General features: G+C 42.8%; 1 protein-coding gene across 1 annotated transcript; it reads right to left on the reverse strand.

Moving 5' to 3' along the window:
• Positions 1–10,397: 10,397 nt before the first annotated feature.
• ANXA13 (annexin A13) lies at positions 10,398–41,762 on the reverse strand (the record flags this gene model as incomplete). The annotated part of the gene is made up of 11 exons (XM_080909417.1): positions 10,398–10,517; positions 13,405–13,517; positions 16,784–16,859; positions 22,045–22,146; positions 23,064–23,132; positions 24,938–25,017; positions 25,120–25,153; positions 29,600–29,770; positions 32,648–32,742; positions 39,470–39,545; positions 41,727–41,762. 11 exons carry the CDS (start codon positions 41,760–41,762, stop codon positions 10,398–10,400), a joined length of 972 nt encoding a protein of 323 aa, XP_080765543.1.
• Between the last annotated feature and the right edge of the window lie 30,327 nt (positions 41,763–72,089).

A 72,089-nucleotide genomic window follows, 5' to 3' on the forward strand; every position in this document is an offset into this window, starting at 1 on the left:
ATTATTTCTAGAAAGAACATTCCAGGCCTGTGCTTTGCTGATCAGATGACCTGATTGGGGTGTGAAAGGGAAATCCTTGGACAGGTAAACCAGGCAACACCAAAACTTTGCATTCCAGACACACCTGGGATTAGTAGAGGACCTCTGAGAACCCTTTCCCTCCTTCCTGCTCACCACACAAGGTGTCCAGATGGATGGTCTAATTGACCTTTTCTTCCTGACATTCCCCTAGAGTTTTGTCAGGCTTTATCTCCTCGGGCACTGTTCCCACCCCTGCCTCTCTGCTATTGCTGCTTCAAGGTTTCTTCTTTTGCTCAGACAAGTCACTGTCACTTGCAGAAGCAGTACACACTCATATCTTCCACTGTCATTTCTTACTAGGCATCTTTTCATGGACCTAAGCAGCTTGACCACTAGCGTCAACATCCCCCCTTCCCTTGTGTGCCTTCAGTTCCCCTCAGTGCCATGGCCTGATGGGAAGGAGGACATCACTGTCCCTATGGGTTCTGCCTGGAAAGCTGCCTCTAGCCAAGACAAAGCAGCTCATGGGAAGAGGATAGCCGTTGGGAGGCAAGGAGAGAAAAGTCTCAGAGATGTCTCACAGGTGTTATGTTTTCTTGGGCATGTTTGCTTATTAGACAGACTTTATATCAGCTATTCAATTTCCTTCTCCTCACTTGGACCTATGATAGGCCACATGGAGTCTTGATGAAACACTGGTTTGGGGGCTAGCTATAGGCAGTCCTGAGCTAGCCTGTATACTGCTGGCCCTGTAGTTTGTCTCAGAGCCAGTCTTCACTTTCACCTTTGTGGCTTCCACATGGTCATCTTGTATTGATTGTCCCTTCAGCAACATTGTAGATCCATGGGACTGGTGTGGTCATCCGAGGTTGCTAACAGACCTCACACCCTCACTAACCCACTGACCTGGATGAAGGCAGAATGAGTGCTCCCTTCTGGAAAGAGGCTGCTAATACTTCTTTACTCTTCTTGGAAACTGCATTGGAAACTTGTTTTCTGTAAGTCATCCCTCCTGCCTCTGCTTGCCAACATTTTGTTAGTCTTGGGTCAAATTCAGTGTAACTCAGTTGAAAGGAAACCTCTAGGTGACTGAGTACCTTTAGGCTGACTGCTGACTGCTTTCATTGGGCTAGAATTAGGAGAGCAAGGGAAAACCTACATGCTCCTGCTTAGGCTTCCCTGCCAAATGAAAGATGCAAGCGATCAGTCATATAGGGGTGGGTGCCCTAGAGCCCCCCCAAAACACAGTTTTCTAAATACTTAAATATCTTCTTACCCTTTCCCTGACATGTATTTCAGAATGTGATTTTCATGATTCATGTTCCTGTGTCTTGTTTTGAAAACTATGGGTAATGACTAGAAACATGACATCAAGCCTCCCTGCCTTTTTGGTATACTATGGTGCCTAATCAATCAGTTATTCCTTCATTTAACAAATGTGCCAGGTGATTCACTAACACAGGAGTGTGCTGTGAGTACTTATGAGTTTCAGCTACTGTTCTTGACATCAGGAAGTGGAGGGGCATAGAAAAGATGAGTAGATGAAGTCAATAAATCCCTGAAAATGTCGTGGTTGAAGGGAAGTGCTGTGAAGCCAGCCAGGGATACAGAAGTGGTTGGATTTGGCATGCTGTCTATATTTGTAGTAGCTACTTTTCTGCTGCTGCAATCATGACCAAACTGTGACCAAAGACAAACTAAGGAAAAAGTTTATTTTGGACTACAGCTCCAGAGGGATGGAGTTTCTAATGACATGGTATCATGCATCAAGAGCAGGATGCTGGCATCAACATACAGGAATCAGAGAGAGAGAGAGACAAAGAGATAGAGAGACAGAGATAGAAGAGAGAATCAGATACAGAGAGAGTGAGAGATACAGAGGCAGGAGAGAAAGACAGACACAGAGACATAGAGACAGAGAGAGAAAAACAAGAAGTAGAACATGACTATAACTCCCCTAATCCCACCTCTGCTGAGGCATTTCCTTCAACAAGGCTGCACCCCCTAAGGTTCTCTAACTTCCCCCAAACAGCATTACTCCCTGTGGATAGTATTCAAATATGTAAACCTATAGGGAACATTTCTCATTCAAACTGTTGTAATTATCTTGTAAAATAAGGTAAGGAGGTGAGAGGGGTATGGAGAGAGAAAGTTGATGTGTACAGTAGGGTAGAAAGGCTGAGCAACACGTAGCCCTTACAGAGCCCGCAGTTTACTTGGGCAAATGAATAAAGATAATTATGGAAAATAACTCAGTATTATGAGCTATGGTGAAACTAGCTAGAAGGAAGCACACAGAGGGACTGACTCAGTTGGTAGGAGTCAGGAAGGAAGGCTTGTCTTTTGGGGTCCTGATGTCTGAGCCATGACAGGAAGACACATGGAAAGTAAAGGATGAAGTTGGCTGGCAGAAGAGAATATGCACAGTCCCGTTAGGGTGTATTTGGCCAACCACATTTCACCGAGCGCCTATTCTGTGTGTCTGTGTTATTCTAAGTGTGGGAGTTAAAGCCTGCCTTCCAGTGCTTATGTCCTAACAGTGAATGGGGTAGACAATAAGTGAATTGGTGAGATAATTTTAAGTGGTGACAATCCAAGGCAATCTAGGACAGGATTAAGGGAGATTTGGAATGTGCTCTGAGGGCAATCATGGAATGGGACTGGGCTTGGAAGAGGTGACTCATGAAGGTGACATGGGGACATGCAAAAGGTGACACGCTGAGATGGGACTGTGGGGATGCCTAGGTAGAAGAACTTTCAAGCTCTAAATACCCAAGGCAGGAAGAAGTGTACTAAATTTGAGAAAGAGGAAAATGCCTAGGGTGTCTTGTACCTGGGAGGGGAATGAGAGCCTCACATTCCCGAAGCATCCAGAAATGAGACGCCTGGTGAAACAGGAAGCCTGGTCATGAAGCCAGTGTGAAGTCCAAGCTGGAAAGAATAAAGCAGTCTCTCTAAGTAGTGATCACTATGGAGATCTGAAACATAGGAACTCTAAGATACCTGGAGGGATAAAAAAAATTGGCATTTCTGAAGAATCAAAGGTGATTCCTGAACAATTATTTGAGAAGCTCTGTAGATGGAAGTGGTGACTGAGATGGGAGAAAGAGCAAAAGGAACTGGCTTTGGATACCAGATTTTTTTTTCCACTGGATGTGTTTAATGTGGAATGTGGGCTGGATATTCTGGAAGAAAGGAAATAACTCCTTTTTTTCATGAAAGCTTGAGATCTGAGACTGGCAAACCGTTCCATGGGGTTAGGTGCCTGGGACAGCATGGAAGAGACACAGTTAGAAAGGCCTCTGGCTGTGAGGAGAGGAATGCTTAGAGGCAGGATTTAACTAGGGGTAGTAGACCAAGCTGGTCTATTATCTCAGTGGAGGAGCAGAAGATGAAGGATCAGCATTCATCTGGCATCTGCGCCCTCCATGTGCCTTTTTCTGTACTGCACTGATTCACGACTCCCATCTCAAGGTTAGCCACTCATTTCAGAGGATTGGATGATTTGAGTAGATATCAGTGTATCTGACTGAATAGATTCTGTATGGCATGACTGTAGCCATCTTGAATCGGAACTTCCATAATTGCCTCCTGAGAGGTACCAGTTCTATTTTGCTGCATAGTTTCCCAAAAAATTATAACTATTTATAAATTGTGCTGCTAGGATGGTATGTGGACAGTCCAATCCTAGTTCCTGGGATTCATCTTATTCTTTGGTATTAAATAAGCCAGGTGTATTTCAGCCAGGATAAAGCAATTTTGTCCAACCTTAAATATGCCCTTCTTTCGGATACAAATTTTGAGGATCAAATTGGTTTGATGTAGTCACCTAGGACTACTCTTTTGTCAGTAAGTCTTCCAATAAATGACACTGTCAAATTTATGGTCTGCCTGCCTCTTTTCCTTTTGGACTGATCCTCATTCACTAGAACTGAAGAACAAAGATGTATGCAGGCTCCTGAACTGTGTCAAACTCTGTAAAGTGCTTACATAGTCTGCGTTTAGTCCACAAAAAACCCCTAGAGTCAGGTACAACTCACTTACTTAGCACCGGTGTGGTTGTTTTGGTAGACCCAAAAAGACACTAAATGGGATAGAGGGAGAGCCCAGCTGGTAAGATGCTTGTGTACTTGCCCTGTAACTTGAGGACTTGAGGTCAACCCCTAGAGTCATACACACACACACACACACACACACACACACACACACACATCTTTTTTTTGACAGCCATAGTGATACACACTTGTAATCCTACAACTAGACCCAAGTCTATTTGGTCAACTCAAGGCTAAAGAGAAATGTACCAAAAGTCAAGGTAGATGGTACCTGATGAACAACAGCTGATATTGTCTTCTGGCCTTCACACCCACATGTACCTGCACAAACATGGATTTACACACATGCATACAAAAGGACACTATATATTTTAAGATATTCATTGTTAGCCAAGAGAGTCGCCCTGATTTCTCCAGAGGTAGTTTGTTCTCATCTATGTCTTGGACTCTTGGAGCTTCTGGGGCATTTATCCCCAAGTTACAGAGAAGAAAGTTGAGTTTCAGAAGAGCGAAGTGTGTGGGCCTCAGGTCCCTCTTTGGATTTTCCCTTTCCTCCTCTGTTCTCAATCCAGTCAGGGGTAGGATAGGAGAGGATAGGCTTGTGACAGAGTGATGAGACTTGTGACTAGAAAAGAAGTTGGGGTGGTAGTCCCAGTTGGATTAATGTTTCAGAAGGAAGAAAAGAATATCTCCTCTAGCACAGGCAATCTGTATGTAGATTATCAGCATTTTAGCTTACAGCAGTGACTCAGAATACAACATCTATGACAGTTGTATGTCTGCTATGGAAATGTATAGACTTACTGAGAATTTTAACTGAACGGTGAGCCACAGGTGGGTATGCAGTTGCTGTTCCATTGTTGTATGACCTGACAAAAATTGAAGGAAGGAGGGTATCATTTCAGCTCACCTTTTGAGAGTTTATTCCATCACAGTGGTGAGGCACAAGAGGAGTGTGAAGTAGCTGGTCACTTACATAGGAAGTCATAAAGCAGGGAGAGATGAATTCTGGTACTCAGCCTGCTTTCTTCTTTCTGGGTCCCCAGCCTGTGGATTAGCGCAGTTTGTATTCAGGGTAGATCTTTCCTCACTAATTATAATGTCTCTGAAAATCCTCATGCAGACATGTCTAGATGTGTCTAGAGGTGTCTCCTAGGTGATCTTTCAATCTAGTCAACCTGACAGTGAAGATAGTCATCTCTACATCTTTGTCTCCTCCTCCCCTCTTCTCCTCTTCTTTAGCATATTCAGTTGGCTTTCACGGGAGTAAAACAGGGTTTTCTCTTCATAGTTGATCAGCTTATTTAAGAATTAGTGATGTTATTTAACAACAATATCAAATACAATAGATATAAATAGGTTGAGACACAAATATAATCTGCTATTGCAAAGTTTACAATACTCTAGAAAATAGGGGACCTCCTACTTACACCTGACAGCTGACAGCCCACATGCTAACCATGGACCCAACAGGTTTTGCAGAGAGAATTGGTCAATGCTTCTGACAAATAGGCTAAGGGGTTGAAAGAGAAGAATTCGAAGCAGAAACATGTGTGCTTGGTTCACACTGGTGTTTGACAAACATGTGAACTAAACACAATACTTGTGTTGAAATGATTTTGTATTTTCTGGTTCTTTTCTTTTTCCTGGCCTAACCTTTTTAAAAGACTGGTTTTAATTTGAACTGGTTTAGTAGGATTTGAAAAACAACACTGATATTGTTCTCAGGGCAGTAAAAAATTAATACTTGGGTTGGGTTTGGAGTTTGGATAATTAGTGTTGTCCAGTTTTGTTGGTGAGTCATATTATCCTGGTCTACATTATTCCTCCCTGTGAGGAGTGACTCAAAATCAGTACCTGTCTTCTAGTTTAGAGCCTAAAAATGCCTCATCTCTTTTGTCCTGAGGTGTCAAAATGTGCCACTCAGTGGATACCAACAATTGTTAACAGATAAAGTGACCCATAACTCACTGAAGCTGACAATGATTGGTACCTTATTGTATAGATGCCCACATAAATCAATAATTCTTCTTATCCAGGTGCTCACAAAACAAATGGTTCCTCCCAGGTACGGATCTGTTGTGGTGGGAAGAGGTTCAGTGTACTTCAGCTTTGTAAATTGTCAAGGGTTTGGCCCAAATTTGAGTTTGCCTGATTTCTCCTGTACGTGGTATCTCTCTGACTCCCTGCTTCTGTGTGGAATTAGTATTGATTGCACATCTTCTGAACTCATGAAATTGGTTACTTTAAAAACAAAAGATATCCATGTCATTATTTTTAGTTAAAAAGAAGCCAGAAAACATTCTCTTCAGAGCCTGAGGTCCATAATCTTTTAGGCATATGGGGATGGGAGTCTGAGGTCCATTCGGCGACCTCCCATCCTTTCTGTTACAAATTCTGACTTCCACAAATGAAATAGTGCATCATACATTTAATTCATGCAAATGAAATTTATTTATGCACATTTGGTCCTCTCTGTATAAGCACATGTGTTCGGGTATACTGATTGTTGATGTATTTCCCCAGAGTTCATGTAGTAGAGTCATGATCCGTAGTATGGACTTAAAACCTGTTAGGATTTTTAAAAGGTGAAAGGTGGTTGGGTCAAAGGACTGTCTGTCTTGTAACAACTAACGTTTCTCATTCTCATGAGAAGTCTTGGGTGACCAGATTGCTGTAAGCTCACATGTATATACCCCTCCTATGGTGACTGGTTTCCTTTCTATGTCTCTGATATGTTGTGATGGCACTTATCAGGTTCTAACAGAGCACTGCCTAATCATACATAGACTCGGACGATTGTAAGCTAAGTCAAAAGAAATCATGCCACAGGGAATGGAAACACAGTCCTTGGCAAAGACAGAATACTGTGGATGTCCTTGATCTGTATTACTTACTCTAGTATCACGACTGCCTCCTCTTTTGCCCCATTGTGTTGCTTTCTAGAGTTAGCATTTGCATCCTAGCAAGAACCATGTGGATGATAGCTGAAGACATCCTATGAATGCACTTACTAGAAACACAAATGGATTTTGATCTCTTCACGCCTACATGTGTATCATGCATATGCATGTGTACAGACTGAAATGCACAGGACTACAACCGTAAATACTCAGCAATAAGGCCTGATATGTAGCATCTACCAGTTCCCGTGCTGTAAATATCACAGCCTGTTTCAAGGCCCTGACGCAACATCATGGAATATGAGTTGGGGAACAATAAGCAACAGTCCATCAGCATGTAGAATTTCCATCTCTCAAATACAGTGGGTGAAATGGGGCGAGGGGTAGGCATGCATGGAAGACTTCCTGGGACCCTCAAAGCTACTGAGAGGAATTTGCAGAGTAGGGGCTAATGTTTCCAGAGCTGCTGATAGGACTCCTTAGTTCTTTGAGGTGAACGTCTATTTGGTTTGCCCAGACTAGATTCCCAAATTACTTAGCCACAATGTCCCAAGGATCTCACTGGAGCAAGTAGCAGTGCAGAGGGTCATCAGAACCTGGAGCAGAGCTTGCTGGAGGAAATGCATGTTGGGCTAGCACATGCAATGAAGGGGTGTACTATTCTCTTTTAACCTTGGACGTGGGCTCTGGTGTAATCCCCGGGTCTTCGCTATCTGGGTGGCAGGAGATGATATTTCTCTGGTGGCCCTGAAGGGATGGTAGGGTGGGAAAAGGACTGTGCAGTGGAGGCTAAGACAAAGCTTCTCTCTTCTCTACTTTCTATCTTTTACTTTCTCCTTCACTTTCAAAACTGAGGACTCAGAAAGAATGAGACATGGTCTAGATAAAGAGTGTGAAGAAGGAAAAATTCCCTTAGGTGGTTAGGTAACCAGAGGATAGGGTGTGGTGGCAGTCCCAGGACACAGCAGATAGAAGCTCTTATTTAGACACATAGAGACCCATCCTGCTCACAGGTGCTGAGTGAATATTCAGCAATCATAGGGACATACATTTAGATGCCTCCTTCAGCTCAGCCATGGACACAAGCTATTCCAAGTTATGAGCTGGTGTGATGGGGAGCAAAGGTATTAGGGTCAGAAGTAGGGTGAAATTTCAGTCCTAACCTTTCCCTCATGTGACTTCGAGGAAACAGCCTTGCTTTTCTGTCATATTCATACTGATCACATGATCTGATCTTGTCTTTGATCTTTCTGATCTGTCTGTGAACCATGCCCCCTAAACAAGGCTAATTTTGGCCTGGTCTCTTTTCAACTCACTCTTTTGTTTTCCTATCCTTGCTGAGTTCAGATCCCAAGAATTGGTTGCTTTGCTTCTGTTTGGTGACAGGTAGATTTCATATGTTATGTTAAAGACTTGGTCCTGGTTAAAAACAAAAATAACATTTTATGTGTAAAAGCTCAATGTTGACAATGACTGTTAGCTAAGTATCAATGTTCACAGAACTCCTCAGATTGTGGATCAGCATTTTCCTTATTACTAAAAAGGACACTCCCATGGCCTGACATCTATCCTTATACTAAATATCTGGGCTACTTGCTACAATACTATCCAAATGATTCCCAAAGGTTCAGTCTGGTCATGTTCTTTGTTCATGTAAATACCACTGATCACTGCTAGTGTTTAAAACATACAGTCCTACCTTGGGAGAACATCCATTGCTCCTGGGGTCAAAATATAAACTCAGCACTGTAGCTAGCCTGTCCTTTTCACAACAACCATGTCCCAAACTATCTGTCCATTGATGTTTCTTGGCCTCTCAACCTATGAAGAGCCACCGCCCTGAGAACACGTCAGTAGTTCCTCTGCTAGCGATGGAGCTCCCTCCTGTGCTCCTACCCCATCTGTGCTGGCATGCTGACTGCCTTGATCATGTGTGGATTTTACACAGACAACCATAACTGCTTCGAGTTCATAAGCTCAATGTTATGTCATGTTTGGAAGATTGTTTTGCCACAGTGGCTCTTAGTCTTTCCTTCTCCCTGTCTGGGATGTTCCCTCAGCCTTGATGTGAGGAAGTGTGGTATAGATGTCCCATTCATGTCTGAGCACTCTGTAGACACGCATTCTTTGCACTTTGACCTATGGACTCTTCTTAGTGTACTAACAACATTCCATGTACTGATGGCGATATCTCATTTCAAGACTGGTTTGGAAAGATACTACATTAGAAGCAGCCCATGTTCTGTTGACTTTTGTGTTAGTGGAGGTCACCAGACTGAATGGAAGGTAGAAGAATAAGCAACAAACGACTCATTCTCACACATGTCCTGCAAGTCACTTTTCTGAGAAACCTGGTTAGTAGCATGATTTCTGCAGCCATCCAGCTTGTGAGATGAATCCTAATTCTGTTGCCTTCAAATGTTTTTAGCCACGTTACTTAATGTCCTCAACTTATAAGTGGAGGTCATATGAACCTCATAGGGTTCTGGATTCAGTATGAAACTCTCGTACTGAGCAGTGCCAGGAGCAGATCTCGTCTAGGACAGGATAGCTATAATGGTTTGCCCAACATGCCCAAGTTAACTTGAGAGTTTCTGAATGCTTCCATGTGACTACAAGAACAGGATCTTGGAATAGAGATTCTATTATTGCCAGTAAATCCACCTGGGCATTGATGGCAATCCCATTGGCACTGTGCTTAGCCTAACTGTATTTGAAGATTAGATGGAAGACTCAAGTGAGCCACAAGTCTAGAGAAACAAGAAAACCCAACCAAGCCAGGCACAGTTCGTGAGTTTTACATAGGCAGGCTGTTTCCTTTCTCGATGCTGGCCTTGACTGCCATCCTCAGTGATGTTAATAAATGTTTGCAATCCCCTAGTACATTTGGATTTCACAAGTTCTCTATTTCCAAGGCAAGATCCCTTCATCAAGCCAATTTGGCAAAGCAGCTGATGGAGGCACAAACCATAACTGTAATTAACAGAAAAGCTTTGAAACTGAATGCACAGAAGGGAAATGAACAAACCATTTAATCTTGTCTTTACTTTGCTTTAGCCATTTAACCTCTGCTTTGGCTCTGTACATCTGGGAGGCATATAATTTTCTAAACATTTTATTATAAAAGTTCAGTCCCCCACCCCAACTTCTGATTTCATTTGTGCTTAGAAAGCATTCTCTTTAAATGCTAAAGAAAGACTGGGAGGCAGTTTAGGTTCCTGCTAAGCCAGCATTCAGGTTGTTCAAGCACTTGGAGGATGCTGCTCTTGACTTGAACTGCTTGGCCTTGGACTCTTTTAACCTGATGAGTAAACAGTCCAGAGGAGGTGAAGGATTTATCTCTCATTTTCAAAATTTGATTTGTTCTGTGGAAGAATCCTGATATGGATGTTTCTCCCCACATTGCTCAGGCGTTGGATCAGTGCAAGAGAGCTACCAGCAGTTTCTGGAAGTCCCCAGAGGTATCTGAGTGAACCATGTCAGAGAGGGACTTCTGATACTTCTCCTGGAACTTGACTTTTATCCCCCGAAGGTCAACCTGAGGAAATGATGACAACAACACTAGGGGACAGCATCCATGGTATGGCGTTGTAAATGGCAGACACTCTCCTATGCTGGCATATTTATTTATTATATCTTTAAACAGCTCCTGGGCACTAGGTTGGCATTATATTTCCATTTTGAGGATAAGAAAAGGAAAGCTTATTTTAGCTTCCTAAAATAGGTGTTTCTTTATGTGTATATGTATACATACCCATGCACATATACCATTAAATTTTTATTTATGGAAGCTAAAGTTTAAATAGCATCTTTAAAATTTTTAATTGTTAATTTATTTTTATTCTATGTCCATTGGTGTCTTGCCTGCTTTCATGTGTGTGTGGAGGTGTCAGATACCCTGGAATTGGAGTTATAAATATTTGTAAGCTGCCATGTAGGTGCTGGGAATTAAATTTGGATTCTTTGGAATATGAGCCATCTCTCCAGCCCCATAAATTGCACATATTTTTCATGTGTTACAAAATATTTTTCTTTTGAATGTTGTATAGGTGTTTGAAAAAAGTCATTCTGGGTAGCAGAGCTGTACACAAACAGGTGGGTGGTTTTCTAAGTCCTAGTTTGATGGTATTTGATAGAAAGGTAAAATGATTTTCCAGATGGAGGATTAAAATTGAGCATTGGGAGCTAGGGAGATGTTTCAGCCAATAAGAGCACATGGCAGCTCACAACTGTCTGTAACTCTAGTTCCAGGGTAGTCACCCAAAGAATGCAATGGTCTCTTCTGGTCTTCTGGGCCTCTGTCACACATGTTGCATGGATAGACATACAGGCAACCCCCCACACACACACAAAATAAATAATAATATTTTAAAAAGTGAAACGATTTCTTTCTTGTACCAGAATAATAGTTACAGTTAACACATTTCAAACTGATTGCCATTTGTAGGACTTCTTTTGAGTTTAATTCATAGAAAGCTTAAGAACTCGGGGAGGAAAACAGACAAAAACATGGTCCTGCTTCAACTTCTTTCAGCTATAAAGAGGAGAGCTACACCAGAAAACAAAACAAAACAAAACAAAACAAAACAAAACAAACAAAACAAAACAAACAAAACAAACAAAACAAAAAACATTCCAGACTGGACAGAACAAGTCTTACAAAGAAACAAAGTTTAGTTTTCTGTTTTGATTTTGGTTTGAGCTCTGCCTTGCCTGCCAGGCCTAAGAACTATAGACAGACAGGCATCTGGTTCTCCTCTTGCTTCAGTGTATGGCTGTACTGAGAAAAAGAAGAAAGATAGGTAGGTTGGCAGTAAGGAGTTGTTTGCTGTGGATGCTGATCTCCATTGAGAGACTAGGGAAGGACAGAAGCTGCCCTGCTTGGGTGTCCTCTGACTAGCTGGATGCCCAGCCCTGGGGGAGGGGCAGGTTTATGTCATGCAGGATTGGGCACTTGGCATTTTGTTCTAGTCCACGTGGAAGATTAGAAGATCACCTAAACATATGTGTGCCTAGGCCTGAAGCATTCCAGAGAGTATGACCACATATGGAGATTACCCACACTCATTTGGAGACGGAATTGAACATCATGGGTTCTTTATCGGAGTGAACATAGAATGCTGACAGCCCATCTTGTGAGAGCCAATCCCTCACAGGGTCTATAGAGCCCTGCTGCTCTCAAGAGCGCTCTGGAACTTCAGCAGGGGCTGGGTGGCTTAGAGCTGGAGAGACAAAGAAGGCAAGGCACCCGAAGGGAGGGAGAAAGACTCCAAATAGAGGAGAGAAAGTCAACTCTAGAAGAATAGCAAAGAGGCTGCTCACATAAATAAGGGGGGCTATGGAGGAGGAGGAAGAGGAGAAGGAGAAATTCCAGGAACAGAAGTAAAAAACAAAAGAACTGCCTTGTTACTGTGAAAAGCTATGTTTAAAAACAATGTCAGCTGTTAAGTGCTTCTTGAAAGGCTTGGGTCAGATGAGTTGGTACCTCTCCCTCTCTCGCTGAACATTTTTTTTTTTTTTTAAAAGATGTCTGTGGTTTTCAGCTGCCTGACTCTTTGGTTTCTCTGAGGCTTCTGCCACAACAGCGGTGACAGGCCTACAGCTTCCCCTTCAGCTGAGTTCTGCTGACCAAGGCTTGACAGCCTCAGGCACTCTCTGTGAAGCTTCCTGGCTGCTTCCAAGTTTCTGCCTGCTCCTGTCCTTCTCTTCTGAGACTCACGGTCTTCTCTGAGACTCTGAGACTCAAATTCTTCTCTGAGGCTCTGAGACAGGGTGCAGACTGGTCCTTAGAAGCCCCAGTCTTTTAATATGTGAAGTATTAATATTTGAATCATAACACAAAACAGATATTCAGTATTATCTGTGTTGTTAAGTTTGGGTGAGGAAAGATAGTAATTAGAAAAAAGTGTCTAAAATGGCTCTTTGAGAGGGTCTGAATTGAATAAAAAAAAAAGCCAAAAAAAAGTTGTTTTGTTAAAATTTTAGGGATGGGGGTTGATGGTTTTGTTTTGTTGCTCTGAAAAATCATACGTGTAAGGTGTGCTCCATTATATGAAGAGAGTGAAGAAATCATTTGTGTATTATCTCCATCTTGCTGCGGGGTGACCCCTTTCCCTGGCTCTAGTTTGTCTTCCTTAAAATAGAGCTGGCTGTAGCTGTGATACCTCGGAGCAGCTCCAGCAGTTCCTCTTTACAGAGTGCCACCAGCTCTCTGGAGCCACTGATGACAAGAATAGAAGCAACTCTCAGTATTGTATTTTAATAAGAAAGGAGAAGGCTGAAGTCCGGTCCAATGTGTTCTACGTATTCTGGGAGGGGAAGGGCTGTCTTTGTTTTACAGCTTTTGAGAAAAAGTTTAACAGCAATAACAACTGTAACCAATGACACCAGTGGGGGAAAGAGATGTTGAAGTCCTTTTGTCTTACCTCAGCTCTGGTCACAATGATGCGAATTAATGTCTCCTCATCTGTCCCCATACCCTTCATGGCCTTGTATAGTAGGTCAGCAAAATAGCCCTCAATGTCCCGGGCACATCTCACTGGGAGAGAAGGAAAGGGAGATGTGAAATGTTCTTGTAGTTTGTGGGACAACACAGGGGACCTGTACGGGCACAGAGTGTACCTGCTACTCATGGGACTTCTAGACTGGAAAGGCAGAGGTTTGGGAGGATCTGACTTTTTACTGTTGTGAAATGAGCTCTAGAAGGTTCCCTGGGTCAGCATAGCATGCCTCTCCAACCAAAGCTGAGTCAAAACCACTGCAGAATTAGGAGAATATCCTCTATTCTCTGCAAAACCGGGGAAGGAGTGTGGGCCCTCATCACGCTCACATTGTGGAGGTCTGGAGTGTCAGTCATAGACAAAGCTAAGGCTGCACAGTGGAACCTCTGGGGCTAGAGCAGGCCTCTGTGGGAACACAGTGTGGCCAGTAGCCTTCCATAATCGAGAAGGTTTGCTCAGCTGGACCACACCCTTCTTTCTTGTGTTCAGTGACCCACACACCCTTTGTTTTCCTTACTACATTTGTTTGGGTGTCTTCTGCATTACCATCTGCAGGTCCTCAGCATCCTTCATCTGGTATATGGGATGCTTGTCCCTCTGATAAAGATCCCTCTCTATATTGTTGCTATGTGCTCCTTTCTGGCCCTCCCTTTATCTGCCATCTTTGCTCTGTTTACAAACTGATGAAGCTTGGTGTTTGCTAATCAACAAGGCAGCTGGGTACACTTCCACTCTGGAGGAAAGTCAGCATTTCTGGCCCCTTCTCCCAGGCTCATAGGCATCCACTCTACAAATGCTGAAAAGGAGTGAACCGTTTACTCTTTAGGTTGTTGACAGTTTTCTAGAAAGCTTAATAGTATTTTTTAAATTTGGGTTTTGTTTTGAGATAGCTTTCACTCTATAGCCCAGGCTAGCCTCAAACTCAAGCAATTCCCCTGCCTCAGATAGGAGTTACAATGCTAGAATTGCAACAGTTTTTCAATGTTAGCAATAGTAATAAATTCAATTTAAGGGTACAGTGTGATGATGTGAACCTTCATCTGTACTGGAGCAGGGCTTTCATCTCCCAGGCCAATTTCTGGGGGCTATTGTTTCTGAGCAAAGGAGAGGATCAGAATCCATGTCAAGAGCCAAAAAGTCCCCTTTCCTCAGGACATACAGCAGTCACTTAAGTTTCAGTGGAAAAGTTGAGGGTCAGGTGTGTCATCTCTCCATTCCAAACTCCTGGTTTGAGGTGGGTAGGAAACCCCATGCTACCTTAACAAGTGTATACTTGAGACTCATAGTGGTTCTAAGGCTATCTGAGCTGCTGGCATCCACAAAGTTTTCCTATGACACACAGCACTGATAGATGTCCAAAGGCCAGCAACCTGTTAGTAGCAAGTAGCAGGAATCCCTGAAAAAGTTGGGCCAGGATAGCTAGGGACTATCTATAATAAAACTGTTTATGTTGAGTGGAAGCTGTGGTATCACTCTACCCTGACCTTGCCTTTAAGGAGTGGGGCTTTGCAAACTTTACTGAGTACAAATAGGGAACTTGTGACAGTGGCTTTTCAGGCTCCATCCCATTTCTGGTTTCTCTGGGTCAAGAAGACTTTCCTAACAGGAGATTTTGGAGGCAGATGGTTCCGATGGGGCAGATGGGCCCACTGAAGAAGTGTTCCTGGTGACGATCAATCATATGATCTCAGCTCCTATAGATCTGAGTGGTTAGGTGATGTCTTTATGATGTAGGGTTGGGGATATCTAGGAAACACAGACATGGAGCCATTTCTTTGTAATGTTGACTCTCAGAGATGTCTCTAAGCAGTTTTACTTTTGGAACCGTGAGTCCAGTTGGTTCCTGTGGTTCACAGCTCCTAACTCCAAGGCCTGGCTTTTTTCTTCTTCCTAACCATTTGTACTTCCTGTTTTCTGTGTTCTCTGTTGCTTAGTATATTGATGTGAGTGTGTGTGTTCTTTGTGGACATTCAGCTCCACATGAGGTAGACCTGTGATCCTACACTGAGCACAACTCAGAGCCAGGCAGGTACCAGGAAAACATTGAATGGCAGCAGTTCTGTCCTCCAATTGTGCTCCGGGGTCCTCCTGCTCCTCATATCCTAAGTACAGGAAAAGGTCTGGACCCTCAGAACAATCAGGTAGATCCTTTGTGAAGCCCAGAGGACAGTTGTCCACACAGGACTCATGTGTGGGACATGGGTAGTGTTGTCAACATTTAGAATTCTATACATCAAATCTATGTTTGCTGTTTTGAATGTAAAATGAGCATAGAAGGGAAAAGGTCAACTGCTGGCATTGTTTGAAATAAAACAATGAGGACAAAACATCCTCCAAACTCCACAAAGGGCTTTGGCAACAGAAGCACATATTTTAGGTTCCAGAGCTGCTTGTTTGGTTCTTTTTTTGAGGAGACATGTCCTTTCATTCCTGTGCCATTTGTGATGGTTCCCTGGACTCCCTACCACAGCGATGTGGACAATGGGCAACGTCTTCATTCCAGGACTTGCAAAAAGAAAAAGGGGGCATGCCAGTCATGGCCTGATGCCCATCTCTGCTAATTCCTACCTTTGGGCAACACCTGAGGAGGAGGTTCTTGGGTTGGTTTGGCATGGCCAAGATCTAGCCTCCCTCCCCTCTGTTTCTAAACAGACCCCATTCTTTGAGAACACTGAAGGGAATCCAATGGATAAAGAAACCCTCTGGCCATCAGGGATGTTGCAGAAACTTGCTCATAGTTCTAGCTGTGGGTCCTTTTCAATGTGTGTCATATAAGCTGCACACTGATCCCTGAGCTGAGATGATAGACTCAGGCTTTCGACAGTTTCTCTCAGGGATCTGTACTCAGTACAATCACACGAGACACTGTGATGGACCTCACTTACAATCACACGAGACACTGTGATGGACTTCACTTACAATCACACGAGACACTGTGGTGGACCTCACTTACACACTCTTTAGAATTAGGCGCTCAGTGCCAGGGTTGCTTGCTGACTGCTAGCAGCTAGGTCTCTTCTCAGAAGTCACCCTCTAAGTGAGAGAGGGGCTACACAGTGGTCCTGGGGTACAGCCTGTGTCTAGTGACTTGTTGGTGTTCAGTCATTAGCAGAGTGCAGAGACTGGCCTTCACCCTCAGAGCTCCCTAGAGAACAAAAACTACATCATATCTACCTTCTGCCTTGCTTAGTGCTGCTTAGATGTGGTGCTTCCAAAATGACTCAAGTCAAGACCCCCTTCCCCCAATCTTTCTGAACTATTCCAAGGAGCCCATTGAAGCAGCCCTCTCCTGGTTTTATATTACCTATAGTTAAATAGGCCTTCTTCAAGTCTCCTGATGTCTCTTCCTTGATGACTTCTTCCATGTCTTTGCCAATGAGCTGGAGAGACAGACAAAGCCCAGACATTACTGCAGGGGTTGCTGTTAGCTCAGCTTCCTTTAGAAAAGGTGCCAGATTTAGTGCAGTGACCCTAAGGATGCCTATCCTGCCTCTTGTATTGCAAGGTCAGATGATTCTCCCTTCTTCAAGAGGGGACTCTCACTGCTGAGGAGTTGACAAAGTTAACTCCAGCAATGCCATTTCTTTAACTTCCATTTTCTCATCTGTAAAGTTAGGGAGTGGAGGGATAACGGATATATTTGGGGTGTGTAGATTCCACAAGAGGAACTGGTAAGGTAGAGCATGTCCAAATCCCGGAAATCTCAAAAACTGAGATTAGAATCTCACCCTGAGACCAGCAGGAATAAGCCTAACTCCTCCCTGTTTCCACACCTGGCTCTGAGCACATAAAGAAGGGACCCCGCCCCCAACCAGGTTGTCAGTCACTTAGCACAGAACATGGAACTCTTCCCTATGCAAATGAGGCATCTCAGTAGCTTTAACCTTCAGCCAATAACCATTTCCCTTCCTGGATATTCTCACACCCTTCCCCAAGAGTGTATATGTATAACCTTTGATTCACCGTTCCCCCATAAAGTGTATGAATTCCAACCCACCCCAAATAAAGAAATATGAACAAGCTAAGACCTTCTCGGAGAACTGCTTCATTCAAGATCTTCTAAGAAGGCCTTCACCCAAAAAGCCATAATCCTAAGATTCTCGAAGAAGCCCTCTCTACTGCCCCCTCTTCTGCACTACTCCACTTTCTCCTTCCAGCTGACAGCAGTTGGAGGGAGAGGAGGACTGTGGACCCCACTTGTTCCAGACTTTGACCTGTCTTCTTCAAGCTGGTGTACTGACAGCATTGGTCAGACACCTTGAGAGGAGAGGTGGAATCTGGACCCACAGATACATACATACTACAACAATTTTTGTGTGTGAATATGTGTGGAATATGCGGACGTGTGTGTATATGTATGTATGTGTATACATGTGTGTGTATGTATATGTGTGTTGCATATACATACATGTATGTGTGTACGTGTGTTTATGTGCACGTGTGTATGTGTGTGCATATGTGTATGTGTATATGTATATGTGTATTATGTGTGTGTATATGTGTGTGTGTATGTGTGTGGCATATGTGTACCGTTGTGTGTGTGTAAAGAGAAAGAAGACAGACAGACAGCAGAGAGAGAGAGACAGACAGACAGAGAGACAGAGAGCACCCATCACAGACAATGTGTGCTGAGACCAGTGGATGACTGGTATTCCACTTTATCCCTTTCTACCTTATTTTTGAGACAGGGTGTCTTACTGAACACAAAGTTCAGTCATAGGCACCAAACCCAGGCAATTCTTCTGTCTCTCACCCTATCCCTCTACCATAGCTCTGAGGTTTCAGGTACTTCTGACTACTCCTCGTGGTTTTTTTTACGTGGGTATGGGTCTGCAGAGTCTCATGCCCCTTCACCAAGCATTCTTATATGTTGAGTCATATTCTCAGCCTGCAACAACAATTCTTTTTATTATGCAGCAGCCTAGTTTCCAGTGTGTTTTCTACCTTGTCTGTTGTGAGTTCCCAGGAGACTATGGCTGAAACTCTGGCCCACGTCTCTCTCTTCTCACCTGTCTTAGGACTGTAGACTCACCCAATCACTTGCAGTTTGGGGAAAGTTAGGAGAGGCTGTGAAGTGAAGTTCATGATGAAACCTGATCTGATGATTCAGCATAGAATGGGGCTTCAAGGGCTGGAAGCCAGGGGCCGACCACTTCCATTTACCGTTAGTGATTGCTAATGGTCTACGACTGCATCACGTCACTTGGCGCAGTATTACATGTTAGGTCTTTTTTCCAATATTTACAGAAACTGAAGTCAAAGTAAATTGTGCCTATCCTTAACACAAATACTGCCAGGGCCAAGCTCAGGGAAGGCAAATAAAGAAAAAGGTGTGTGCTCTGCTGGGCTTGAGGGTTTTGTCTCTTTCTTAGAAATTGTCTTTGAGGACTGGACACAATTGATTGTCAAAATAATTGAGACATTTGAGTACACACTAGTTGAGCTTGGGGCTTTTATCAGAAAAACAAAGGCAAACAAACATTCTTTGTGATGTGAGGACAAGGGATGTGTGTTTGTGTGTGTGTGTGTGTGTGTGTGTGTGTGTGTGTGTGTGTGTGTGTGTGTGTGAAGGGGGATTAACAAAGGCTCTCCCCACCATTCAGATCTGGAAGTCTTTTGTGAAGCCTAGAACACCAGATCACAAGGGAACAGGAGCTCCTTTCTGAGGTGTGATTCGGGAGTCATTGCTTTGGAAGGGATTAGTACCACTTCCCCAGAACCTGGGCTCTCTGTCATGCAGACTGTCTAAACACAGGTCTGGGTTTAGAGAATGAAACAAAGCAAACAACAACGACAAAAAAAACAAAACAAAAACAAAACAAAACAAGCAAACACACACATTAAACCACTTTTTTGTTGTTGTCGTTTCTGTTGTTAGCATTGAGTCAGAGCAGTGACTTTCAATTTTCTGTGAACTCTCAGCTTCCAAGCAGACACAAGTGGGGAGTGCATTTCTGAGGAGGCTGGAGCTCTAAGCTTCAGTGCCACACTCTGTCACTCTGTGGTATAGAAGGATCTTGTTTATGTACCTCTAGGGAGGCCATATTCACATAAGGTCTTTTATCTTCCACCTTCATCCCTTACTGGCACCTGCCTAGGAATCTGTGTGGACCCCCTGAACACAGTCTGAAGACGGTGGGCTGGCCCATGCTATTGGGATCCCCCTTTGCAAGTAAGCTTTTCCCTTTAGTTCTTGCAATACTTTTTTTTTTTTTTACAGTGCTCTTTTTGATCTCTGGACCAAACTAGTTTCAGAGAGACTAGATAAATGGGCTACAGTGCCTGTATGGAGTTTACAGGAAGAATAGGAGACACGTGTTCTTCTTTTAAAACTCATTCCTCCAAATCGACAGCACGCCAGCAGTGCAAGGACCAAAGCCTCTTGTGTGTACTTGGAGACATGTACTCAAAGACGCTGCGTAGTGAGGGGCATGGCTCAGAGATGGCAAGGCTGCACTGTTCCTGCTGATCTCTGCTTGCAGAACTTACTTTGGCCCTGTGACTGTGTAAGTCTTCTGTGCTTAATAAAGTCAGGACGGTGACCATTTTGCATGGGGTGGCAGTTTGAGAGGTTCTGTTGCCTGATCTGGCATTGTGGGGTGAGTCAGGAGTTAAGACTTGGGCTTAGAGGTAGGGGCAGATAAACAGAGCAAATCTGAGCTGTAGTGTCAGAGATTAAATTCACCTCTGTTCCAGGACAGTGTAGTATATAACATGCCAATGATGGCACACTGGTCCTTTGTGCTTTTGGCCAGGGACTATTAAAACCTCACCAGGCCCGGTGTCTAGGAGCAGAGTGAGATTTTAAACAAACTAATAGTCAAGATCAACAATGATCCTTCAAGGCTTTGAGAGATGTTCCAGAGCTGTTTTCCTATAAATGATCATGAGATCACAGGATTCTCTAGTTCATCCATTGTTACTGTTAGTTTACAAAGGGAAACACGGCTGACAATTGTCAGTATTTATGGAACACCTACAACAAACAGGCCAGGCACCAAGTGCTTGCTTTTTTTCGTTCACTGTATCCTTACTACTTCTACCTAATCCTGTACGTATTAGCTGTATTTTATAACCGGGGAAACCAAGGCACAGAGCCCCAACAACCTGACCAAGGTTAAACCTAGGGCTGACTTCTCAAACATGCATCAGATTCAAGGCCCAAACCTCAGGAAGTAGGGTTCAGAGGACCAAGGAGAGGACTGAGAATTTTCATCTTAATGGATTCTCAAGTGGCTATGATGTTGCTGTTTGGAGACAAACTTTGTGATAATAGCCTAGATCCTCATCACTTGGTTTTACTACTTTACGGAGGTTAGTCACTAGCTCATGGAGTATGTGTGTGTGCACATGTGTATGTTTCTATTCCAAAGAAACCCCATCTACGGCCCTTGTGTCAGAGAAAGAGGACACAGATCACAGATAAGCCCTCCAGCTCAGTGGCCATGGGTTTCAGGCCCTGAGAATGGAGAGGATGAAGGCCGCTGCCTTTGATCATGACACTGGGCATGATTTGAAAGCAGGGGGCCCTAGAGGCTCACATACAGTAAGGCTACAGTGCCAAAACTTTGTCTTTTCATCTGCTGGCAGCATACATGAGAGGCTATTTTGAGTGAGGAGCAGCCAGCCGCAGCTGAGGTAAGAACTCAGCTGGGGAGTCCTGGAGTTCTTGTCTACTTCTGCTACCGGCTTGCTGTGTGGTCCTGATACATTGCAGACGGCTCCTAGCTCTGCAGACTGACCTTGTCCAGCAGTTGTGGGCCACCATAAAATAGCCATTCAGCCCACGTGATGGGATATTATTGTGAAATCAAAATCAAGTGCAGGGCATAGGAATGTGCTGAAGAGGTTAAAGCCTTCTCCATAAACAAAATAGAAGACAAAAGAAATTGGAAACTCCCTGTAAGTTTTTTTTTTGTTTGTTTGTTTTTTTGTAAATTAGGAATGTTCTCTCAGAAAAGGACTTATCACTAAATACCTTGAAATAGCCAGCTTATTTTGTTGGTTTGTGGTGATAGTGAGACTAAAAACCCAATTTACGCATGTTCTCTCAGGACTCTGAGGTATAGCACATCTGTTCCTCCTGGGAGGCTGACAGTAAACTGTACTGATAAAAACAAGCATTTCTGAGCTTGCCACATGCCAGATATGGTTCTGAGCCTGCATCTGACCTTATATTTAAGATGATTCTACAAGAGATGATGCCCACAGCCTCTGTCTCGCAAAAGAGGTTAGTCAGTCACTGTCAGGAGAGCCAGAATTGGCACCTGGACCCTCTGAGTGTAGAGCTTTGCTTCTAAACATGACACTTCTCTGTTGTCTTAGCTCTGCTGTAACCCACAGTATCCCAACCTCAGTCCCACATTTGAGGCTAGTCAGTTCTGCAGAGCTGGGCTGCTTTGTATGTGTTAGCAGTCTCCTGGGCCTTTCTTCTCCTACCACTGAGAACTATTGATGTAAATGATCGCATCCCCAAAACTCAGTTCCACATCCCAGATCTTGGCTTCCTTTAGAAAAATAGTTCAGGACGATATCAGAAAGAACCCTTGGAGTGTCACTACTTACAATCTGATAAGCTTCAAAGGTGGCACGCAGCTGCTTGTAGCTCCTCTTGGCCAGGACTTCATTGAAGGCAAGCTCATCCGTACCCCAGCGGCCTTCGCCTGCCTAAGGGCCAAGTGAAAACAATGTGAAAAGAACCGGTGCGGTTGACCAGTGCAAATTGCTCTTGACACTTAAACACAATGTAGTATAGCTGAGGTGAGGTTGTTCCCACTATATCAGAAACCAATGTGACAGGGTACTTTCCCTATTGCTACTCATCTGCTTAAACTATGTCTTTTATTCACACTAACTAAAGGTGTGTGTTTGCAAAAGCCCCTGGTGTTATTACAATATCACTTACATTGTAGTTAGGACTCTCCACCCTGTGGGCTTTTCTAGAGGTTCCTTGGAAAAAATATGCCCAAAAGAGATCTCATCCATCATGGTGTGAGAGAGAAAAGAAACCATCTTACCCCACCAGTATGTCACCATCTCATATTCACAACACATCCTTAAAACCCTCAATGCAGACCCAACTTGGGTTATTCCCTTTTCAGGGAGTCTCATTTGTAATCCCTTTACACTCTCTCTTTGGAGTATCTGCTTTCCTAATAAACTTCTGCTTAAACTATCTATGCCTTTTAGCTGATTTTTTTTTTCTTTAAGAAGGCAAGAGCTGAGAGACTCCATAAGACCACGAATAGGCCTCACTTACAGAGAAGTACAAAATATGCACTCAATAGAAGTCAATTTATGGGACATTTAAAGCTTCTAACCCATGGTATATGCTATACATTTGCCTGTATTAGTATCTATACCATCCTGTGTTTCAAAATTGATTTGAGGTTAGCCCCAGAGTCTAAGAATAGGAACAAGTCATTAGAATACAATCTATGCAAACTGTAGCAAGTATTTACTTATCAAAGCTACATTTCATTCCAAAGTAATTCTCATTTGCATGAAACTAAGAAATGTTTGTGAAAGTAATACAAAGTCAAAGGCCAAAGAATGTGTGGAGCCAGGTGCCTGCAAACACTTACATCATACAAATCTTTGGCATCCTGACCAGCCAATTCTTTGTCCACCGTGTCTTCTTCATCACGACTTGCCTACAAAGATTGACCAGATTGCCATTAACTCAAGAACCTGTTTGACCACAGGAAAGTGAAGTGAGTCTGGTGATACATGAGTGACGTGGGGAAAAGGGGAAGAGGAGGGTCAGCTCAGCTCAGTCTGGCAGACTAGCAAGACCTGCTCTTTGCTGCCATCTTTTGGGAAAGACTAAAGCAGTTTAATTTCTGTAATTCTCCCTCTCCCTCTCCCCTTCTTCCCCACTTACTCTCTCCTACATCTCTCTCCAGCCCCACAAAGGTCACCCATCAAATCCACAGTCTTCAGTGAAAGCTGATCGTAACTGCAAGTAAGCTTCCTTCCTCCTCAAATACCAAATGCCACCACTCAATGGCCAATGCCCAAGACCTTTGAAAGCTGGTCATGAAAGACTATGTAAGTCTAAAGAAAGCCCTGGGTGGGTGGCAGAGTGCTGAAATGAGCCCAGTGACCTGACCCGTGGTATAATCTTCTTTCCTTGGGTATGAATGATCTCAGGATGACATCATGTCAGATAGCACAAGGGGAATCTTGCAGATGCAATCCAGGTCTTTAATCAGGCAAATGAAATTCAAAGGAAAACTATCCTAGGTGGCCCCTGGCCCAAGCAGATGAGAGTTCTTGAAGATCAGTGTTGGAAATACCAGAGGAACTCTTGCTGCTGGCTTTTGAGAAAGCAGGCAGCCTGACTGTAAACTGCCCTGGTAGTGGGAAAGGTGGAAGGACATTTGGTAGGGATTTGAAGAAAGTCCCAAGAACTTCTGGGTAAGTAGCAAGAAAATAGTCACATCAGTTAGCAGGTCCCAAAAAAACTGAATTCTCCCTGAACCTTGAGTGGCTGACATACTGATATGTTGATTTCATCCTGATGAGACTGTCCATGAAGGACTTAGCTGACAGATATCTGGATCCTCAGCCCATGGGCATTGGTGGATAATGGGCCATGATGCATTAAGCTGTTATGTTTGGGGCAGTTAAAAAGAAGACCCTCTGTCGGTGGTCTTCTACACATGTTCTCTGCTGTCACTGTGCCCAAGTAGGAGAAATGAAATGGAGAAAAGTGGACAGAGGTCCATCTGATTATGAGAACTGGGTGTTGTCTGTCTGGACCCTCAGGGATCAGATCTTAAAAGAGCCATTCTCCTGTCTGAGATTTTGTGGTTCCTACAGGTCTAGACTGTAAGAAAACTGAGTTGTGTGTATAAAGGGCTCTGTTTGAGGCCATATGGTTTTTGCCCTTGAGTTGTCTCTAGCTCTGCTATCTGCCTCTGGGATCTGAATTTCTTTCTGAGACAAAGGAGGCATCCATGCTAAACTATAGATTTTAGCTAAGTGGACTGTAACCTACAGGTAGTCCGGTGGAAGGCTGGGAAGTGATGGTTTCACGGTTCCTGATGTGAGGGAGCAATGGTGCCTGGATTCTCACTAACATTGTCTTTTTCTTGTTCTTCGTTTTTGCAATGTGAACTTGGATAGCCCAGGCTGGTCTCATACTTGATATGTAGCCAAGGATGACCTTGAAGTTATTTTCCTCCTGGCTTTACTTCTAAAGTACTGAGATCACCTATGTGAATCATCACTCACATTTTACATGGTCTTCCTCCATTCTAGACCAACAGTCTACCAATGGAGCTGCATCCCTGACCCATTCTCTAATGTTTTAAGTAAGTGCTTCTCTCCTTTGTCCATTTTTTTCCTGGTGTGTGTGTGTGTGTGTGTGTGTGTGTGTGTGTGTGTGTAACAAAGCACATGGCCAATAGTTTGTCCTAAGATCATGAAGTACATGAAGCCTGTTTGTTCTTACCTGGAGCAGGGACAGCAGAATCTTTCTCAGGTGTCCACTTGTGTCATCTTTGACATCAGATTCAAGGTTCCTGCCAAATACTTTTGAGAAAGGAAAAAGGAAAAGGAAAAGTGGATGACTGAGTTCCCAGTGGTATTTCAAAAGAAACTACTCAATCCAAAACTAGAATAAAAGCTACTTACACCTTTGGTAAGCTTCTTTGATGGTGACAATTTCCTAGGAAGATAATTGAAACAATTAGTGTCTAAGCTGGGAGTCAATAGAAAATAGAGAAATGAGGCAAGAGTCTGTCTCTAGATGCAGGTAGCTGTCCTTTGTGACTTTGTCTTGAGATGATTGTCCATCCAGGGCAGAGCAGAGGCCTGTGGGAAGTTTGCTAGTATGAAGTGACCTTCTCTGTGTAAGCATTTCAAATATGTAAGCAGTATATGCATACAATCTTCTTTGAAATGGAGTCAACTTGGGGGATCTATCGCCAGGCAAATGAAGACAATATAGAATGTTTATACAATAGAATACTATTCATCCATAAAAAGAAAGAAATTCTGTCATCTGTGGGAACATGGTTGATCCTGGAGGATATTAGGTTGAATGAAATAATCTAGACACAGAAAGCCAGAACCCCACGAACTCACCATTTATGGAGTATAAAAAAAAACATTAACCTCATAAGCATGGGAAGTAGAATGGTGCTTACCAAAGGCTGGAGAGAGTAGGGGTTGGGGAGGGACCAATGGTACTAAGTTACAGTGTATAACTTAGTGGTTTGAATGAGAAATGTTTCCTGTAACTCAGGCCTTTAGAAATACGGTCCCCAGCTGGCTCTGTTTGTGGAGGCTATGGGAAGGTACAGCTTTCCTGTCCCTAGGAGGAAGTCACTAGGAGAAGGTTTTGGGTTTATAACATCGCTTTATACTATTTCAAACTTGCAGGTGATGCTACCTTTCAGCTTATTCTTCTCATGCTGCCACACCTTTCTGTCATCATGGGCTTTTATCCCCCTGGAACCATTAGTCATAGTTTCTGATAAGAGCTGCTCTTGGTCTTGGTATCTTATCACAGCCACAGAAATGTAACTGATATACAGTGAGAGAGGCATAAAGAGTTCTGTTCTACACAGCCGGATGATTGAAGTTAACAAGAACTTATTGTATGGTTAGAGGAGAGGATTTTAGATATTCTCACCATAAAGGCATGGTAAATATTTAATGTGATGGAGTCTCTGGTTATTTAAGCTTGACTATGACACTTGGTCTATATATATCAAAATATTGCACCTTAACACAGACAGCTACAGTGATGTGTCAATAAGAAAATAGAATGGTAGGAGAGTTATGACTAAACTAATAGCTAATATTTTTCTCTGTCTCTTAACCCAGTGTCATTCTATCAGCCCCATCCATACAACCAAGGTTAGAGTTCAGTATGTATCTCATAGGTGTCCATCACAGTCCTTAATACATGTATATATGCCTAGTGTGGTATCCTCTAAGCCAAACGTCAACCATCTTTGTAAGTTTGACTATGTCTGCTTGCAAAAGATCATCTTAGCTGAGCTTGTTGACTATTGATCTTCCCTTATGGGAGAAGGGGTATAGAGAGCCATAGGACTCCTACCTAAATATATAGGCACTCCTTCCAACTGGTAATTACCTATTCCATAGGTAATTCTGCCCTAACTGTAATGATAACATCAAGGAGAGGCTAGAGGTATATAGGCTGAGGAAGACTAGGGAAGGGAGCTGCATTTATGTAGACGTGTGAGAGTGGACTTCTGTGCTGCTCAGGCCCACACTCAGCCTCTCAGCAACTGCTTTATAAGTAAAGCCTAATAAACTCATTAGTTCCCCAGAGTGAATTTTGTGGAGTTGTTCTTGGTTTGTCATTGGGGTCTTAGGGGAAGACATTATTCTATCTCCCTTAGGAAAGGGATCTTAGCCACAGAACTTACTAGAACTATGGTTTGCATCATGCCTTTAGGCAGTGGGAAACAGCGTTTATTGTTTTGTGGCTTACTTTTTAACTCTATGTTGTCTTGGAGACCCACACTATCCTCTAACATAGATCATCAATGTGTTTTTTGGAAGGGATAGAAAATATCCCATTCTACATAAGCCACAGTTGGTTTATCTAGCCTCCTCCTGGTGGCTGCTTAGTTGGTTTCCAGTTTTCCTGTGCTTTAAACAACTTGCTAGGTCAGCAGGGCAAGTCTCCCTGTAGAATGTGTACTGGCAGGAATTGTTTTACATCCTTTGTGTCAAGTCACCGACCTCAGAGCAGTCTCAACTTTCACTTGAGCCTGCAGTGATTAAGAACTGGCATGTCCCTGCTCTTAAATGGGTTAAAAGAAAGGACCAGGTGTGGGAGGGCATCAAGTGGGAAAGTGTGGGCTGTGATGGGGGAAGGGAAGGCAGATCAGGTGGTAGGAGCTGCTCACCACTTTTGTTTATGCAGCCCCCCCTTTGTTTTTTCCACCTACCCCTGGTATCTGTCTGAACCCAGCCCCTCTCCCCACCTTCACTTTGTGTATGTTTTTCTTTTTAGACCACAAAGTCTATTTGTTTGGAAGAAAAGCTTTGCTGGTGGCTTGGATCTTAAAGGAACCCTGCTAAGATTAAGAAAACTAAGGAAAGCAACAGGTCACAAAAGCAGGTACTGCTTGCTCTTAACATTGGATGCTCCATTGCAGGGACCCTGGCATCTCTGGGAAGGGTGGGAATGCATGGAGAATATGAAGTGACATCATATGGGGTCTGTGCTACTCCTCTTTTGAGTTCCTACCCTATCTCCTTGAGATGGAAGGATTACAGGCTGGGTGAATGCTCATTGGTAGAGCATTTGCTGGTAGGTGTAAGCTCTGAGTTCAGTTCCCAGCTGTGGGGAAGTGGCTCTGATTCTTTGATTTAATCAGGAATCTTCTAAAAGTCCTTGTCTCCAATTGGTTTTTAATCTATCAATAAAGATGCCTGTAGCCAATGGTTGGAAACAGGGCAGGACATAGAGAAGAATGGAAGGATAGCCCCATATTTGGAGGAGAGAGATGGAACAGACTCAGAGCTGCAGGGGAGATCATCTAAGATGTAGAGAGAAAGGGGAAATGGCCCACAGAAGGGCTGCCCAGAAACATCTTGGGCAGCAAAGACCAATGGGCATCACAGAAAATATCTGGGCAGCAAAGTTAAAAGTAGATTTGGAAGGGGTTTAGCCAGGAGTATTGGAGGTAAGGGCATGCTATCTGTGGGAAGCTTAGAAGTGCCCAGTCCCTGAGCCAGTAAGGCATGTTAAAGATAAGCTAGTGTGTGTGTGTGTGTGTGTGTGTGTGTGTGTGTGTGTGTGTGTCTTTTATCCGAAGACCCAAAGATTCCCTGAGCGGTGGCTCTAAGCACAGCCTGCACAGAACCATAAAATGGGGTCGATAAAACTAAGCGCTACACCCAGCACTGAAAAAGGACAAAGAAATGCAGAGGTCTTATTAATCCCAGAGATTGCTGTCATGGCTTGGCTCCTAGTGATGCCATGGCAACATGACTGAGCCTAAGTTCTGGCGAAACAGAGAAAGCAGGTGGCCAGCTTTGGGGGTCACAGCATTACACTGAAGCTTGGAGGCAGGGTCCCCTCCTGGGAGCCTCATAATGTTAGGCTTTTCTGACACTTTCTTGGTTATGCCTCCTCACTCTATAGGTTGTGGAGAACGGTGGGGATGTCTAGAAATAATTTGTGGACTCTACTATTGACTCTCCTGGCTTGGAGAACCAAAGACAAGTTGGCTGTGCCCCCACCATAACAACTTTCAAAAGGGTGGTGCATTGTCACGGGATTCGTGGGGAGATCTGCTGAATGGAAGGATAGCCCCAAGGGCACAGGATCAGGGTTGGGGGTGTGGCTCAGTCGGCAGAGTGCTTGCCTAACATTTGAGAAGCCCTCAGTTTGATGTCCACATAAAACTGAGTTTGGTGGTGCATGCCTATAATCTCAACACTCAGAGATAGAGGCAGGAGGATTAGGTGTTGAAGGTCATCCTTAACTACACAATGAATTACATGAGCCTCTAACTCAAAAAAGAAAAGAAAAAAGAAAAAGAAAAGAGAATAAATTAAATAGCAACATCAAAAACTCCAAGCCCAAACTTCCCACCCACCAAAAAGTAAAGTAACAAAAAACTACTGTTACAGAATTTCTCAGGGAGATGCTAGCTCCCCACTGAGGCTGTTCACTGGAATCCTTGGTCCACACACCATAGCCATTATTGAAACATTCTGCTCTATGCCAGGTAATAGCCATGTACAAGGCAGGGGCACAAACATACTGAGCTACTTACTGATACAGCAGAGGGCAAATAGAATTCTGCCATTGGTGTGAAAAGCACATCCATTCGAAAAACAAAACCTGGACGGACTCAGTTCTTCTGTCAAGCCAGGGGCAGCAACGTAGATATCAACCCCTGGAGGAGTCCAAAGAGTTGTTCTTCCCACATAAGCTTAGCAGGTATGTTTCTGTTCAAAATCTTGTCCTCTCATGGATACCATGTAGGGGATTAGCTTCCTCTGGCAGGGGGGAGAGGGGCGGCAGCTATGTCTGATGCACCCGCAGGGCTCAGCCATGTGTGATGTATGAATGACCTGTCCTCTAGGAGCTAGAACCAAGGGCTCAAGCTAGACTAACCTTGTTGTTCCTTGTGCACAGGATCTCTATGAGCACTGCCTCATCAGTGCCCAGCCCCCTCATAGCTTTCTGTAGCTGCCGTGCCGCATACTCATTGGGGCGATCCAGAAGGGCCAGAGCTGTCTTCTCGAAGTTTCCACTCAGTTCACTCTTGAGTACCTCCTCTAAGTCCTGCAGGAAGCACAGAGCAGTTGGCTGGGAGTGTCACGAAGGGGAGTGGGTTTCTGCCTACATTGATATGTGAGTTTCAAGGACAGGACCCTGCCGTAGACATGCTTAGGAACGATCTGGGCAGAAGCCACTTGATCCTGAGGACAGTGGTCACTACAACTGCCTGTTCACTTCCCCCTACCCCTAAGTCTGGCCGAGAGGCATCACATTCAGAGCTGGAGCCCCCGAAGATGAATTTAAAAGGCTAGAACATTTATTGAACACTGTAGAGTTCAGAGAGCTTTTTTTTTTTTTTTTTTTTTTTTTTTTTTTTTTTTTTTTTTTTTTTTTTCAGCTGAAGTTCATCACAGCCCCACAGAGTTGGCAGATGACTCTCATTATCTCCACCTAATAAACCTTAGAAAGTGAGGAAATTGCCACCAAATGTTCAGCTAGAAAAGGCTCAGCAACTTCCACGGATGGTCAGTGTTTCTATATGGGAGACTAGCAAGACTTATGTATGTCATAGGGTTGATGGGGAATGAGAGCCCATGAAAAACTCTGCATGGTGCCCCCATTCAATGCTCAAAAAATACTCACAGTAATATAAGGTATGCAAGAATGTTATTATTTCATCATAAAAAGAATTTTCTGAGAAAACAGAAATCAACCGTTTCTCTGATAGATATCTGAACTCTGGGTTTGGGAGGGGAAAAAAGCAGATTTTATATAAGGAGATCTGCTGTATTAAAGGGCATGTGATATCATGCCTTTGTCCATCAAGGTCATGTCACCTGACACTGAATACCTCAGGCAGGCCTTTCTCCAAACTTTCCAGTATGAGGCCATAAAGAAATATTTGAAAAAAATTTTTTTTATGACAGATAGGCATTAAATCTGGTTTTTCTGTTTCTGAGCCCAAGAAACAGTCTCAAGAAACCTGGACTCTTGTCCTGGCTTCTCTAAAAATTTCCAATGGTACCTTGGTATGGCTATTCTCAGAGTTCAGCTGATTGTGGACTTAAAGATGATTATTTGAGCTCCTACAGGTTTTAAGCATCCCTGGTCTTAGTTCCCAGGAGATCAGCAAACACTTGGCACAGGAAAGTCTCCTCAACTTTCTGCTAGAACGCTCTCTCTTTATTTTGCAGCAGAGTACTTAGGCCCACAATTCCTTTTGTTCTGGACAAGAGTTTAAGATGTCTATCTCTGACTTTCTATTCTGTTGATTTAGAAATAGATATAAGTTGGGGGATGCTCAGTTTGACTTATGCATAGAAAAATGGATGGAAATTCTGCTTCAACCCCACGTGGGTGAACTGGAGAGTCACTTGTTTCTCTAAAAAATGACATTGACAAGCCTGATTATTAAGACACACACGTACATAACATGCCCACACACATATAGCAACACATACATAACACACACATAGCACACACACATACACCACTACAACATCACAGCCATTGACCTTTTGTTTTCTAAATAAACAGGCCCATTATGCCCTGGTCTTCTGGGAATAGATGTTGACTTTGGTTAATGAAGACTTGAGCATGAGTCCTGCTTTTTCCTTTCTTTTCTTTTTTTAACAAAAATTAACTATGGAAGAGGAAGTGTGAGGGAGGAGAAGAAGTTAGGTTGGATATAATGAAGATATATGTCTTAAATTGTGAAAGCAATACACAGTTCATAAGAGGCCCACTAAATACATTGCTTTAACATATAAATGTTTGACCATATGTGTTCTATGCGTCCTGTAAAACTGAAACAATCTGTCCTAATTTCTTTTTACTGGTTTGTGCTGGAATTATTCTGTTTGAAATCCAAGAAAAGCTGTAATTGACCTTTTCATTCTGTCTCTGAGGAGACCAAAGCCTAAAGAAATTACCACAGTACCTTTATCGTTGGGAAAAAGAATATACCATATGGTTTTTACTTTGCATAATAATTTCAGTGTCTCAGGGCTATGATCCCCCCACTATTGGGGAAATGAGGCAGGAGGATCTCAAGTTCAGAGTAAGCCTGGGCAAATCATGAAGATTCTTTTTCAGAACAAAAGTAGAAAGGGAGTGGACATATCTCAGTGGTAGAGAGACTCAGATCATTTCTAAGTCCACGTTTCACTTGAGTTCTCAGAGTAGCCACACCAAGGTACCAAAGGTAGTTTTAGGCTTAGTATTACTAATTCTTTACGTTCAACTGGGCCTCAACTAAGTTCAAGTAAACCTCAGCTCCAAAGGAATCTGATGAAAGCTGGGAGTGGCAGAAACAGTCTTCTGAGGGAAGAGCACACTAACTGGTTATCCAGTACTGAATAGTCACCCTGAAAATACAATTAAGCCCTGTTTGTGGGAATTGGTTTTAAAAATCATTGTATAAGTTATTACATGTATTATGTTATTATATTATTATGTGTACATACATTATTATCTATAAGTTATTGTGTAATTAGTCAAAATTGAATGAAAAATGAGCAGCTGCTGTAATAGAAAAATGAAGCCGATGGGGGGAAAAAAACAGTGAATTTTGGAGTCCTGACATATAGGCATTAAGTTTCCATAGCAACATTAATCTTTTTGTCTAGTCAATTAAAAGTTCCAAATGTGGCTCAGTAGGGGCTGGAGAAATGGCTCAGCAGTTAAGAGCACTGGCTGCTCTTCCAGAGGTCCTGAGTTCAATTCCAGTCAACCACAAGGTGGCTCACAACCATCTGTAATGGGATCCAATGCCCTCTTCTGTGTGTCTGAAGAGAGCAAAGTGTACTCTCATAAAATAATTAAGTCATTTTTTTTTTACAAAATTATAAATGCCCTTTTCTCAGACTGTGTTCTGACTTTAACTCTGTTCCCCCTCCCAAGGTATGTAACAGAGGCTGAGGTGGGCACATCCCTGCATACCTTGCTGTATTTCTCCTTGTACTTCTGCTTTATCTGTTGCCTCTCCTCTGATGTCCTGCTGGATAAGACTTCGATGATGGCTGCCTCATTTGTTCCTGAAGTTTGGGAGATAGAAACAAAGTCACAGTGATCAAGAAATGTGATGGAGGTTATTGTTATTCAGGTCTGAAGAAGCCACGTCTCTAGATTAAAGGGCGTCAGAGGCTAGAATGGGACTAAACAGACTTGGTACTTACTGTCTTCTGCTGAAAACTATGTTCTTGTCACTGGACAAGTTTCTATGGAGACCTCACCTTGTGTGAGGCACAGTGAGAGTCACTCATAGAGAAATGCCTATAGCAGGCATGTTCCCTAACTTAATTTCTAGGGGAGTAAAGAAGTTGACATGAAACCTGAGCATAAACGCTCAGAGCAGCATTTGTCAAAATCGGCCAGTGGTAGAAATATCTCAGAGACCATCAGGAGACAAATGGCTAAATAAAATCTGGGATAGTCATACAATAGAGTACTAGTGGGTCACAAGAAGGACTGGGTCACAGAAAAATATCAATGAACCTTGGGAATGTTATACTAATAAAAGGAGCCAATCACAGAAGACCATTGTTGTATGATTCTATTCATATGCAAATCTAGAATGAGGTTTTTATAGGGCAGAAAGTGGATTAGGGGATGGGGGTGGATAGAGTAGACACAAATATAAGGAGATGAAAGTATTCTCAAAACAAGCAACTGTCTATGGCCAGACCACCCTGAACATAGCCAATCTCATCTAAAATCAACTATGGCAGGGCTACATATGTCTGTGAATACAGTAAACATTGAATTGTATATTTTCAATTCATAAGTTATATAGTGTGTGAATTATATCTCAGTAAAGTTATTTTTTTTAAGCCTAATAAAGGGTATGGCTTGTGCTTTTTCTTCTGGGTACTTATAACTGAATAGATAAGATTAAAGCCCAAAGTCACCTATGGGATCCACCCTTGTTACTTTTCCTTCACTTCTGCTTCTGTTGCCAAGTCTGGATTGGTTTTAGTCTCCCTGATACAAGACACTGATCTCTGCCATGTCGCTCTCATGTCACGTCATAATATAAATGCTGATTATGACTCCCAGGATTGGATCAGAATCCACAAAAACCGAAAGAGAACAGTTCCAAGCTGTTCTTCTAGACCCATCTCTGTGGTGACAAACACAGGACTCTCACTCGGCTTCTCATAATGACATCTGTCTGTTGTTCAGCTACTTTCATAAACCTTGAAGAGCCGAATTCCTGTTTATTCTGATCTTATATAGCCAGTTATGATTGTATAATGTGATGTGAGCCTAGTGGCTGGGCCCTAGGCAGTGGTCATGCAATGGTAGTGGGCACTTTTACATTGCTTGGGCCATAACTGGGAATTTGGGAGAGTTGAAGGTTCTGCCATGTCCACCAATCTGTTCTTTGCTAAGCCATATTACTGGAGGTATGAAATTGACTCAGAAAGGCATATATTTACATTTAATAATTATGACTTACTATGAACTTCTGTTTTGTGAAAGAACAAGGGTTAGAAATAAATTAAACAAGTCAAACATACTTGTGTTAGCAAAACTTTGGGGAAACAAATGTTGGAGGTCCAGATACCTTGCTAAAGATTATCAACTCTTCAGGGATGTGGATGAGTTTGACATAGACTTGAGTCTCTTTACACAGTGGATTATGGTGGTTCTAGCATATTCGTGTAAATACGGGTTGCATTGTCCTGTACTGATTTATTTAAAGAAAGGTATGTGATGCAAAGCTGAGTTCCTGTGCCTTTGGGCTAACACTTCTTCCACTCAGGGCGTTGCCTTTCAGAAATGGCCACAGCTCATAGAAATATGATGTGACCCACAAACCTTTTGATGGTGGGCTTCAGATGTCCAGAACTGTAACATCAACACCTTTTGATTGTTTTAAGTCACTTAATTTTTGGTGAGTCGTTATGAGATTCTAAGATATAAATATAACTGTTCTCCTCAGCTATGTCTCCAGTCTTTGCAGCAGGAACCAAGACCTCACTCTATAACCCCAAACCTGGAGAGTCCTGAAGTTTCTGGGGAAGGGTGACCATTGAATGGAACTAGATGAATGAACTCACTGGATGACTCAGAGTCGTGCTCAGAGACTAGGATCTTGAGGGGCCAGTAAATGGAGCTGATATATTTTGATGGAAAAGTTGGGAGCAAGGAAAAAAATCAGACTGTGGTTGGGAATAGGAGATGGAAATGAACTGTTGGAGATGAGGAGGGAAGAGGATGGAGCCTGGTAGACACTTGGGATATTTCCTCTTCACTTTGGCTTTGCATCAGCTCTGGAAACTGTCTTTGAAAAGACCCAGTCAGAACTTGGAAGGAGAGGCCCAGTCCAGAGGATAGTCCTGGGAGAGCCACTAGCTTTGTTTGCTTGGGTCATTCATTTCATCTCAGGGATTATTTCCACCTCTGTAATTCTGGGAAGACTTTAGCTATTTAAGTCCAAGTAGAGAAAGAAAAATATCCTAGGACAAACTCACTTGCAAAACTAGCAGGAGTGAGTTGGTTGCCTCTTCCTGGTTTGGTTCCCACACTGTGTGGTTATTCACAGTGTCACCCTTCATTTCCTCTAGGGCTGTCACCTAGGTGATGTGCATCTGTTTACTTACTCTGTGGTGCTTTTGTGATTAACTTTTAAATGTCTGAGTGCCATAAATCTCACCCTCCCTTTAAATATCGTAGAGTGTACCCTTTCAGTGTAGTGGGCCTCTTTCCTTTGAGGCTGTTCCTATCCCTGTTAAAGGCCTCAGCATTTCAGGCTTAGATCCTAGACCCTCGAATGCCAGCCTCTGTTTGGTATATGCATTGTTTGGGGCCAGTGAAAACCCAGGGCTTTATCTCTGGATCTGCTGCTTTCAACACAGGTCCCTTCAACTACAGCAAGTTCTTAGAGAAGTCCACGGGACCTTTTAGCGTATATCCTATTGCTCACCCCTCCCAAGCCTTTATCATCCACTCTCAAGGGAGTTTGCAGCTACATTTAATTTTACAACCTAACAAAGAAGTGGTTTGATGAATGTGACCTCACTCCACGTTTCAAGGTCCGTGTGTCTTATAAGCAATCTGTGAGGCTGAGTCTTTTCCTGAAAACATTTACAATGGTTTGAGGTGGTCCCCAATGGTTCTGGGAAAGACTTCAAAACTAGAAGGAAAAAAAAAGACCCTTCGTACTAGCTGTACATTAGACACTGGAGGGGAGTAATCACATTGCACTGTCAGCCAGAGTGGCCACCAGCCTGGAAGTATCTGTGTGCATCTGTGATATGCGTTCCTGCAGTTTTCTGGAAAGCAACTGGCTGGTGTTAGAGTGTTGGCAAGATGGAGCCACAGCGTTTGAAGGCCACAAGATCCCATGTGGCAGATAAACAAGGCTAAACTGGGAATTTGTAGCAGAACTCCTGTCCACACTGACCTGGCTGACCACAGACAATTGTGTTCTTAGATCCCACATTCTCACACTGGGATGCCCTGTCCCTAAATTCTTCTGGAAGAAGGGCACAGGGAAGGCAAGTGAAGTAATAACTGGGGCTGAATTCTGACTGTCGGAGGGGACCACAGGCTCCAACTTGTTCTCTGTATTCTTCTCACACAGCTTATAACCACCGCAGTTCTGATACATGAAGTCTGGCCACTGTGTCAACAGGGTTCTTCCAGCTCATTGGTGCTCTTTGACGAGGAGTATGTGAGAGCAGTCTCATGTGTCTTCATATGTCCCCAAACTGGCCTCCATCTTCCTTTTCTGTCTCTTTTAAAAAGATCTATTATATATGCATGTGTATGTATATGTGTGTATGCTCTGTCTTTATGCACACCAGAAGAGGGAATCAGATGCCATCAGAGATGTGAGCCACCATGTGATTGCTGGGAATTGAACTCAGGACCTCTGGAAGAGCGGCCAGTGCTTTTTAACCCCTTGATCCATCTCTTCATCCCTGTTCTGTTTTTCTTAAGGACACCTGTCATTGGATTACAAACCTACCCAGGTATCCCAGGAGACTATTTCCTAGCACCCTTAACTCAATCACATCTGCAAAGACGCCTTTTCCAAATAAAAGAGAAGGCCATTCTCCTAGCTCCTGGGAACATAAACCTTCTAGAGGCCTCCAGTCTACCTTCTGTGATGGAGAACAGGCTGGCCCTGCTTAATGCACAGGCTGATGTAATTGGATCTGAGCTCACTGTTAAGAAATGGTTTACTGGTTACCAGTGGGATGCTGTGCACAGCACACAGATTGTGTGGGGGAAAGGACTGGAGGTTAGGATCTGAGTTCTAGGCCAGAACCATGCTCTGAAGTGACTGAACTTAACTTGAGCGCACGTCAGTGGACCTGAGCTCGACCCTAAGGTGTGGTCCCAGGCTCTCCAGAGTTCTTACCGAGAACTATTAGAAACACAAAATGTACAGTTCCTTCTTCCCTATCTCCCCTCCTCCCCCCAAGAGCTCGATGACTACTATGCCTTTGAACATTTAAGAAGCCATGTGTAGCTCTGATATCTAAGGGGCTGCTGGTACATATATTCTTTTTTGTGTCCTTCTCTGTGGTGGGTCAGTTAGTAGGGATCACTCCAAAGGGTAAGTCTAGGCTGAGAAAGAGTGTACATGTTAGGGAGAAGCTGGGGACCATTTGGAGTTGCCCATGCCCCAGGTCACCCACATACTCAGGGGCATCATAAGATCCCGGGGGTACACAAATGCTCCAAGCTAGAATCTAAGTTTTGCATCATTTGGAGAAACAAACTATCATTTTATTATGAAACATTATAATTTTTGACTTGTATTGGTGGATGAGAGGTAGAAGTGCATATAATCTTTCCGGTGCTTGGGCCTTCCAGCCTTCCTTCATTCACCCCATCAGCTTCTGACCCTTCATGGTTCTTTATGTACAGACTATACACCACATTTCAGAGGCTTCATGCAAAAAAAAAAAAAAAAAAAAAAAAAAAGTAAAATACCTCATTTTATGTCAATAGTGGGATAAAATGATATTTGTATATAATTTTCAGTTAATGAAACTGTATCATCAAAAAACATAACTTGTATATATTTTTTCTTTTAAAATTTGGCTTCTTAAAAACTGAAGTGAAATTGGGCATAGTGGCACCTGCCTTTGTCCTCAACATTTGGGAGGTGGAGGTAGTAGGATCAGTCCAGGCTAGCCCGGGCTAGCCCAGGCTTGCCTCAATTACATGAGTCCAAGGACATCCTAGACTAACCTGTCTTCAAAACAAAAATAGAGCTGGGAAGATTGTTCAGTGGGTAAATTATTTGCTATATAAGCAAGAGGTCGTGAGTTTAGGTCCCTAGCATCTGTGTGAAAAGTGGTATCCACCTGAAATATAGTAGGTACTCAGAAACAGCAGGGTCCCTGGGCTCGCTAGATAACCTGCCTAGATGACCAAGGAGATCCATATTCAGCAAGAGACCTTTTCTCCAAAACCAAGGTAGAAAGTGCCAGAAGAAGCCACTGGACACCAGAATTTGGCTTGCACATTTAAGATCACATATACCTGGAGGATAAACTTGCAAAGCTGTATGCAGTGGTGTATGCCTGTTATCCCAGCACTGAGGACTGAGAACTGCCATCATTGAGGCAATGTAGCAAGTCCCTATCTCAAAGTAATATTTAAAGTATCGAAGTGACCATGTGACTTACCGTTGTGACTACTGGAGAGCTTTACTTTAGACATTTAAATTCTGCCCTGGCAGGGCTGTCACACAGTCTTCAAGTCAAATTATGTCAATGATACAGGTTTGCTTCAGTGTGTGTTTGCCAAAGGAGATGAGATTCTACACTTTCTACCAAATCAGAGATCTCTCAGGCAGCCAAGGGTCTGACAGCCCCACCCTTTGTTTCATAATTTTATGATTTGGGGCAAATGTTTTACGTTAAGTCTTTCATTTCTATCTGATAGTTCTTGTATCACATCTGTTTTACAGGCCTGCTGGGAAGACTGAACAGGACGATGACAAATAAGTGACCCTGAGCTAGGCAGTGGTCACACAGGAACTCTACACAGGAACAGGTGTGGTGACTTCATTCTGTGGTCACATGCAAGAGGGGCATGAGAACTCTGATTCTGGCACCCAGTAGGTGCTCAGCCCAGGTGTTTTTTAAACAAACCCTAGGTTAAAAATAAGAAATAGGAGTTTATATTAAGCATGCTACATCATTACCACACCCAACCCCTGTCTGCAGCCCATGGCCAGGTATCTGGACCTCACCACAGAGCATCAGGAAAGTCTCAGCCTGGAAAGTACCCTGGAGTTCTCTTCCACTCAGCAAAACTCAGGCATAAACATCCTGAGGCTTCCTCATAAGGCCTTTCCTTGACAGCTGTCTGCCAGGTGTGAGATGAACCACAGTAGGAAGTGAGCAGGAGACCACAGCCTCTAGGCTTTTTCTTTGATGTCCAGTAGCTGCCACTGCCAAGCAGGGTTTGCCTACTAGCCTCTCCCTCACCATGAATTTAGCTCCTTCCTTATCTGATTCCTCACTATCTCCCATGGGAAAGGCCAGAGTGATTTTGACAAGATTAACATAGAATACACTTCACTTCTAATGAAGTTCCCCACAACTTCAAGGTCTAATTAAATGTCACAAGATTTAGCTTCCAGTAGCCTCAAAATTAATGTGCCCCTGTGATAACTTAGTGACTGACCTCAGATGAAGAGATCCTTGGAAGTGATCAGAAAACATAAGGCAGGCAAGTCACCAGGCTTAATTAATTTTGAAAAGTAATAAGTGAAGAAAATGATTTTCCTACCCATTCCTTTGCAGGCTTTGTATAACTTTTTGGCATCTCGGTCAGCATCAAAGCCATGGTGATGGCTCTCTTTGGCCTGGAGAGGAAATAATTCAAAGGGTGAGGTGAATAATGCAGTCATTCTTAAGTTAGTTTTGCTGGATTTGACAACCAATTAAAAGACTAAGCCATCATCCAAACTCAGGGCAGATACCGCTCTGCACGTGGGTGTTTGTGGGAATCAGCTGGGGAAGCTTTGCCCCCAGAAAGATGGCTGGTACTTTTTGGTGCCAGCTAGCCTCAGTGGTTATGCGAGAAGGGTCTCCTCTGTTCTTAAGGACAATTAATTGCTCTAGCTAACTCCGTGATAAGTGATTTCCATAGCAACCCATCTGTGTGTATCCTTTTCTCTCAAAGCACGATACAGCGGGCCAGTGTCCCTGGAATGTTTGTCCTCTATGATGGGTAGTCAAGTATATCAAAGGATCAGGATTTGCTAGCCAAAGCTGAGGGAATCTTACTACATTATCTTGTTGGCCTAGATCAGTGCCATCCACACAGGAAGGACATCATTTTGTCAGAGACTCTGTGAACTGACAAGGGAGTAGTTTTTAGCTTTCAGTTCTTGTGGGAGAGAAAAGTCCTGTTTACATATTGGGCTCTCTTGTATTTCAGTCTTTGGGTTAGTCAACCACTGATGAGTTCTTTTATGTATGCCGATCTCCTTATTATCCTAACAACAATAATAATAATAGTAATGTTGCAAGTGTGAAGGTTTTCCTTCACTCAGTCAATAAACTTTGTTTTTCCTTAGTTATTTTAAAAAGACACTTTCATTAGCATTATACTAAAAAATACATTTGCATAAATGACAGATAACCATCAAAGTAACAGATCACGATTAAAAATGTAAAGGTAGGAGGCTCAGTCACCATTCTCAAGCTGGTATACATGAGTTTTCCCAACTCTTTGCATTTCCTCACCCAATGAGGTGTCCACATGTTTCCTTCAGTGAAGCTGGCTCACACTTTACCTCCTTGCACAGAGATGTGAAAAGCAAACCATACACAGGACAATGGCCATGTGTCATTTGTCTGGTTCACATCACTGTTTTTTCGGTGGCTTGTCCCTCCCACATTTTTGGTGACCCAAATGGGGCTGTCAGTCATGAGGCCTTGTTCTCATCATCGTTGTTCAGCAATGTGGACACCAGCCCTGTTGCTCGGCTTGTCATGATCTGTTCAGAATGCAGCAGTCCAAATAGAGTCAAGCAGTCTTTCCCTTAGTTAACATACTGGTAGAGGTATAAGAGGTCATCTATTGGTTCTGAGAAGCGGAGTGGCTCTTAGGTTAAAATTGTTGGTGGCCATTTTGCCCACTGCATGCTACACAGAGAAAGTATAAGAGAGAGCAAGAGTTAGTGAGGAGAGAGGAGAATGGGCTAAGAAAAAAAGAGAAGGAGAAAGGGGAAGGTAAGAAGAAGGTGGGGGAGGAGGAAGGAGAGGAGGGAGAAAAAGAAGGGGGAGGAGGAGGGGATAAAAATATCTCATCATCGCAGTGCCTGGATCCTTGACTTTCTGTTTCATTCATAACAACCACAAACTTCCCCTTTGACTAAGAGATTATGGTTTGGGTTTCTGCCCTCAAGACCCTGAGTATCCTGACCAATTCAGAAGGTTTCCATGAATGGAGAATAATGGGTTCTGAGAGTCAGGGGTTGCGGGTGGGGTGTCTTGGGAACCATGAAGGCACGGGCCATCAGTTTTAAAAAACAATTTCTTAAAGAAAAAATTTTACAATCATTTATGTACTGATTGATAGATTGATTTTGTTTGTTTATGCCTATGGGTGTGTACATGTAACAGTGTCTGTGTAGAGATCACAGGATAATTTGCAGTGTTCTTTCTTTCCACCATGTAGGCCTTGAGGTTGGAACTTGGTGGCAGGTGTTTTTATCCATTGAAACATCTTACCAGCCCGACATGACCTGTATTAAAGTATTGAAACAAGCCAGGAGATGGGCTAGCATTTTTAGAACATCTGCTACATATCGGTCAATTTATAGACCTTTACTATCCACAGAGAAAAATGAACACTCATAGCCTGCCTTAGAGGTAAGGACCCCTAGCTTCAGGTCATGCACCATCATGCTCCTCATCCTGCTTATGCTCAGGCAGGGGACTGACATTCAATCCTCCTTACCAAGATCTCATGTGTGCTTGCTGCTTTTGGAGGTTTGTTGGTTAAGAGCTGCCATATTATTTTCAGGGCTCATTACCAAGAAATGCTTAAAAATGGGGACACATTCCAACATGGCGATGTCAGAGGGCTCAGGCAAACATGGGGTTCTTTGAGCATGAAACCCTTGAGGCTGCACAGACCTCCTTGTACACATAATGTGTGTATGTGTGTGCCTGCTTGTATATGTATAAGCACGCGTTTGCCATCTCGCCAGCATGGAGGACAGAAGACAGCCTTGGGCATCAGTCCTCACCTTGTTTGAAACAAGGTCTGTTGTTTGCCATTGTGCACACCAGTTTAACCAGACTGGGAGCTTCTCTGGATGCTTTCTTTTCCACCTCCCATATTGCTGTTGAAACTCTAGTATTACAGATGTGTGTTACTGTACCCAGTGTTATGTAGATTCTGCTAATTTGAACCCAGGTCCTCAAGTTCATGGATTTCAATGTTTGGTCATCAGAGAACAGCACTATTTGAAAATATGTAGGGGCTAGGCCGTGGTGGCACACTCCTTTAATCCCTTGGGAGATTAAAGCACTTGGGAGACAGAGGCAGGAGGATCCCTGAGTTCAAGGCCAGCCTGATCTACTGAGTGAGTTCTAAGACAGCCAGGACTACAGAGAAACCCTGTGTTGAAAATCCAAAAACAGAACAAGAGAGAGAGAGAGAGAGAGAGAGAGAGAGAGAGAGAGAGAGAGAGAGAGAGAGAAGAAGAAGAAGAAGAAGAAGAAGAAGAAGAAGAAGAAGAAGAAGGAGGAGGAGGAGGAGGAGGAGGAAGAGGAGGAGGAGGAGGAGGAGGAGAAGGCGTGGCCTTGTTAGAGGAAGTATGTCACTGTGTGTGAGCTTTGAGGTTTCAAAAGCCCAAGCCAGGTCCACAGGTCAAGACATAGGTCTCAGTTACTGCTCCAGTGTTTGCCTGCATGCCTCCATGCTTCCTGCCATGATGATAATGAACTGAACCACTGAAAATGTAAAGCTTACATTTATGAGTTCCATTGTCATGGTGTCTCCTCACAGCAATAGAACAGTGAGTGAGATGCTGGACCTTATTTATGAAAGTGCATGCCTGGCACATAAGGTAAAGTGAAGTCCATATCAGAAACACCATCATTGACAGGGAAGGATAAGGACACAAGACTGTGACTCCTTATAGAAGCCATTATTAGCCATGCTGGCTACCCTTTCCAACCATTTGAGAAGAGAATGTTCTGTAACAGTAATGTCTGTAATATTGGAGTGTTCCATGTCATGATTTTAGAGAGACAGGAAAATGAGGGGAGAGGAGGAGGAGGAGGAGGATAAGGAAGAGGAGAGAGAGAGAGAGAGAGAGAGAGAGAGAGAGAGAGAGAGAGAGAGAGAGAGATCTCAGTCTGTTTGGGCTTCTGTGTACCTGGGTCTGTCTCCACAATGAGCACATTTGCTTTTGTCAGAGACTCCTTGGTCAACCCTGGGATGTTCTGGGTCTCTTTTAGAGGAGCTGGAACAGACTCTTCTCTGGAATGTACAGGAAGCAGGCATGCCATAATCATTGTTCATTGTTAAATGGGCCCAGGACTCTGGGGCCTAGTCCCGTTTGCCAATAAGGAGATTTCATTTTTAAAACCAAAGGCATGGTGCAAAACTTCTACACAGAGGAGGAATGTGGGGTCAGATATAGAGTGTGGCAATGGGCTCCAGCATGGGGTCATGATATTCCCCAGGGTTTAAATGAGCACATAGATCATCTTCCTGCTTTACACATGGAGGTAGTAACATCCTTTGTGTTGATGTATTTGTCTTGAGCAGCCTTGGCACCCAGTGACACTCAGGAAACAACAATGTCACAAGAGACTGAATGCCAGTGACAATCACTGTGCAGGTCTGGGCTCTGAGCCACAGGAACTCTGGTTCGAGTGTGATTCTGGCACTTGGCTCTTCACTGGAGTCAGTGCTATGATCTATAAAATGCAGGTTGTGTCTATCTTGTTCAAGTGGCATGAGACTGCATTTCAATACCAGCTTTATAACATTCAATTGCTTCATGCCAACATTCAGTGTCCCACTGATACAGAGCATTCATGGTGGCCCTTCCATTCTTCTTCAGCCATGCCTTGCCTTTTTGCCTCATAATGTCTACAACATTTCAGGAAGTGATATTTATGTAGATCTCAATTACACGTATGTTTTTGAAACAGGATCTCATGCATCTTGGGATGTTCCTGAACTTGATTGAAGCCAAGGATTACCTTGACTCTTGACACTCTGACCTTTACTTCTAAGTGCCAGGGTTACAGATGTGCACCCTCATGCCATGCCTGGCTCAGTTATGCATATTTTATCGACAAGTTTGGAAAGTTATATAAACATATATGAAGATTCATGAGTTTCATATTCTGCATATTTTGACTCTCAGATATTTACCACACATTTATGTATTCATATATAAAGACATATGTGTATGTCTATATATCACAATGTCCAAACAATATTACTTATTGTAGTTGGCCACTGAAGACCTACTAGTTAAGCTAAGTAGATTGTGAAATGTTACCCATTACTACCTGTGTAATCTACCTGCTAGCAAAGATTCTGGGTCTTACCAGAATAATTTACTACACTCCTTGTTGGCTTTATTGTATCATCTAATGTTTAAGGAAGGAAAATACAGTTTTTTATTTACAAATTGATTTCTCACTTTAGATTTTTTTCAGTGGGTCTAAGAGGCAGACCAGTGTTTAACTGGCTGCTCCTCCAGAGCTCCTGGATTTGATTCTCTGCACCCACAAGGCAGCTCACAGTTGTCTATAATTACAGTTTCATAAGCTCGGATGCCCTCCTCTGGCCTCCACAGGCACCAGGCTCTCATGTGCTACATAATCATGTGTTCATTCAAATGCATGCTTGGCCCATCACTGGTCCTGAACACTTGTTTGCAGAAGGGAGTAAGAGAGGAAAGAAGAGATGAAGAAAGAAAAAAGGAGAAGGAATAAGAAAGTCGAGGAACGATGAGACAGAGAGGTACTCTTCAGAGGAGAGCTTCCTTTGCTGTGACCTGTCTTAATTCACATGGCTGGTACACAGTTAGACTTTCTTTTTAGTCTTTTGTTGTTGTTGGGTATTTTGTTTTTAAAACAGGGTCTCACTCTGCAGCTCAGGCTAGCCTGAAACCCACCCCATAGTACAGACTGGCCTCAAAGTCAGAGAAATCCTCCTGCCACAGCCCCTGATGTTCTGGGAATGCTCATTCTATAGCTGTAGACTTGTATTTTCCAATCCTGGTGTTACCTGAGCTGAGAATCTGGGCTGAGGGTAGACAAGTCTGAGTTACTGGTATTCAAATCCAGCCTGACCAGGAAGCTCTTAAGCTTGACCCACCCCACACACACTTAGAAGCACTTCATTATCTATTTAATTAGTCACCAGCTCTTGCTCATATGTAGTGTGGCATTCAGACGCAGTTGTGCCTGGGACAAAGTAGCAGGAAGCCGGATCATGATGATCACTTGGTTGGTGGCACGTAGGAGGTGGGCTGCCTGGTGACATAAGGATGTAAGGGTCATTTATAACTCTCAAATATTGTTTACATGTAATGGGAGTGGTACTGGGATTTGATAGTTCCATCACAGGTCCCAGAGGTCCTGGCTTGGGACACTCTGCTTAGTAAATATTTGAGAATGGTTGCCTGGTGCCCAGGCTCTGAGCCAGCAGGGCTCAGGAAGTACAGAGGGCAGAGGGCTGCTGTTCACTGATCTGCCAGCTGCTACTGTTGGGGCCACTGTGAAGTAAATGAAGAGGGTGAGAATATTAAATATCATCCTCAGTGAGGTAACTCAAACCCAAAAGGACAGACATGGTATGTACTCACTAATAAGTGGATATTAGCCAAAGGAGTACGGAATAACCAGGACACAACCTACAGAACTCAAGAAGGTTAGTTAACAAGCTAAAGAGCCCAAGTGAATATGCTTCATTCCCACTTCAGAGGAGAAGAAAGCAATCGCAGTGTGTATGTGGGGGGGGGGGGAGGTAAAGGAAGGGACATGGGCGGGAGTGGGAAAACAGAAGGAAAAGGAGAACATGATCAATTATTGGGGGTGGGGCAAGACTGATGCCCTGAGGGCCAGCAGAATGAATGTAAACAGGAAACTTCAGGAGGTAGGGGACCCTCTAGAATGTACCAGAGACCCAAGAGGTGCAAGATTCTCAGGATTCAAGGGGAGGGACCTTAGATGAAATGTCCTACAGTGTGGAGTGGGAAGTTGTAGAGTCTACCTCCAGTAGAAAGACAGGACATCAGTGGAGGGATGGGGTTGCTATCCCACAGTCAGAAAGTGACCCAGAATTGCTCCCATCTGAATAAACTATAGGGACAAAAATGGAGAAGAGCCAGAGGAAAAGGGGATCCAGTGACAGGCCCAAATTCGGATCTAGCTCAAGGGGAGGCTCCAAGGCCTGACACCATTACTTATGCTAGGAGCCTAGCATGACTGCCCTCCAACAGGTCCAAAAGCATCTGAAAGAGTTAGATGCAGGTACTTACACCCAACCAATGGACAGAATATGGGGACTCCTGTGGCTGAATTAGGGAAAATCTGGAAGAAGCTGAGGAGGGCAACCCCATAGGAGGACCAACAGTCTCAACTAACCTGGACCCCCAAGGTATCTCAGGCACTGAGCCACCAACAAGGCAGCACACACCAGCTGATATGCGGCCCCCATCACATAAACAGCAGAGGACAGTCTGGTTTAGCCTCAGTGAGAGAAGATGAAGTTAGCCCTCAAGAGACTTGAGGCCCCAGGGAGTGGGGAGGTCTAGTGGGGGGATGGGGTGGGGATGTCTTCTTGGGGGGGGTTCGGGGGTGGAGGTGGAGAGGAGGTATAGAATGTGGAACAGTCAGAAGGCAGACAGGGAGAGAGATAATGATTGGACCATAAAAACAGATTAAAGAAGAATAATAATAAAACAACAACAACAAAACACAAGGGACAGGGTTAGAGGAAGAAGGTGTTCTCTGAGTGTATAAAGCAGGAGCAAAGTGGAGGGAGGCTGTACTGGGGACAGCCTGAGGCATGTCTAGATTCTTCTTAGAGACAATTACCATGCCAACATTCATGGTGCATGAAACAAGGTTGGCTATTCTGTCTTAGCTTGTCTTGCATGATTTTATTGCTGTGGGAATGCTTTTTGTTTTGCTTTTCAAAAGCAATATTCTTGAAAAAAAAATTTACAATTTGATTGACGTGTACTTGATACCATACACTGCATACAACTTGATGTCTTTAGTTATACACATAAACCCATGAAACTAATACCACAATTAGAGTTCCAGACACACCCTCACCTCCCCAAAGTCACTGTGCTCCCTTGAGTGTGTGGTGAGAGTACCCCACACTAGATCTGCTTGCTGACTACTTTGATGTGTGTGTTAGAATATTGTTGAATAGCAGTTGCATGGTGCATAGCACATCTCTAGAACTAGTTTATTATGCACAGCCAAGTCTGTACAGTAGCTGAACAACAGCTGCTCCTCCCTGCCTGGAAGGGTAGAGGTACCTGAGACACGAGGTACGGTGTAGACAGTGTTCCGTGTGCATTCTCAAGAGTTTGACTGTTGTAGGTACCGCCCATAAGTGGAAGAGTGCTGTGCTAGTCTTCTAGTTACTGGCTTATTTTACTTAACAGAGTGCGTTCTACACTCATCAAAGTTGTCACAACTGGCACGATTGTTTTCTTTGTTAAGGCTAAAGCATATCCCATTGTAAAATTGCCTTGCATTGATTTTAAGAATATTGTAATTTTGAGAAAACTGAGTTCTAACTTGAAGATATTCACTCTTGTTTCAGGTACAAAGCTATTTTCTCTTTTATCCTTCTGAAAGTTAATAAGAATTTCACCTCTTATGGCCTGTTGTAAGGACATGGACATGAACCATTTGACAGAACAGTTGGCATGTGGTGATTACTCAGAATTATTTTGGTTATTTTCTTCTGGCTTTACTTGGTTTGCACTGGGCTGAGTGAATTCCTCCTGTGGTGCTTAACATAGAGTCTTCAAAAGTGGAACCTGGCCTGTTGAGATAGCTGCTTTGGTAAAATGCTTGCTTTGCAAGCACATTGATCTGAGTTTAATCCCTAGAACCCTAGTAAAAAGGGCTAGGTGTGGTACCACACACAGTTGATTCTGGCACTGAGAGGCAAGTGAGAGCTCACTGGCCAGCCAACCTAGTCTGCCTGCTTGAAAAGATCCTGCCCTAAAGAAACAAGCAAAAACTAAAAGCAATATGAGGAGCCCCTTAGAAATGCCATTTCTGGCTATCTGGTTGTCATTTGGTCTTCACACAAATATATGTTGTTCTTCACACTTGCACCTTAACACACACACACACACACACACACACACACACACACACACACACACACACACACAATCTGCCTTTATCACAGTGAACTTGAAATTGCAAAGTGTATATTTTGTCTTAGGTCTAATCCCCTCTATTCTTTTAATTAGCAGCAAGGACTGAAAGCCACAGAGAAATGTATGGGAGGAAAGCTTAGCACTAAGAACAACAGCCAGAACCACGTCACTTATCACCTGGTAGGCTCTGGTCTACACGATTTACATAAAACCCATTTTAAATCCTTACAGCAACTGTGGACGCAGGTGCTACGGCTGTGCAAGGCAGAGAGGTAAATTACCCATCCAAAGTCAAGTGACAGCACACCTACACTCTGGGTCCAGAAACTGCTATTGACTCCCCATTACCAATTCTTTGGGCCCCTATTAAAATTATTTTTGAAAATGGAAATTGTAGTCCACACCTTTGAAAGATTGTTTTTCACAGAAGCATCATTTGACACTTGTCCCCTGGCCAGAGCAGTCAAGAACCTCTTGCATAGATAGCTGTGGGGTCAAGAGGCGTTTAATGACGCAAAAATAAGAAGTGGGACTGGGTACCACTGTTTGCAAGGTAATATGAGTAACCATCTCTTTTTAAGCAGGCTGGGCACACAGGAGGGTCACTGTGGCCAGAGACATCACCCAGTGTTCCTTTTCATTCAAGTAGAACCATGTGTTCTGCTTCTTATTTGGAAACCAAGATTAACACCTGGCCTGAGATTAATAGTCTTGGAAAGATTAACTATTGACCATTTGGCAAAATGACCCAGAGCTGGCAGGGGAGAAATCATCTTTTTAGTCTTTCAAAATCTCTGAGGACACTTCCTCCTCCTCCTTTCCACCTTCAGACATTCCAACTTTCCACCATTTGTACTACAGTAAGTACAGAACAGAAAGTACTACAGTATGGTGTGTGTGTGTGTGTGTGTGTGTGTGTGTGTGTGTGTGTGTATGTGTGTGTATGTGTGTGTGTGTATGTGTGTGTATGTGTGTGTGTGTGTGTATGTGTGTGTGTGGTGTGGTGTGTATTTGAATGACTGAGAGAGACAGAGAGAGAGAGGGAGAGAGTAACTTTAGTGAAGGCATTATAAAGACTGGAAAGCTATGACCAGTAGAAGGTCATTTCTAATGAGTATATTTGGGGGTAGATGGGAGTGACTGACTTCCAGCCTGACAAACTCTCAAATATTGTCATAGGTAAAATATCACATGTTTCTTTGATAGACTGTATAAATTCTGTATAAATTGACTCCTGTTTTGTGTTATTCCAAGAGGCCATCCTGGTGAGGCAAGGGAGGAAGAAGGGGAAAGATATTTCAAGTGAATCCTTCACTGTAATTTCCTGGGTGGAACCTCATAACTTTTTTTTAACAAGTCATTTTCATTGATTCTGTGTAGTCATGAAGAATACAGCTGTGTATGGGAATATACTAAAGCCTCTACTCTATTCTGAAACCATCTCTACCTGTCTGCCTAGAATCGGGGATTTCCTGGGATGTGGGATTTTCAGTATTTACTCTGACAGCACTAGGGTAGATCACTCATCCCATCTGAAGTTGACTAGGTGAGTTTGCAAACACCAGTTGTGAGCATCTCACCCTAACTCTGGGCCCAGAAAGGTAATATCAGGTACTAAAAATCAACCATATAGTTATCAAACCTAGAAATAAGGCTTTTGATTATGGTCTCATTTTCCAGAGCATCCACTGACTTTGTCTTTTCTGTTTATGTTCTATATTAGATACTTCTTCCATATTTCCTTCACTGTGACTTTTACCAACCTGGCCTTTTCTTTAGACTGTAGAGTTCTTAGTGATAAGAGTCATTTCATGTCCACTGTCCCATCCGCAAAACTCACACACTGGTCACCCACTGAGGCACTTGGTGAGTGTACATGTATTAGTGAAGGTAAGGGGACCTATATTGCCAGTTCTAAGCACAGGGCCTGTAATAAGTTGAGAGACTTTTTAGGCAGACACAGCACTTCTGTCTTTTCAGGAAATGAGGATCCTCCTCCTCATACAACATTTAGTGTGGTCTTGACTACTGGGTCATTGTCAGTGTCCAGGACAATGGTGAGGACAGGCAGGGAAGAGAAAACGTATCAGGATAGATACACTGAATTGCAAATGACACCAGGCTTCCTGGGATGGTGGGACACAGAAATGAAAGGAAATAATGTTAAGCTGAGTGCCCGTTCCCTCGGGAAGACAGAACTCATGGGAAAGTGAGGGCCTCAGATACTCAGATGTGGAGCAAGTCTGAGCAAAACTAAACCTAGAGCTCTTGGAATTAATACCCCACATGGAGGGAAAATGGACTCTGAGGAAGATGGTCTGGCCAGGTTAATGTTAAGTAGTTTTTCAATCCTGGCTGTATATCACAGTCATTTTTAGATGCTTAAAATATACAAAGGACAGAGCCATACTTTGGTCCCACTAAACCAGGAGAGGCAAGTTATAGACAGGTCTTATGCCAGTTTGAAATTCTCCAGACAATTCTAATGGACAGCCAAGGTTGGGAGCCGTTGATCAATTAATAATTATAAACATTTCCTGTGCATGTTCCAGTGAAGGCAAAGGAAGAATAGAAATAAACTGAGGATTTATGTGGCAAGACAGCTTGGATCTTATCCAAACACAGCTAAACACAGAGGAAAGACTTTTACCATAGACTCTTATGGTGGAATGCAATCAGAGTCTTTTCAAATAGGTGACTTGGAACACCAAGGCATTACAATTTCCATTAGAAAAGAAATTCCTGGGCCTGGGTGGTGACTCAATGAGCAGATGTGACTACCATCAAACCTAATGATTTGAGTTGGATCCCTGGGATTCATATGGAAAGGAGAGAACTGAGTCCCATATGTTGACTTCTGAGCTCCACACACGTGCCTCTGATCTCCATACCAGGGCATGTGACTGGATGTGTGTGCACATGTACACACACACACACACACACACACACACACACACACACACACCACAAAATAAATCAGCAAATGATGTAATAAGAAAAAAAATTCTTTTTAAGGTCTTTCTCAATTCTTCTGGTTGTCATTGCCTAGTAACATGAGGGTTCACACCATTCTAACTTGACAGGACATCATAAGCTGAGGACAATCCCCTCCTATCATGTATTCTTGGAAATAAAGTTGTAACACTCAGTTTATCCAGTTATATCTGGTACGTGGCTACTTCTGTATGATAACAGGATGTAAGTGATTTCACACTGGACCCTAAGGCCTCAGATATTTACCTCATCAATTTCTATTCTGTCCCATGCAAACTATTTTTCCTCTCACTTTAAAATCCAAGAGCAGGTGAGAGGATCAGAGCCTTTAGTGGGAGATAGCAGATTTAGTTAGAATTTGATATCATCTTCTGTTTTCACTTTACTTACACATACACTGATACTAGTCCACTATTCATGGTGCTAATCTAGTTTCCTCTTAAGATAAATTCACTGATGCAAAAAAAAAAAAAAAAAAAAAAAAGCAAACAAATTTAAAGATGCTAATTAGAACGGTTAGTAGATCAGGTGACATGTGCATCCTACCAACCTCAGGAAGGTTGCATTTAAGTTTAAACTTTAGGACACTGTATCTAAGCCTATCCTTTCACAGGTAAAGAAACTACAGTTTAGTGATTAAGTCACCTGCCTATGGTCACTTACTCATGGAATAGATTCCTGTCCCTGTTAGAATCTCATACCTCTAAATGGTTAGTCACTTTACTTTGAGCCAGTTAGTCTGAACACAAATTATTACACATGGATTCAGAGCCAGTTAATATCCTTCTGGCATATCCACAGACATGGATAGTAGAGATTGAAAGACAATTTGAAACAATCAAGGGGCCCTTTGCATTTTAAGCATGACATGTGTGGTATCATTAGGTTGATTGCTTCTTGGCCATGGTTTCCTAAGGTTAATCAATCTGATTAAGTCTTGTTTTATTTAATAAAATGCACTTATGTGTGCGTATATCAAGCACTAAGACTACTCAACAGAAAATGTTTTTATATATTCTGTTGGGCACATTCAAGTAAAATTTAAATCTTACAGGAATATTTGGTATTCTGCTCATGATTATAACTTTATTTCCACTGGGATTCTCCCTGATCAGACCAGCTAAGGGAAGAGCTGTTCCTAGTCTTGGCGCCTCTTCCCACTGGTATCCATTACATTTACTAGTCTTGGAATGGATCAGAGAGTGCAGGGAAGTGGGTATGGAAGCCTTAGCTCTGCCCACATAGGCGTGTTGGAAGAGGGACAGAGCCATGTGTTGCCATGGATCTGGCTTTCAGGGATGCAGTTTTGAAGTGGCACTGTGATTATAAAGTGACTGGTCATCATTCTACATGAGTAAACTAGTTGAATAATTTGAAAAATGAGGTTGAAAGAAGAGCTAGAAAGGTGGTTCGGTGGTTAAAGTGCTTGCCATACAAATGTAAGAACTAGGGTTGTAATCCCCTGCACAGATGTAAATGTTTTGTGGGTGTTGTGGTCCTGTAATTCCAGGGCTGGAGCAATCTGAGTAGGTACATGAGCTGAAACTGGCAAGCTCTGAGTGCCTCAACTGCACAAGGTGGAGAGCATTTGAAGAAAACCCCTGATGTTAGCTCCAAGACTCCACACACATGCACACTCATGTGTACCCATTCACACGAGGACGTGTGCACAAGCACATACACCACACATCAAAAGAAAAAAAGAAAAAGACATCCATTTGGTTCAGAATCTGACATGCATTTTTACATATACTGACACTGTATGATAAATGAGTAAAACATATTAGAAATAAACTTTCCTTTACATCTATTCTATATATTGGGACCATTTTTTCTTTGATTTTTTTGAAACAGAGACTCTCTGTGTAGGATAGTTGGCTGTCCTAAAAATCACTATGTAGACCAGGCTGGCCTCAAACAAACATAAATCCTCCTGTCTCTGCCTTCTGGTTGCTGGGATTAAATGGGCACATTTTTGCCACCTTTTAATGCTAATTGGCATAGTTAGGGCATTTTCTATAAAGACAAGTATTCTTAGGCTATATATGTTGATGTGACATTTTCCATCAAAGGTGACTGTGGACTTGTCCAGAAGCAAGGAAACCTGGCCAGCACCTTGAAGTGGTAGGTTTCATTGTTCCTGAAGTGGCAGAAAACACTCAGGAACATAGATATGTGGCCAGCTTGTCATACTGAGCAGGGATATAGGGAGATAAAGCCAGGTAAGCTTTCGGTGGGTTCCCACTAAGCAGATGTGTGTAAAAGAATTTGTGGGTGATCACAGCAGTGTCTTTCCCCATAGGGTCACTCTGCCAAGGGACGCCCGTAGTTAGCAGTCAGTGTTCCTGGCTAGGCTGTGAGGCCTTCCCAACCCCTCCTCGGCCAACATAAATCACTAACACAGAACAGCTGCTGCTGTTCTCATCATCAGGAGGACAAAGGTGAGTCTCCAGGAGTTTCCCCCTGTGATAAGAGATGGGGTCTGTGTGAAAGCAGAAGGCAACAGAAATGACAGCAGATGCAGATGCAAAGAGCTGAAGACATTGTGGGAACAGCTTCTGCCCATGGCCTTGCTCTCCCAAAGGTGTGTAACAAATGCACAGTCTCTTAACTAATCAGGAATAATTTCTCCTTCTTGGCAATCTTGCCAGGAAATATTTACAATGATTCCCATTATAGCAAAGGACAGACCCCATGGATTGCTAAACATCCTCCAATGCACAGAAAAACCTTCACAACAAATTGCTACCTGAGCCCTAATATCAATAGTACCAATAGTCCTACGTGCCCAGGGTCTAGACAAACTGTATTCCTTTAGAAGGTAGCACATAGCTAAGTTTCCAGTGAACAGTGTCTGGGTCCTGACCAAGGCAAAGATCTCCAGCACTAAGAAAATAACTGGCCTTCCATAAAAGGGAAGATTAAAAGCAGGCTGTGCCTTTCTGAGGATAAATCTGAACAATGAGTAATAGGATACAGTAATGTGGAAGAAAAGAATGGAGCTGAGCACAGACCTTGAGAGAGAAGCTGAGTGAGACCTGTCGCCTGTGCTTTGGTTGCCTGCGTTCTGACATTGAGAGCACCATAGCCGGCATGGCAGGGTGTCACAGCTACGTGACAGCTCTCAGTTGGCCCATTTCAGGGTCTTCTAAACCCTAGCTTGGGCCAAAGAACATGGAATGTCTAATACAGTGGTTCTCAACCTTCCTAATAGTACAATCCTTTATTATAGTTCTTTGTTATGGTGACCCCCAACCATAAAATTATCTTTGTTGGGAGCTGGAGAGATGGCTCACCAGTTAAGAGCACTGACTGCTCATCCAGAGGTCCTAAGTTCAATTCCCAGCAACCACATGGTGGCCTCCAACCATCTGTAATGGGATCTAATGCCCTCTTCTGATGTGTCTGAGTATATCAGAATACAATGTACATATATATATTTACAAATTATGTTTATTGCTACATGATAACTGTAATCTTGCTACTGTTATAAATTGTAATGTAAATGCCTGGGTTTCCTGATGGTCTTAGGTGACCCCTGTGAAAAGGTTGTTCAGCCCCTGAAGAGGTCGAGACGCACAGGTTGAGAACTGCTGGACTACTAAAAAGGGAGATAGCATTAATTATCTGTTATGGAGGAAAACACAGTCCTATTCAAGGGATGTGCACAGACTATCTGGGAAGAGTACTAGGCTTCTGTAGACCCAGCAGCCACTGTGCTGCACAGAGGGCACAGTGGCTGCTGGGAGATGAAGAGTATTTCTTAATGGTGACAGTGACAGGAACCATGTCTCCAGGGGGTTAGGACAAATGAAGCATGTCTTCATTAGAAAGGAATGATCCACTTCCTTCTTATATTGCCAAAGGCTGTCTTTAGTCAATTCAACCAGGGTGAAAACTTGGGATTCATTTCCTTTAAGATTAAAAAAAAAAAAGTAACTGATGTATTTTAGAAAACTCCAGGATCAAAGACAGGTAGGCAGATGGAATTGAAGAGAGAAAATATCTGGGACTGTGTCAAATTATTGTAGTGTTATACCTGGTGTACAGTGAGACCTGAACGACAGAGTGTGGACATGTTCTGATTTGCTAGAAAGGAAACAAAGAGAAACAGCTGAATTCACTTTAGCAAATCTAGTCAGTACCAAAACAATGAATGCTATTCTTCCTCTGGTAGAGACTTTAATATGCATTGGCTCTAAGCCTAGTAATTTTTTTCTTTAAAATTCCTTTTCGTGTTTTTTTTTTGTGGGGGTGTGCATTGGAACTTTATTGATGGTATTTAAGAGAGTAGGGAGGGCTCCCAAGGCCCTCCTATTATTATGGAATAGATATTGTGAAGGAGTTGCTCAGTGTTGGGGGCTGAGTTGGGATGGGACTCCTCAGCAGCTGAGGGCCTCTCTTTTGCTCTCAGTGTCCTTGCTGGGGGTGGTGGTCCAGGGTTTCTTACTCTTTAGAGGCCATGTAGGCCATGAGATCTACCACTCTGTTGCTGTAGCCGTATTCATTGTTATACCAGGAAATGAGCTCCACAGAGTTGTCAGTGAGAGCAATGCCAGCTCCAGCATCAAAGGTGGGAGTTGCTGTTGAAGTTGCAGGAGACAACCTGGTCCTCAGTGTAGTCCAGGTTGCCCTTTAGTGGGCCCTTCGCTGCCTGCTTCATCACCTTCTTTTTTTTTTTTTTTTTTATCCTTACAACTTTGGTTTTAAAAAAGAGGGATACATATACAGATTTTTAAAGGCACTTTGGAATAAAAATATAAGAATATATTTTTGTCAGTACTTAATTCTTTTAGAGGTTTGATAGCATGCATTGAAGTCCCACTAGTTACCATAAGCATAAAGTAAATGTAGGACAGAACGTAATATGGAAACAGTCAGTTTTCTTGGTGTGCATTGATTAAACATAATTTTTGAATACCAAAAATTGCCACAAGGCTATATTCTTAGCTCTTGGATTATTAACGATTTAAGGTCCGGGTGTACCACACTCTGAGAGGGTGCTATACATTTTTTTTTTCTTAAGAAGGACTGAGGCTTTCACTTTTTGGCCTTTGTTTTTCTTGAGCTTCATATGGCCTGTGAGTTGTTTCTGGGGTGTTCAGAGCTTTCTAGGGTTAGTATCCAATTGTCAGTGACGGCATATTATGTCTGTTCTTTTGTGACTGGGTTACCTAACTCAGGATGGTATTCTCTAGATGCATCCATTTTCTTAAGAATTTCATAAAGTCATTGTTTCTGATAGCTGAGTAGTACTCCATTGTGTAAATGTACCACAATTTTTATATCCATTCATCTACTGAAGGACATCTGCGCTCTTTCCAGCTTCTTGCTATTATAAATAGGGCTGCTATGAACATTGTGGTGCATGTGTCTTTGTTATATGTTGGAGCATCTCTGGAGTATATGCCCAGAAGTGGAATAACTGGGTCTTCAGGTAGGAGTATATCCAATTTTCTGAGGAACTGCCAGACTGATTTCCAGAGTGGTTGTACCAGTCTACAACCCCACCAACAGTGGAGGAGTGTTCCTCTCTCTCTGAATCCTCACCAGCATCTGCTGTCATCTGAGTTTTTGATCTTGGCCATTCTGAATGATGTGAGATGGAATCTCAGGGTTGTTTTGCTTTGCATTTCCCTGGTGACTTGATATCATCATACTTGGCAAGCCTTCTCCAAGTGGCATGTCAGATCTACAACAGATATATTGGGGGTAGGAACACAGAAGGCCATGCCAGTGAGCTCTGGAATGATCTTGCCCACAGCCTTGGCAACACCAGTGGATGCAGGGATAATGTTCTGGGCTGCCCCACGGCTATCATGCCACAGCTTTCCAGAGGGGCCATCCACAGTCTTCTGAGTAGCAGTGATGGCATAAACTGTGGTCATGAGCCCTTCAACGATGCCAAAGTTGTCATGGATGACCTTAGCCAGGGGGGCTAAGCAGTTGGTGGTTGAGTGAGTTGTCATATTTCTCATGGTTCACACCCATCACAAATATGGGGGCATTGACAAAAGGGGTGGAGATGATTACCCTTTTGGCCCCACCCTTCAAGTGGGCCCTGGCCTTCTCCATGGTGGTGAAGATGCCGGTAAACTCCACAAATACTCAGCACCAGCATCAGCCCATTTGATGTTAGCGGGATCTCGCTCCTGGAAGATGGTGATGGGCTTCCCATTGATGACAAGCTTCCCATTCTCAGACTTGACTGTGCCATTGAATTTGCCCTGGGTAGAGTCATACTGGAACATCTAGACCATGTAGTTGAGGTCAACGAAGGGGTATATACATGTAGGTATGTATGAGTAGTAGTTTTAGCATCCTTGGCCCAGGGAGTGGCACTATTTGGAGGTATGGCCTTGTTGGAGTAGGTGTGGCCTTGTTCGAGAAAGTGTGTTATTTTGGGTGTGGGCTTTAAGAGCCTCATCCTAGCTGCCTGGAAGTCGGTATTCTGCTAGCAGCCTTCAGATCGATATGTAGAACTCTCAGCTCCTCCTGTACCATGCCTTTCTGATGATACCATGTTCCTGCCTTGATGATAATGGACTAAACTTCTGAACCTGTAAGCCAGCCCCAATTAAGTGTTACCCTTATAAGAGTTACCTTGGTCATGGCATATGTGTGAAGCAGTAAAAATCTAAAACTCCATGTATGTATATATGTATGTATGTACAGAGACCAAAGCTTGGTTCTTAAGGATGTAATTAAAATGGTGTATGTTTCCTTCCTGACTTTCTGCTAAGGCTGTGTTGTGGAACTCAGTTCTCTGTCCATGACATTGCTGCTTTTATCTTGGAATCAGAGAAGCTGTGATTACCCTCATAAGGCCCTCATAAAATCAGGCCCTTTAACATTCCCTTGAAGACAAGGGAGACATCTCATGAAGCAGCCAGCTCATGGGGTTATGCAGTAGGCCATGGACTAGATCCAGTCCCTCCCCACAATATATGAATAGTTGGTAAATACCCAAAGGGACTAGAGAGATGGCTTAGTGGTTAAGAGCACTGACTGCTTTTCCAGAGGGCCTGAGTTCCCAGCAACCACATGGTGGCTCACAACCATCTTTAATGAGTTCTGATGCCCTCCTCTGGGATGCAGGTGTACATGCAAAGAAAACACCCATATAAATAAATAAGTAAATCTTTTAAAAAGGGGGCCCAAGGGTGAAACTTTTGGTTAGTATTTTATCCATCAATCCATACTACTCAGGTAAGAGACCCTCTCCCATGTTCCTGTAAATACCGCAGTCAAAGCCATTGGTTCACAATAAACTTGGATGAAATTATAGATTTGTTTTGTCCTTGGGTATAGGGTAAGTAGATATACTTTGTCCTCTTTTTCCTTACTTGTCTCCCCAATAAAAGCCATACAACAGATGTGTCAATTAATGTGTTTGTCATTGAAACTAGTTTTAGCCCTATTAATTGGTTAAAGACAGAGAAACATATAAATTGGTCAAAGACAGAGAAACCAACCATAAACTCATTCTTCCCCAGTTACCTCAACCCCCAGCTTTTCTTGAGGTGCCTGGGGTATGTATGGAAGATACCTCAAACTCAACAGACATTGAAGGTGAACTTACTCTGATTGTGCAAACCTTCATTTTGCCTTCCATCTCTGAGATGGACATCCATCTACCTGGATACACTTAGAAATTGCTCAGCACTCCTTCATACACAGTGATTTGACCTTTACTCCTGCCTTCTCTGTTGAAGGTGTGGAGGCTTTTCACTGTCTCTAGGACCATTGCTTCCATGTGTTGTACTTGGTAACAGTTGTTCACTTCCCAGCCTTTCTCCCCACCTCTTAGCATGGCCTAAGGAAGCCCCACATGTGTCACTCCATGGTATAAGATTGACTGGGGCATTCACCATGGCCTAAAAAGGAGGGTTGCAGCTAAGAAGAATTTTAGGGCCACTATCTGGGCATCTCTGAAAGTTTGTAGTGTGGCTGGTCCACAGAGAAAGCTGGGACTCAGCTCCAGCCTGGGCCTGAGAGAGGCTATTGCTTTTACCAGGGTTAGGACAGTTGAATGATCATCTGAATCACCTGAAGGGCTTGTTCAGATGTGGGTCACTGGGCTGATTTTGTAGGTCCTATGTCTGTAAATCCTATGTCCTGTGTAGTCTGGATATCACATTTTGAAACCCTCACACTAAAAGTGTACCCGCCACTAGGCCCATGACTCTCATCTATAGATAGGAGAGAACCACTTGGGGTATCTTAAAACAACTAGAGGCTAGTGCCTCACTTGTGAGTTGATCTGAGAATAGGTTGGACAGAGCGATTTGGGCTACCCTGAAGTAAAAAGTTAGTTTCCTTAAGATGGACCTGGAAGTAGCTGTTGTGGTTTGCATGAGAATGTTCCCATAACATAGGCTCAGCTAGTCAACACTTGTTCCCCAATTGGCAGTTGTAATGGTTTGTATATACTCGGCCCAGGGAGTGGCACTATTAGGAGGTGTGGTCTTGTTGGATTAGGTCTTTGTGGCCATGAGCTTTAAGAAACTTGTCCTAGCTGCCTGGAAGCCTGTCTCTTCCTAGCAGCCTCCAGATGAAGATGTAGAATTCTCAGCTCCTTCTGTACCATGCCTGCCTGGATGCTGCCATGTTCCCACTTTGATGATGATGGACTAAACCTCTGAACATGTAAGCCAGCCCCAATTAAATGTTGTCCTTATAACAGTTGCCTTGGTCATGGTGTCTGTTCACAGCCGTAAAATCCTAACAGTAGTACTGTTGGCAGATGCTTAGGGGGTGTGGCCTTGATGGAAGAGGTACATCAGTAGGGCAGTGCTTTGGAAGTTTAGAATGTGGCCAGGCTCAGTTCACCTTATCTGCCTTGTGCTTGTGTCTATTCTTGCTGTTATGCCTGCCCCTCGTGGCTGGGCCTCCTCAGCCTGATTGGTTCCTATTCTTTGAAACTCTAATCCAAAATAACTACTTCCTCATATAAATTGTTTTGGTTATGATATTCTATCACAACAACAGGAAAAAAGCCAATACAGTAGCAAATTAAAGAATTCATTAAAAATTTCTGGAGTGTTTGCTGTATAGCAGGCACTGTATTGGGGACTATAATCATGTACTCAGGGACCCATCAGCTGAGCACGAGGGAAGCATCCAACAGAGATTACTTTAAAACAGTGGTTCTTACCCTTCCTAATGCGATGACCCCTTAGTGTAGCTCCTCATGTTCTGGTGACCACCTCCAACCATAAAATTATTTTCATTGCTACTACATAAGTTTAATTCTGCTACTGTTATAAATCATAATATAAGTATCTAATATGCAGGATATGTGATATGCCACCCCTGTGAAAGGGCTGTCTGACAACCCAAAGGAGTTGAGACCTACTGGTTGAAAAATGTTGGTTTAAACCCACAAGCAAGTGAGGGTTATAGAATATTATGCTAAGATAATATTTAATGTGTCTTGGAGGAGGAGGAGGAGGAGACTCAGGAAGGGGATGGAAGAAGATGAGGAAGTAATGATCCTATTTATCTAAGCACAGTAGGTAGGTTAACATCTAGATCCTTAAATGAACCCAAGGCATGGTGAAAAATGGCTAAGTCTAAATCCACACTTAATCTTGTGTGTGTTGCATATATTTATGTTTGTGAGGGTATGGATGTGTTCAGACTCTGTGTGTGTGTGTGTGTGTGTGTGTGTGTACATATGGAGGTTAGAGGTCAATATTAGGTGTCCCCTCTATCATTCTCCACAAGGTCTCTCATTGAATCTGGAGCACACTACTTTACCTAGGCCAGAAGATTACCTTGGAATCTTCTGCCTCCAGATTCCTCACTCAATACTGGGGGCTACAGATATACAGTGCAATTCCCAACTATTACATTGGTTCTTGAGATCTGAACTCCAATCCTTGGTGGGCAGACATTTTGCCCACAGAGCCATCTTCCCAGACCCTCATGATTTTCCTGTTCATGGATAACCAAAACCTCCCCACCTTCCTTTGCCTCATGTTCTTTCTGTTTGCAAGAGGAATCATACCAGTGTCTCTCAGGACTGTCTGCAAGACTGTACAGAGCTTGGCACTGTCTCAGGTACACAAAGAGCTCAAACCTCACAGGTCACAGTGCACACCCATGTAACTCTCACTCTAGTATGCACTGGACAGATGACAGCACTGGCTATCATCAACACTTCGAAGGTCCTATTTTACCTCTATTTCCATCATTACTGAGAGTCTCCTTTCTTGCTTCTGAGCTGAGAACACTGCCAGGCTGTGCTGCCAGGCAGTGTCTGACTGCATCTGTGTACCTACAGCTCTCTGGTCACTTATGTCATCCTGTGAGTTTCATTCCTTCCTTATATGGATATATCAATATCTGCCCTCTCTGTTCCTCGAAGCCTTCTTACCACCTCTTAAACTCAGCTGCTTTTATTTGCCATAAACAGGAAATTTCCCAAAGCACATATTTTCACTTCGAGAAGTAGTTAAATCTTAAACAAAAATCTCTGTGTAAATGAGGGAGGCATGCTTTGCACATGGAATATTTCGCTATCACAGGCCCTTCCTATAACTTTCTATACGCTGAGTAACAATCCAAAGGACTAGCTTTCCACCCCAAATGGCTTCCTGCTTATGGAGGCATGGCTTCAAAGGGTTTCTGCTGGGGATTGATTGCTGTACACTTGCATAACAGGGCACAATTACATAGACACACTTGGTTAAAATCTTATCTTCTTTCCTGAAGCTCTTCATAATATTTGTACCTGCCTCTAAAGCTTGTTTTTTTTAGTAATCTTGGCCTGTTCCCTACCTGTTGTGTTCCCTCAAAGTATCCCTGGTCCACCTTCACCTGAGTTTTCTCTGTGTTCACCTGATCCCAAACTTTTCTCTACATTAGATAATATTTATGTTAGCTAAATATTAGCATAAGAAAGTCATTCACTTGGCATGTTCACAGACAGAGAAGCAGATGGCTGGACAGATATAACATTTACCAGCTGGCTTTTCTTTCATAGGCATTCTTGATGATACCTGCTTTCATCAGCAGTGTGCTGAGCTCTCCCTAAAGTTTGTTATGCTTGGGACTTGAGAATCTCTTCAGAAAACACTTGCAAATTCTGATGTCTAGGACAGCAGCCTCAGCAACTGATTTTAAATCTCCAGTGTGGGACCTGGACACCAGTGGATTTTAGAACTCTCCAGGTAAATCCAATGTTCATTCAACCTTGGGAACTTGTACCCAAGACAAATGTCTGTATGTATTAGGCAGACTTTTGTAAGTATGAGACTCATGGAAGAAGTACAAGATAGAGATAGAAGTTCCATGTAACTCTGAGTGACACTGAGATTTTTATTTTTCCTTTTGTGTATGTGGGGGCATTCACATGTGTGTGTTCCTCTGGAGGACAGAGGTTGATACTAAATGTCATCTTTTATTACTTTTCTATTTAATTTGTCTTTTATTGCAACTGGGTCTCACTAGATAGCCACATACACTGGACTGGCTTTGAACTCACAGAGATCCATCTGCCTCTGTCTCCTGAGTGTGTATTGAACAAGTCTGCCATTACACACCTGGCCTGGCACCTTATTTTTGAGGCGGGGTGTCTCATTAAATATGGAACTCAAAGATTCATCTAAACCAGATGATCAGAAATCTCTAGGTATCCTCTTGTCTCTGCCTCTGCAGTGATGGCATTACAGGTATGTGCTGCCCTGCTGTGCTGGGCTTTTTACCTAGCAGCTGGAACTTTGTGTAACAAGCAAGTCACTAAGCTGAGCCTTCTCCCTAGTCCTGCCTTGGAATTTATAAGTATCCCAGCGATGCTGATGTTTCTCCTAGGTCAGAGGCCCCATGAATAGAAAACTGTCTGTCTGTCTAGACTCACTTTATCAATATTACAAATAATTTCCCAGAAACCAGTCATCCATTTGGGTTTGTGAGCATTTCCACATTTTAGTGCCCTTCCCAGTCTTCTTTCTGTCTCTTTATTACTTTGTTACTTTTCCAATGGTCAGCTCAATTTTCTATCAGTTCTCTTGAAAATAACCTACATGACAACATAGATCTTATGGACCACCTCACTAAACCTAAGCATAGTTTTCTATGTACTTTATTTTTCTATGTGTAATGCTCAATAGCTCAGGGACTGGCTGAGGCTATGCAAATTCTTTAACTATGGTGTGATAATACTAACCCAGTGTTTTGGCTACTGGTATTTAAACAGGTTTGTAAGAATGAATTATGTCTTTAATACAAAGAAGAAGAAGAAGAAGAAGAAGAAGAAGAAGAAGAAGAAGAAGAAGAAGAAGAAGAAGAAGAAGAAGAAGAAGAAGAAGAAGAAGAAGAAGAACTGGTGAGATGGCTCAGTGGATAAAGGTGCATTCAGTGAAGGCCTGGAGACCTGAGTTCGATCCTTTGAAGGCATGTAAAGGTGGAAGGAAAGAATTGACTCCACAAAGTTGTCCTCAGACCTCTGCTGGTAGGGAGAGGGAGGATGTGGAACTCAAGTATCAGAGCCAAGAGAAAGGCCCAATGACATTGTGAGAAGTATCAAAACTAAAACTTTCTTAGTAGATTGATTGGAGTAAGCACAACAGCACAGGAAGTCAGGAGTCACCACATCATATGAGCTTTAGGCTTGCAGAAACTCAAAAGAAACAGTAGGATAAAAACAAGCAAGCAAACAAACAAACAAACAAAAAACAAACACCACAGGAATGTTGGAGATTACACAGGAGCACATAACTCAGGAAAACATCACCCATTTAGTATTTAATTTGTGAATTGGTTTTGGTGCTCAGGTTTGTACATATTCATGAAGCTTGGTAGGGCAATTAATTTGGGCCATTGCTGGAATAATGTTTTGTTCTTTAAGTAGGTTTCTCATCCGAGTCACTCCTCCTGCACTTGTTACATTTCCTTGCTACATTGTAACTTGGCTTGGGGCAATGTGTCCTGGGGGATGTTAAAGAGTTGCTGCAGAGAACAGTGATGCCCTAGAAGGCAACATTTTCCCATTAACTGCAAATTTTGTAACAAGCTCGCTCTCTCTCTCTCTCTCTCTCTCTCTCTCTCTCTCTCTGTGTGTGTGTGTGTGTGTGTGTGTGTGTGTGTGACAGGGAGGGAGGGAGGGAGGGAGAGGGAGGGAGGGAGGGAGAGAGAGAGAGAGAGAGAGAGAGAGAGAGAGAGAGAGAGAGAGAGAGAGAGAGCAATTTTTAGCTTGAAGAAAAGGACTGTGATATTATATCTGTGGGAAATCTTATAATTTGAAAGGAAAATGAAATGCCTCCAGGCCATGGTTGATGGTTGAGTGGGTGTCAGGCTACCAAGGCTGGGCTGTCCACTTTGGATAACTATTGATTGCCTTCTGAACAGACCTGGGGATTCAAAAATGAAATCCACAAAAATTATTCTCCAGTCTCAAAAGACAACTGTCCCAGTCAGGGGTGGTTTTTCAAGGGACAAAATGCAGTTGTTGGACTAGTGGTCTCCTAAAATCCCTTGTGTCCATTCAAAGAATTTATAATACAATTAGTTTTGGGTTCCTGGGAAAGGCAGCAAATAGATAACTCATAATCTTGGCTAGCAGGAAAAGGCTATACATATGATTTAAACTTAACAACCTTCTGAAAACAATACTTTCATACAAGTAAAGGCAAACCCTTATAAAAAACGCTAGTTTGCTGAAAAAAAATGGATTTTTACTCCCTTTACCCCTAGTGTCATGTTCTATAAATATCTATATTAAGTCTATTGTGTGTATGAGATGTCACCATGAAAAGCTACAGTAGCTGCACATGACCTCGCCCAAATTCTTAATGGACTAGCTTCAGACATTCGTGTTTCAGCATAAAACCTCTGATTCAAAGACACATTTCACTAGTGTATAGGATATTAAGTAATCAAGACTAGATAATCAGAGTGGAATGGATTCCTAGGGATCACTGACCAATGAACAAACTTTTCTTTAAGCAAGCAAGAAGCCTAAGTTGTAGGTCTGCTTCACAATATTATACTTGTAGCCAGTAAAACTGTTATTGTACACTTAAATTTTATTAAGATGGCAAGTTCCATGTTAAGCCATATTTCTAAAATAAATGGTTTTCAAAATAAGGGGAAAATCAAATTCAATCTGCTTCATGCAGCAAAGATTCCAAATGGTGAATGCTTTGGTCAGTTTTTCTGTTGTTTCAGACATGTTCATGGTAAGCCTAGATATTTCAGAAGTAAAAAATGAAACCTTTAATTTATCCCATGAACAATTTTGAGTACTCAGCATTTGGCGATAATACTGGAAGATTTTCTTTCACCTTGAAGTCTAAATTAGATGGCCTCACAGGAGTGCCTTTATCTTGCTTCACTGATATTTTCAACAGGACCCTATCTGTCACACAAACTCTGAATAGGCATAGTCTCTGTGGGTTTGTAAAATTTTTACCACAACTAAAAGCTTTTCATATACATTCTACAAGTATATGCTAGCCATTTGCTGCTGCAAAGCAATCTTAATGCATTATGTTAAACACCTTTGTACATCCCATGATTCCAAATACATTTAGAAAGCACAGGACGTTCTTGCTACTGCTAGCAATGAGGGGAATATCAAATCAATCAAGCGTGAAGATCTCAATCGAGAGCTCACAGCTGAGTTCTTTCACAGGCTAACCAAACAGAAAACTGAGTCCCAAAGGCAGTACTTACATGACGATTCCCCATCTCCCCTTCTCTGAGATGTCTGTCTGGGTTTCTTCAAAAAGAGACCGGTCCTCCCACAGACAAAGTTTATAATGGATTTCGCAGGGCACAGTATCTCCTGTGTTTAATAAGTAACTTTTGGCATTAGATTTGAATACACTGTTGGGGATGGGTAGGGAGTGGCGATAGTTGTGAATTTGCGTTAGCTAACATGCTGAGTGGGCAGGCCATCTGAGAGAACATACACCCCGAGGAGGGAGCTTAGACTCTTTACATTAAATTACTTAAGAAGCTAAAGGGGCCTTATCTGGCATCAGTGGGAGGGGAAGTCCTTGGTCCTGTGAAGGTCTGATGCCCAGGATAGAGAAATGCTAGGGCAGTGAGGCGGGATTGGATGGGTGGCGGGGGGAGCACCCTCACAGAAGCAGGGTAAGGGGGGATGAGTCAGGGGGTTTGTAGAGGGAAAACCGGGAAAGGTGATAACACTTAAAATGTAAATAAATAAAATATCCAATTAAAAAATCACAACTAAAGGGTTAAGCTTGCTTCACTTCTAATAGTTGAAAGAATTTGAAAAGATTGTTTTTGCCTTTCACCCCTCTTGTCAAAGGTAGGTTCTCATTATCTAGTCTTGACTGGAGGAAATCCTCCTGTTTCAGCTTTAGAGTATTGGTATTAAAATCACTTACTACAACTCCTGGTATTACAATATTTTTCTTAATTAAAATGGTGTGTGTGTGTGTGTGTGTGTGTGTGTGTGTGTGTATACATGTGCATGTCATGGAGAGCATATGCAGGTCAGAGGATAAGTCATAGCTCTCCTGATATGTGTGTCTGGAGGACCAAACTCAGGTGATCAGGCAACAAGTACCTTTACCTGCAGACCCATCTCAAGAGCCCCAAGTTATTGCTGTGTGTGTGTTTAATAATAAAAGCATTGCAGAAAGCACATACCTTTAATAATCATCATCATCATTTTCATTATAGCATTAGCCAAGAAAACTGAAACTCCATTTTATTTATATCAGTATTGTTATTTGATTATGGATAATTTTTTAATGATACATGAAGTTGTACAGGGTTATCATTCTTTCTTTTTTAAAGATTGATTCATTTAGTTTATGTATGTGAGTACACTGTTGCTCTCTTCAGACACATCAGATCCCATTATAGATGGTTATGAGCAACCATGTGGTTGCTGGGAATTGAACTCAGGACCTTTGGAAGAACAGTCAGTGCTCTTAACCACTGAACCATCATCTCTCCAGCCTCCAGAGGTCATCATTCTTATAATCTGAATAGTTTTTAAATAAAAAAAAAATAGCTGCCTGTCTGAGTAACTTTTTTTCTCAACAAAAAGAAGACTATTAAAAGTAAGCCTATAGAGTTCTTCATTTCTTTTTCTAGAGGCTTTTTTTTGGTTAATCCTTCATAAAATGGTCTATGCATATGTGCCCATGTTCATTTTCCTACTTGCCTCTGTCTGTCTGTCCTCTGTCTTTCTTCTATTCTTTGTATGCTTATCTACAACCCAAGAATTCCATGATGTATTTCGCTCCATGCCGTGTATGCTTCCCACACTAAAGAGATGATAATCTGCTAAAGACATGGACCCAGCCTTATTTAATAAGTCTACTACTGTCCTGTTTTGGGTCTTCTGCATAAATGTCTTAGGTCTTTGATTCTATCTGTTGAATCTTGAAATGAGATTGCTTATTAAAGAACACACAAACTTAAAAATTCTAGATGTATTTTGTCAAGTTGTCTTCTTCGTAGGCCTTAGAATGCTGGACTACTGTTGAGGGTCAGTCGTTCCATGGGCCTTGTGTTTAAAGAACAGAGCTGACACCTGGTGGTGGCGCACATTTCTCCTTTCTATTGGCTGCCGGCATCCAAACAGTTCAACTTTTCATCCCTGCCAATTTCGGAGGAAGAATATGATTTCATATTTCTTTTATTTAATATCTTTGAAATAATAGATTCAGTTTCCTTAAAGTGTTTGTGACTATTTCTGCTGTTTTCTTGTGCATGTTCCTGTTTCTGTCTTTGCATTTCTATTCATAAAACACTTAGTAAAAGTGAGCCCATTGCCAAGTGGAACAGTTGGTTTTCACCAGTTTTTTGTTTTGTTTTGTTTTGTTTTTGCCTTTGTTCTGTTTTGAGCATGTAAATATATATAAGAGAAAAAATTTAGTGTCTTTAAATATGTCAGTGTTTACTTTCTCTCACACATTTTTTTTCTACATTAAGATGCCTAAATCTTGTGGTTTTTCTAAGTTTTTTTTTCCTATTTGTTTCAGTAACTGGAATTGAACTGAGGGCTTGAGGTGCTGGCTCAGCCCCCTATACCTGAGCTGGATCATTTGTCCCTTTTTACGTTTTATTTTGAGAATGTCTCTAAACTGGCCTTGAACTCACTCTGTGTTCTAGCCTGTCCCAGCCTGCCTCAGCCTCCATTGCAGCAGTAATTATAGATCTGTACCATCAGCCTCAGTTTAAAATTCTTTAAATTTCTCAATTAAAAAATAAAAACCCATGGGTATTTAGGGTTTTCTATCCTTAAAGCCATTTTAGAGATATATATTTAATTTTTATGTGTATCATTATTTATCTACATGTATGTGTACCACGTGTACGCCTGGTGCCTGTAGAGGTCAGAAGAAGACATCTGACCCCCAAGAACTAGAAGTACAGACAGTTGTGAATTACCTGATGTAGGTGCTGAGAACTAAAAATGGGTTCTCTGAAGAGCAAAAAATGCTCTTAACCACTGGACCACCTGTCCAGACTCAGCCATTGGTGTTTATTTTTGTTTAGTATCTTTTTTCCAGCTCCAACAAGGTGGGTGGTAGGTTCTTGTTTATCTGGTCACATCTGGGATCCAGGCTGGATCAGAGCATACATCAGACGCTAAAGGCTATATATGAAAAGAATTATTGAACAGGCAGCAGCGACCACTGCTCTCACATGAGAGATCACAGTAACCTGATCTAGATCCCCTCCCTACATGTTCAGAGTGCAGGGCACTGTCTTGGGCATAATGGCACACACTTTTAATCCCAGAATTTGGGAGGCAGAAACATGAGAATAAGGAGAACACCCTAGCAAAACCAAAAACAAAACAAAGCAAAACAACAACAACAACAACAGGTGATAAACCCCCATTCTGGATAGGGGTTAGGAATGTCTGGAGCCTTACTCACAACTTTTGCTCCTTGCCGTGTCCCCACATTAGCCATCCAGGAAGCATCATGAGGTAGCCAGGGTTCTAAAGACCCCCACTGATTTTTTAAAAACTATAAACAATGTATATATGTATTTATTACAGTATTTATGTTATTACAATATTACTTCATGTTACAGAGAAGACAGCATTAGTAAGCAGGCATCCTTCCCTCCTCTCCCAAATAAAAAGACTGACTTCTTTGTTATGCTACTCCAAAGGGACATGGCGTCCCTTCTCTTAATGTGAAATACCCTCATATTAGACACATCGCATGCACCTGGACACGTTGGAAGAAGAAGTAGGGGTGATTGGGAAGGGAGAACCAGATATGGATTGGGAAATATGGTCTCTCTCTGATCTCTGACAGCTGCTCTCAGATCCTTGCTAGCTCTGCCACCCATGGGTGATAGCTGCAAATGTCTGCCTGCCCAGGCCTCTAGGCCTCTAGGGTCAGGATAATGATCCATGGACACTTGAGTGCCTGGGGTTTCGTGCATCACTGGGGACAGACTGAGTCAGCGGCCCCTATGGTGGCCATGGTGAAGGGGCGTGACCAATTGGCTAGTATATTAGTGCAGATCATCATGGGAGTAGCTATCAGGGTGGGCTCCCTGCAGAAATCACTCAAAAATAATTCCCAGTTTTAAAAATTGTTTGATTGGATAGTCTCTATATTTACATTTCAAATGTTATCACCCCCATCTCCCCTCCCCCTCCACTTGGGGGCTCTCTCTCCCAACCATCCTCTACCTTAGTGCCTTTAAGGCCTAAATCTCTGACTTGTTAGGAACTGATTTTGAATACGATTAAAGAAAGGGATTGATTAGTATTTGGTTAAGCATTTGAGACTAGATAGCTAACAAATAATTCATTTTTCTCTCTGCTTGTGTAAAATGCTTCCTTTACTTTATGCTAAATTCTCTTGTAACTTAAAACTAAGATTCCATATAATTTTATAAAATCTTGATTCTAAATGGGTTCATTTTTTGTTGTTTGTATTTAACTTTTATAGATTGTGGTCACAGACATGCTAGTGGCAATAAACCAAAAGAAATGGGTAAGAACTTATTTTCCTTCCTCCAGTGTATTGCTACGCTTTTGTATGAACAAGTAAATACCAAGTGGTTATGTCGGCCTCACATGACACAGGATGTAGAGGGGCAAGTGAGGTTCAGAGGTCTTAGGAAGAGGCTGCAGGCCAGGAAACATGCAAACTGTAACAGAAAATCTAGGTTCCTTTGTGCACTGTCCTGCTGGGTTTCCAGACTCCTCTCTGTCTGGCCTTCTTCCTTCCTGTCAAGTGCCCTGTCTTTTGCTTTGCTTGCTACTATCCATATATCTCTGACCAATTCCTTGCTCTGAGTCACAGGAACCTGGAAATCTTGGCAGGTGAGCAGGAAACTGTAATATCTGCCAATATCAGAAAGCAGAGTCTGAATAAAGAAAGGATGTCAAAAAAGGTGTGTGTGTGTAATATTCTTTTATTTGGAGATAGGATTTTTCAAGGGCTAACGTTTATTTCGAGACAGAGGTTTTTTCATATAGCCCATGGTGATCTTGTGAATTGAAGTTCCCAGAATAATACTAAAGCCCCACCTGTGCTGAAGATTTTACAAGGCTGAATAACTGATTAGAACTTCATGATTGTGGAGATTTGGAATGTCGTCCTATCTTCAGGTTCCTTAATAGCCATTCGTTGCCCATCTCAGCACGCCACCTACTGTCTTTGAGTCTTGTCCCCTGACCCAATGCTAAGAATGATATCATCAAATAATATCTGAGGCCTGAGGCAATGTTCTCATCATGGTGTTTTAGAGACACCTTTATGACTTTCTTATGTCTTTTAGCTATAGAAACTGCATGAAACACTTACCATATTAAAACACAGTCTTTGGGATACCCTGAAATAGTATTCCCAGACCCTAGTGACATTCATTTGGCTGCAGAATCTGGTAGTGCCTCTTACTTACTTTCCTGTAATGGTAGTAGCTGTCCTTAGGTTCAAAACCAGGCTCCAGGCAGAGTGTACGGTTCTAGGAGGGTTTCATTTGAGATATACAAAAGTCCCTGTCTCCAAGGTGGTAGTGGGAAGAAGACACAAATGAAAATGACCCACACATTGCCTCTTTGTTACTTGGTTGTGATTGTGCCTAATTTCTGCCTTATTGTCCACTGTCTCCTTTGGCAGCTCCAGGCTTCTCAGGACCCAGTCACCTCTGCCCCACTTCTGCCCTGGCTTTGAAGTCACACCCTACGCATTTACCTCTCCTAGAAACTTCCAGGGAACCATGTTGGTTCCTAGTTGGTTCCTGCTTCCTCTGCTCCCTCCCTCTTTAGATTTTTACTTTGAAACTCAAAGGTCAGGAGAATGAATGGAACTATTAGATATGCATCTCACTGTGAAGATAACTTGTGTTCAAGGTTGCTGAGTTACTGTGCACGTAAATACACACTTATAAATTTATGGCCCCGGGGAGGTAAAAGATAGAAAGCTAAGGGGCTGAGCCAAGTCAGCTTTTTAATTTTCCAGATCACCACCACCAAGGACCATCTTGAGTTTTTAGATGTGCCCATAGTCAGGTTTTCATCTGGCTGAAATTAAACTCTCATAGGGTCTTCTCCTTTCCCAGAAGGACGGAGGTAGCTGGGGTAATACACAACAGCTGCAGCCTTGGGGACAAAGAACATTTCTGTGATTTCTGGGCTCCAAAGACGAAGGAACTATCCTGGGGGGGGGGGGGAATAGGGTTTATGTTCTGCAGGAGTAAAAAACACTAGCCCAGTGGTGGGAGAATAGTTTCCCTATCATCATAAATATTTAATTATTATAAATGGTAACAGGTACTGCATAACAGAGAGTACTTATGTCTTAGATTTTCAGGGCTCATTAAATGAGATACTGCATGCTGGGGAAGGGGTGATGTTGGCAGTGGGGAGTGTCCAGGTTGTCATGGTGACTGGCAGGGTGGGATCTGCCCACCTTTCTACTCCCATGGTCTAAATGCCCCAGCAGCCCTTCAGGATCATTGCACTAGCATGTCTCCCTGTTTCGTCTCTATATCGGTAGAGTACAAATGAGCCTGTGACCATTCTAGGTTATTTTGCTCCCCTGG

Source organism: Micromys minutus (assembly GCF_963924665.1).
Source record: "Micromys minutus genome assembly, chromosome: 33".
Classification (NCBI taxonomy): Eukaryota; Metazoa; Chordata; class Mammalia; order Rodentia; family Muridae; genus Micromys; species Micromys minutus.